Source organism: Natrix helvetica (assembly GCF_964273705.1).
Source record: "Natrix helvetica genome assembly, chromosome: Z".
Classification (NCBI taxonomy): Eukaryota; Metazoa; Chordata; class Lepidosauria; order Squamata; family Natricidae; genus Natrix; species Natrix helvetica.
This window is the reverse complement of record NC_138554.1, coordinates 22,088,189-22,138,773: the sequence shown is the minus strand read 5'-3', so window position 1 is coordinate 22,138,773 and position 50,585 is coordinate 22,088,189. Positions and strand designations below refer to the sequence as shown.

Genomic DNA, 50,585 nt, shown 5'->3' with positions numbered 1-50,585 from the left:
CTAGGCACATACAAAATAATGGTATAGCTGGAGTGATTATAAAGGAACTTGTAAGCATATATACATAGAAAATAATACAATGGAATTCTCTGCTTTAGATGTTTTGTTAAAAGCTCAGGACCCTATCTAAAAATACTAATTTTCTGAAAAATCCAAAGCAAATTAAAAAATATTAGTCATCTCCTCCCATTTCAGCCAAATACTGAAGGTACAATTCTAACAAGTGACAAAAACCCACAATAAATTGAACCCATTCAATGAAAAGGGATAAATAGATACTGATGTCCGGGAGATGAATGTCAACATCACACATCTAAGGTTTCTTAAAAGGGAAGGTGTGTTGTGAAAACCTGCCGAGATAAAGCTTCCTTTGGACAGAAATTCCAAACCATAGCTAGTTACTTTTCAGTAACTCATATGTTTGTGGAAGAGTGATTCTTATTTGTCCCTAGGATTTCTTAAAATCACTGAAAGCCAATATAAATTTTATTCTATCTAGGTTATAGCAACTGCAGCTTTAATCCTGGCTACCTATCTGTTAGGCATGGTGATTAACATTAGTCCAGAAGATTAGATTTTTCTCTTAATTCTATTTCACATTGCTGTGCCTGCAAGGATAATATTTGGGAAGTTTTTCCTATTCTGAATTTTAAAAGCAGAATTTTTATAAAAATGTAATAAAATATATTTAAGAAAAACATAAGACAAGAAAATGCATGTTAAAATTCCATTGCTTTAGAGATTTATAGCCTTAATGTGCTCTAGCAGTCATAGGCCTTAAAAGGTGAGCATTTCCCATTACTTTGTTACTCTGCAGCAAGAAATATATTTGCCCACCTATAATTCTCAGATGATCAATTTGTCTAGCTTTCCTATTTGAAACTGTTATATTCAAGAAAACTTGTGTTTTTTCCTTAAAATTGTAATAAGAGTATCTGTCCATATTAATCTACTCCGAGTTTACCTACAACCGTGATGGCAAACCTATGGCATGCATGCCACAGGTGTCATGCAGAGCCCTCTGGGCACACCAGCCCTCACCACAGCCCACTCTAGCACGCATGTGCATGCGCTTCCCACCAGCCAGTCTTTGGGTATATTGGGGGGGGGGGCTGAGCACATGTGCAGGGACAGGGCGCTTGCATTGCATTTTGGGGCCTCACATGGCACCCCCATGCCCCGTTGTGGCTTCCAGGTTGGTGCAGGTGGCTTTCCAAGCCCAAAATGGGGCATTGCATTATGGGTGTGGGTATGTGGGCGCACGCTTTTGGCACACAATGACAAAAAAGATAGCCATCACTGGCAATTTGTGGATGTACTTGTAATACGTTAGAAAATGAATTTATATGATTATATAAATGATTATATAAAGTCTATCCAGTAACAGATCTAAGTAGCTTGCCTTATAGTAATACCAGATGTTAGAGTATAAAATTAAGAAGCTATGGAAGCTATTTTCCCGTTTTCCCACTTCTATGTTCACAGAAGCAAAGCAAAACTCAGTAAAGGCACGTTTAAATAATCATAGCAACATGAAATTCCCTGTTAAGGTGAATTTAATATGTAATATCAATATGAGCACACATATCATCAGGCTGACTAAATTCAGCATTCATTAATTTAAAAAAATTGCAAATACTGAGAAAGGTCAACTAAGTTTTTAATTAGTTATTAATATTAGTTACTTCATATGTAAGCTTTGGTATTTTGGAGGCAGAGTAATTGCAAATGTTTGCATCAGTCCCTGTTGGGAATTTTCAAGGGTCATGCTGCAGTTGTACACATTCCAACACATTACTAAACTCCATTGAGCATTATAACCTTTAATTTCCAACCCTATTTAAGTTTTGTGAACAAGCTCTAAGCTCAATTTTTTTTTTAGCTGAGGCAAGTTTTTAAAAAGCCTTACATAAACTACAGTGGCATGTTGCTAAATAAATCAGAATTCAGTAATAACCACAAATTCTGCAGCAAATATAGCTTAAACCTTGTAGCTTGAACAGATTGTGTAAGAGATCATGCTAATTTCATTATTTCCATTGCTAGTCATTGATATGGGCCACCGTTATATTAGGCAGTGAAGTATTGCCATAGAAACATTGGAAAGCTTATTCAGCAATTTCTCAGGATAAAGTTGTCAGCATGAATTGATCAGTCTTAACTATGCACCTGTACCTCTTAAGGGGAAGAAATAGTTTTGTGGAAAGGAGTTGAAAGAAAATGATTTTTGGGAAGTTTATAGATCCAGAGTACCATGTACTGGCATTTCATTCAACTCAAGGTTATCAAAAGCTCAGCCTCCTGTACTTTAAACCAATGCAACTGATGCATGTGCAACATCTTCTACAAATACATTGCATTGACCTAAGGAATACAAGCTATTTGCATCCAAACATAGTCCCACAAAAACAGAATTTGAGAAATCTGTAGTCACAGATTTGTCAATTTCTACATTACAGAAGCAGTGTGCAGAATTCTTCTGGCAGAACTCAAAGATGGTAGATAGCCTAATTAAAAAGAATAACTTCCATCTTCTGTTCTTAAGATTCCACCAGCATTACACTTGTAGAGGTAGTTCTCCAAAGTTACACATGATACTTACAACTGGTTCTCATAATTGCAACCCTCAGAGCATCCCCACAATCAGGTGATCATGACCTAGGTGCTTGATGCCTAGCTTGTAATTATGACACTGCAACATCGTATGGTAACATGATTGCCATTTGCAATCTTCTCTGCCAGCTTCTGACAAACTCAATGGAGAACTCAGCGGGAAATTGAAAATGGTGATCACCTGATGTTGCATTTAATGAAACAAATAAAAGTGCCAGAACTAAGTGTTAGTTATGTGACATTGCATTTTATGGCGTTTAGTGACAAATTCTGATCCCTATAACCATCATTAAGTAAGGATTACCCGTACATTAGTGATAGGTTTTGATACTGTTAGCATCTTTGTTGATAAATTTCCCTTTGAAAAGCATATTAAGCCATCTTAGTTTATCCCAAGGGTGCTTTTTCAGGAGGCAACTGGACTTTGTTTTTGCTTTTGAAGTTGTTTGGCTTTTTATCCAAGAACCTTCTTCAGCTCTGACAGAATGGTGGGGAATGGAAGGATTTATATTCCTTGCAGACAGCTGTTCATTTGCATAAATTTAGAGGGTTTTTGAAGCTAAAGGATGCAAATGACCAGCTATCTGCAAGGAATATAAATCCTTCCATTCCCCATCATCCAGAGAGAACTGAAGAAGCTTCCTGTATGAGAAACGAAACGCCTTCATCAGAAAAAACAAGAAAGTCCAGTTGATTCCTGAAAAAGCACTTTCGGGATAACCATGACCTGGATGACTGAGAATCTCTACAGACATCTTAGTTTACAATCAGAGATTTAAAATTGAGGAAGTTGCCCCAATGACACCAGGGAATTGGAAAAAAATGTTTAATTATGAGAGACAACACTAGAGAAATAGTTGTCCATACACACAGCGTAGAAGAAAGGAAAATACAACAAAAAACAGGCCCACTGTTTTGACAGCAAAACTCCTTTTAGCAAAAAATCTGAAACATCACAGAGAAAGGAGGGGAAATATAGGATAAGAGACAACATTTCTACTACAGAGTAACCATCATTGGGAAACCAGTGGGGGGCCTGGGTGGGTGGGCTGATGGTATGTTTAGAAAAGGAAGGAACTGGGACAAATGGAAAGGGAGGGGGGGAATACAGATTTTGGCCATAAAATATAAACAGGCTATGCTGCTAAAGGAGCCTCTCCGGCCAGCGAGTTGCCCCTGCCTCCACAAAACCCCCTCAAGGCTGGTTCAAGGGCTGGGCTACCAGAAGTCTCGGCGATGATAGGAGTCAGGATCGCAGTACTTGGTCACAACGACCCGGTTTGCGAACTTGCGTCCAGTGAGGCCTTGCATGGCCTTCTGACAGTCAAAGACAGATGTGAACTCCACAAATATCTACAAGAAGAGTGAGGGGACAAAAGAGAAAACAATTAGTGGTACATTTTAAAAAATTGACAATTAAAGGATTCAAATCTGGCCCAGATCATACATATAAGGATTTGACTAGGAAAATAAATTGTAGCAACTGTACTTTTATTGTAATCTGATTCTCATGTTTCTTCCATGCATCCAGTCTAATTTTCTTACCATACTAAGTTTGTAGCTAGCTGCCTTTATGAACTGATCACAATCTTACTAATCTTAAAGCTACCCAGTTTTACGCTGGCTGATTTAAAACAAACGGCACTTAGCCAATCCTTAATAACTAAACAGGTTTCTGATTTGTTTAGTACTTGCATGTAAGATCACCAGGGAATACCCAGTGTGCAAATGTCTGTGACGATCCAATATAACTGATGAAGCTTTCAGGATAGGAAGTGAAATGTCTTATTTTTCCTCAAAAAATCATTCCAGTTGTCTTTTCCCAAATAAAAACCATTTTTGATACCCAGACTGCAACCAAATGGCTTACTTAACAAAACCCCTACTGCCTTTTCAATTTACTTTATAGAAATGGGATACCAGAAGGTTCTGCAAAGGCAAAAAACATAAAACTATTCTTGGACACACTTTTCATGAAATCCTGATTTGGATTCCCATGATTCAATCTCTTCATTCCGTAGTAGATAGGTTTGTGCTTTAGAGCAGAGCCATCTGATTGAACCCTTCTATGTCCCATGTATACCTTAGAGCTTATGGAGCCAAATAAGAACAGAAGCATTCTATGTTAAGAAAACAATAGCCATCCCGCCAACTCTACAACCATTAAGTACCTTTCCACAGCCAGGAACCTCAACTCCATCAACAGGCCGGGGGATTTCAATGGATTTGACAACACCATACTTGCTACACTCATCACGGACATCCTCAACAATCTCTTCATATTCCTCATCATCCAGGAGTTCCTCAGGTAATACCATATTCATGAGGCACAGCACCTCAGTTGGATGACCACCCATCTGTACTTGTGAACTCATTAGACCCGGTACCTGTAGGGTCACTGGGGTCTGGTTTATTGTACTCTGGGGAGGGGGGGGGGCAGTAAGAGAGGAGAGAGAAAGCCACAGACAGAAGAATTAAGTTGTGTAACTATTTAAACTGTCATTTCCAAACATGCACCAAAATCCTGTATTTGTTTCTTTACAAGCTTTGATTTTATTTTCTGGAAGAATTCAGAGTATCTGTTTCTTCAATCTCAAACATATCAAACAGCTACTATTAATCCAATTTATAACCAAATCCCAAAATCTGAAATTCTGGAAAGTGATACTTCTCTGTCAACGAAATAACCAGTTTATGGTTTCTTATGACTGGTAGAAATAAGCAAAGCAAGAATAATAATTTCTGATTCTCAAAAATGTAATAACTTTTGGATATATACTGTAATTCACCGGGTACTAATACTGGTTACTTTGGAAACTGTTTTTTTAGTTCACCAGCATGATGGCCTATTCTTCTAATATATGGCTTCAATGCATCAGCTGATCATGCCAGCGCCTATATCTTTATAAAGACACTATTTTTACAGGTATGGTTTCAAATTATCCTGGGTCAATGTGCATATCCGGCTAAATAGGTTTAATATACAAATAAGAATTGGATTCAGAAATAAATGTGATGCAAACATTTTATTATTACAGCTCCCATGTACAGACGTACAGAAAATAAAGTCTATGCACTAGAGACCTTTATGAAAACTAAAAAGGCCGTTCACCATCTGAACAAAAGTCTTTTAGAATATCATGAAGCTTCCTGGAATACTTAATTAGAAATTGGTGGCAGCAGCTGAAGGGAGGGAGTGAAAGTGCTGGAAAGACAATGGGGACAGTCAAGCCAGCAGACAGCTGCACTGGGAGCTTCTGGGAAGAGGAGAGAAAGAAGGCAACACACACCAACCTTGTCTATCTCATTTGGATTCTGTTTCATCTGAAACCCAGAGCCAGTAAAGATGTTTTGATATTGCCAAGCCAAAGGTGACATGAAACAATCACAGCTGTTCCAAATTTGAAAATTTTTTCCTACTTCATGCACTTATTTCCAGGATAACCTAAAAGGCTTGGGAACCTTGTTTGGCCTGAAATTGCTTCTCTCTCGTTAAGCAAGGCAAGACATGAGTAGTTCCCTTATGCCTTCAACCCTTAGCATTTGATAGTAGTAAGACCAATCTTCTAACTTTCAGAAACCAAACCTGAAAAATACACTCTGGAAAGGTTCTTCCTTGGTACCATTTCTCCCTCATCCCAATCCCTTTCCTTCCTCACCAGAGTAGCATTCTTGGCTCCCACGCTGGCTCTCTGCACCAAAAGCTTCTTGTCACCCAATTGCATGCCGTTCAACCCCGCGATGGCCTGCGAGGGCAAAACAAATGTGAATCCAGACACTTCAAAATGTGAGCCTCTGAGGCCACCAACCATACACCCCTCTGCCCCAGGCTCTAAAACATCCACACATTCATACACAAAAAGTAGCTTCTTTTACGCCCCCTCCCCACCAGAATCCTACCTGGACTGCCCTGCTCTTGGTTTTAATACCACATTTAGTTATTTACCTGCCGGGCCTCAAAATCAGCATGTTTTTAAAAAATAGATCTTGTTGGAAGGGATTAAGATGAATCAACAAGACTGTCTGCATGAAGGAGAAGAGCAAAGGTGAGTTCAGCCTCAGCCAAATGTTGCCAACAAAGACAGAAAATTCTAAAAGGATGCAGATGAGACCACATATTTTTCAGAATGAGAATTCCACTGATTTGAAGTTGTCATGCTTTGGGAGTTTACATCTTACCAGTCCAGCCCCAATAAAGAATTTAATATCGTGTTTTACAATATTGAGAATTCGGTTTCCACACAGATCAATTTCAGAAGCAAGATTATGAGGCCAAATAATTTCCCAGCTACAATATAGAAACAGAGTTAAGTTATCAATTAAATAAAAAGCTGGCAAGCAAATTTACTAATCCTTTTCCGCACAGAAGAATCCAGTGAATGAAGGGCTGATTCAGCCAGGGATGGAGCAAACTATATATGAAATTACAACTTGGCCAAAATAATTCAGGTTATGATCTAGAACTTGCATTCATAACTGTATAACTTTAAAATATACACATGGGCATAAATTTTCAGCATCTGATTTTCTCAGAGGCAATTTTTTTTAGAGAAAGTAAGAGTATAAGACACAGAATCAAATGGGGGGAGAGGACAGTTTAAAAAATGGTTATTATACCAATGTTACAATTATATACTTGTCTAGTTAGAAAGTAATTTTCATTTATTCAGATGACATAATCCTACTCTTCTTTCCTTTAATGGCGCTTGGCCAGAATTGTCCCTTTTCCCAAAAAACGCTAAGTATAGCATTGTCTCAACATTTTATCTGCATTTAGGTCTTCTTGGAGCACACAACATCTTTCAGCATCTAATTTGTAAAGCATATATAAATTAGAAGCTATATAAACAGCAGAAGGGAACGGGTTGATGCAACAGTTTCCAATTAGATGTAGAAAACCTCATTTAAAATCTCAGACAAGCAGACAACTCAATAAACACTTCTTAAAACTGTATGGGCAAAATGAATGTTGTAACTTGAGCTATACATTTAAAAATATGTGGAGTTTATAAAAAGTCTAATTCTCCTGAAGTATCAAGTATCTATCAGGTTCTCTATTAGGTTAGCTAAAAATAAACTTTATTTAATAGAGTTTCTCAGATACTTGCTCCTTCAGAGGATTTCTTGAAGAGTCAAATTGGGATTATTGGTAGCATTTGATTTAATGTAAATGTAACTGAAATTACATTAGAAAATGTTCTCCATGTAATCAATAATGTCTTTTTATTGCATTACAAATAGCAATCTGATGGCAACCTTAGAATGATCCATATGCTACATCTATGGCTTTCTTGGGCTCAATGTCTCTGTAGAATTATTTTTACAATTATGGCATTTATCTTAATATCTAACCAAAAGTAAATTACCTGAAGTTCAAGCAAGCTGTACTGCTTCCTAATATAATATAAAATATTATATATGTAAAATTTAAATTTTAAAAAAATCAGAAAATCCTGTTAGCCTTTTCAAAGCCTGCAATTTGTGGGATATCACTGGGCTGAACACTTTCACTCCTCCAGTATTAATACAGGAGTTCACAACCTGGGGTGTGAGATGATATTCCAGGGGGTGGGAAAACTTGGGTTAAGAAGTTTCAAAATTATAGTGTATATGAATAATTATATGCAAATTATATGCATATAATTATTTTTGTAATGGGTGTGAGAATATATCAGAAGTGTTCTAGGGGTGTGAGGTATAAAAAAGGTTGGGAACCCGTGTATTAATACATGGATGATATTCAGTTGTGCATCTCAACAAAGCAAGCTATGTTATCCTGGTGTCTGGAGGCTCTGGGGAGGAACATGTCAAATTCAATCCTATCAAGAGTAGCTGTAGCTATTTGGACTCTCCCAGTTCCAGGGATCTTTGATTCTGAATGGGATCAAACTATCCCTTTGTGGATTGGTGCACAATATGGGGGTCTTCCTGGACTTGCAATTCCTGTTCAAGGAGCAGGTAGCCACTGTAAGCAGGAAGTTTTGGTTGGGAGGCACCTGTTTCCAAATCATGAGGCTCTCCTCACAGTCATGCACGCCTTGACTATCTAGTGAACAGATTATTACAATCTGCACTATACGAGGCTGCGCTTAATGATTAATCAGAAGCTACAATTGGTCCACTTTGCAGTGACATAAGCCACAATGGGCGAACATTATGCCCCTGTAACAAATCCCTTTGCTTTATGAGCTGGACTGATTATCAGTAAACTCCCTGGTACAATTCAAGATGCTAGTTATTAACCATAAAGCCCCACATGGCATAGGTTGTATTCGAGGGGCCATCCATCTCTTACAGCGTCTACTTGTTCTCTATAATCAGATTTGGCTTGCTTTGGGTTCCACTGATCAAGCAATGTTATCTTGCAGGAAATGAACTTTCAGTTACTGAACCTACCCTTTAGAACAGGATCCACCAGAGATTCATACAGCTTTCACCTGACCCACCTTCAAGTGAACTCTAAAATCTTGGCTCTTTTCCCAGGTTAGGGTGTTTGACAGGCCCCTTTGGCCTGGGAATAACACAGGAAATGTCTTTTGTATGCTTTCTTGGGGCTACTGTTACTCTTTTTATAATATTGTTGTCTTCTTAATCTATGAAACCATTTTGGAGGTTGGTGGTCTAGGAGGTTAGAGAGGTAAATATCCATCGTTCTCAGATTTACAATCTGATTTTGGATCTCATCCAAGATTTTAGCTTTTGCTAAAAACTCATAGCTTTCTCCTTGATGCAGAGAGACCAAAAGAGGGGAAGGGAGAGCATGGGAAAACACACACTTCCCAAGTAGCATGTGGGAAGAAAGACTGCATGGGACAGGAAGCAGGTGTGGGGGAGGATATATTAAAAAAAACATGTATCCATATATACTAACAATGGCACTCAATTACAAAGAAACACATGCATAACCCTGACGGAGATCAACCCAAAAACAAGAGCTTATGCTCTGCATGCAAAGTTACCACCGACACGCTCTGAACCTTACTGGGAATTGTGGGGTGTTTCCTCTCCACTACAGGTCCCCCCTCTCCAACAAGCCAAGGGGAATCTGGGGTGCTTTTCCTTTGTTTTATTGTTAAACTATAAATGTCAATACTTGCATTTTACAACTCCCACTGGAGTTAGCAAGCATCTCTGCTGGTTACGGGCCTGTTCCTCCTCCCCCCGCTGTAACACAAAGCTCAGCGGGAGAAAGGAAACATAGTTATTAGGGGTCCAGAACAGAGAATTTACTGGGGGTAGGGAAATGGGTGAAATGCACTACGGACCCGGCTCTTCCCTGACTGGTGAGGGGAGGGCTTCTTACCGGCTCTCGGTCGGGCACGGCGGCCAGGGTCTTCGCAAAAAGGCCGAAGCCTTCTCCGACTAACATTCGGGGAGAGTTGTTGTTTTTTTGGGGGGAACAAAAAGCAGAAGTGATCAGAACACTAACTCGATGGTGTCTGCCGCTAAGTCAGCAGCTGTGCTGTAAAGGAGAGAAAAGCTGGCACCCCCTAGAGGGGAGGAGGAGAGAAAAAAACACCCCACCTGCTCAAAGGACAAAGAACCCCCCTCATCCCACGGGAAGATCGGCGGGCCGCTGCAGAGCAAAAATGAAAAGAGGATGAACAAGGGAGGCTGGCCTTACCTGGTCTGTGACATTGATGTCCACATATTCACAGAAGGCATAACCTTTTGACAGGCCAGTGGCACTGTCCTTCACCAGGTTGAAAGCCTTCAGTGGCCCAAAGGAAGTGAGCAACTCCTTGACCTGGTGGAGAAGGAAGAACCAATGTCAACGATTGTCATCATACCAATTAATCGCCAAATCTTCATAGTAGCATGGTATTGTGAAGAATTAAATTAGTCTTTAAAGACTGATTTGGCTTTTGTAAGGTTATAAAAATTAGTAAATACTTCAGAAGGATTTCCCATAAAATGCTGGATCAAACTGGCTATTAACTGGCTTTAACAAAGAATTACAGTGAGTACGAAACATGTCCCAGCTGGTTAAAAATTAAGAATGGAGAATGAAACGCTTGCCCACGTTATCCTGAATCGTGCCATATTCCAAGACTGACCTGATCATCATTAAGATAGTTTGGCAGACCCCCAATGAACAGTTTATGAGCAGAATCTGGGACCACTGTGGAAACGACACCTATAAGAAGGAAGCGGGTTGACATGGCAGGAAAATATATGAAATTATCCATATGCTGCATACAACATTGCTAAATTTTCCTCTCTTTGTATATTATATAATCATCACTTTTAATTCACCAAAAGTCTGATAAACCCACCTGGCACATAAACTGATGGGTTTTCAGACATGCCAGGAAGTGGTTGATAATCATGGGGGCGTCTGATTTTCAGTGACTGTCCCTGGAAAATGATCCCATCAAAAGCCATGGCCTGTGTAGTTTCATCCACAGAACGGAACTGGAGCAGAGAAAAGGGAGGGGTTAGAGAGAGAATGGGGAAAATCAGTGTCATTGTCTCTTATAGAATATATGGCTAGTAGTATAAATCTTATAGTATAAAGAATATATGGCTACTAAGGATCAAGAAGCAATAGGCATCTCTAATTAAATGAGGTCAGATGATCAGTGTCCAATTATGAAAACAGTAGACTCTTCACAGTTCAATGTATATGTCAGCGATGGCGAACCTTTTTTGGCTCGCGTGCCACAAGGGGGGGGAGCGCAGGGGGGTCGTGTGCGGGCGTGCAGCACCCATAATGCAACGTGTGACCCCCCCAGTGCGCATGCGCGCACACGCACGACCCCCCCCCCAATTTTTACATGCTTTTTTCGCCCTCCCCAGGCTCCAGAGGCTTTATAGGAGCCTGGGGAGGGCGAAAAGAGCCTCCCCCGCCCCCCCGGAGGCTTCAGGGACCGGGTTGCTCAGAGGGTGGTTTTAAGCACTCCGAAGGCATCAGGGAAGCCTCCGGACGGTCCCTGAAGCCTTCGGAACGCTTAAAACCACCCTCCGAGAAACCCAGAAGTCATTTCCGGTTTGCTCGGAGGGTGGTTTTAAGCGTTCCGAAGGCTTCAGGGAAGCCTCCGGATGGTCCCTGAAGCCTCCGGGGGGGGGGGGGGGCTCTTTTCGCCCTCCCCAGGCTCCTATAAAGCCTCTGGAGCCTGGGGAAGGCGAAAAATAGCTTTTAGAAAGGTGAACTCAGCTGGCCAGCGCGCGCATGCGCGCTAGCCAGCTGACGGCAGCGCCTCGCGTGCCCTGACAAATGGCTCCGCATGCCACTGGTTCGCAATCACTGGTATATGTCTTACAAAATTTATAAGAAATGAAATTCTCACCAATAATCTTCCAGATTCTAGAATACTTAGAACAAGGAAGCCATTATTTTGTACACCCAAGGAGACATGCCCTAAGCTGAAGTGGAGATTTATGCATTTATCCACAAAGCATTTAGAGTAGATAAAATACAAAAAAAAATGAAGTTAGATGTCAAAGAAGCTCAAGAAACTCAGTCAGATGGAATTTAAGCCTCACATAACCACTACTTGTTTGTTCAATGTTTTAAATGCATTCAGCAAAGAGTAGCATCAGCAAGATTAGAATAATTAAATGAAACAAGTTTGCAGCACAATTGGAGTGCTCAAATTAGTCCCAAATTCTAGAAAATAATGCTGTTAAAAGAATTTGACAACTGAACAAATAAGCAAGGCACTATTATTTCTAGAATGTCCTGCATCCAATAAAGTTCAATCCCTCTATCTCCTGGCTTTTCTATTTCATATATTGGAAAAGAATGAGTATATTTCCATCTGTTTTTTCAGTATTTGCATAAATTACTATTTTAAATGTTTCCTCTCCTGCTATCACATTACTCTATGGAAATCTTTTCTAAAAATTGAATTTAGCCTTTGAATTAAATTTATTAACCTGTAGCAGGGTGGATTAACCTTACACCATCAACCTCACAGTTCTTGCCTAAGATCATAATAAAACAAACAAAAAGTGAGTAATAGCAATAGCAGACTTATATACCGCTTCACAGTGCTTTTACAGCCCTCTCTAGCAGTTTACAGAGTCAGCATATTGCCCCCAACAATCTGGGTCCTCATTTTACCCACCTCGGAAGGATGGAAAGCTGAGTCAGCCTTAGCTTGGTGAGATTTGAACTGCCAAATTGCAGACAGCTTGCAGTCAGCAGAAGTAGCCTGCAGTACTGCACTCTAACCAATGCAACAGTATGGTTCATATAACTCTTATACAGCCTCATACACAGCCAAGCTTTAGAATTCACGAACATGAGTTACAACTATGTTATATTTTGAACATTTAATAAGTCTACATGGAAGAAATAATATTACGTATTTCCTTTGATTTCTCCAGAATCATAATCATGCGAGTAAATCAGTGGTGTTTTAAATCTGTCCTGAGTCACTATAAACTCACCTCCAGAAAAGCGAAGTTTTTATCCTGGTTAATTTGCACAGCCAAGACAGGATTACCGGGAGCCTGAGTAAGGCCACCAAGGCGCATCTGGGCATTGAAGAAATCCATCATTGCTTCCTATTGAAATCATAGAAAGAGATGCAAAGAATAGATGTATGATACAAGCTGGAATGGCAGCCTGGACCACAAATAGATTACAAAACAACATTTCCTACTTGCCTGCTATGATGGTAGCAAACTGTGAAGCTATGAGGATTGCAGTCCCATACAATATTCACTTAAAGAGAAATGGAAAACTCTTTGGTCTTTTTTTTCTTTTTGGTAGGGATAATTAAGTAACAAGCAACCATATTTATTTCTCTGATCATTTAGGTTTTAATACATCTCTCTCTATTAGATATAAGCACCACTGAACTACAGTCAGGACTGCAAATAAATATGCTGTCCAGGGTCTAGTGAAGTAGCAGTCACAACAAATTTAATGAAATGAAATAATAACATCCCATTCCCATATCTGAATGTCTAAATCAGAATTCACCGCTTCAGGCCAACAATGTTGATCAAATGTAAATATCAATTTTAGAAGACAAATTTAGAAGATGAGCAACTCACTGACTCAATGTAGTCACTTTGGCTCATAAAGAAAAGCAAGAAATGATTTTTGAAAACAGCATCCTCTTATCTGTATCACATAGAGAAAAAGTTGAGCTGCTTTTTCTGTATAGTCAGCACAGCTTCAAGAAATCATTTAACCAATTTTGGTCCTAGCTCTAAGGATGGATATGTCTCTATGGAAAGCAGTAACCCCAAATCAAACATTTTTCTTTTTAAAGACAAACACTAAAATGTGTGGGGAGAAGACATGATCTGATAGGAAGGAATATTTAGAATATCATTTCAGTCTAGGGTACAATTCCCATCAGTGTATCTAGAAGCTACCAGTTCAGGTAGGGAAAGCAAAATTTCATTTCATGCAATTCATTGATGAAAAACACCACAGACAGTACTCCAAAAGTTTGTAATTATGAAATACAAGTCATTAAGATGCCAAGTCATAATAGGTTTGAGCATGGCTGTATTTAAAGAGGTTCAGTTGGCTCTCCCCACTTAAACTTCCAGTATTCCCTTTGCAATCCCTCAAATTCAATGGCAAAATGTCAAATATGTACTTTTGATCCATAAATAGCAAAATAAGACGAAGTGGTGGAATTCCTCTGTAGTGAGGCATTCCCATTTCCATTCTTACCCCATCTCTTTAAAAATAAAAAAGAAGAAACAAATATTAAACCGGGATGCTTTTCGCTGGTGGTGTCACTGAAATTGAGCACTTTTGCAGCCAAGTTTAAAGGCTGAGCAGAGGTAACAGAATGAGCTAACAAGTACCTCAGTGATTCCAAAAGGGATATTGCCAACATAGAGACGTCGAGCTTGTCGCGTCATTTGACTGCCGACTACAGGCACAGGTGTAGGTGTTACTGCCAGCCCATCTGGAGTCATGGTTGGTAGTAGGGCTGTAGCTGGAATTTGTCCCGCAGCTAGAAATGGAAAAAAAAAAGTATACTGAAAGTTACCAGCTCTGATTCTCCTGACAAAAACATTATATATTGGGAAAGTCTTGATATAAATACACAGGATTCAGGATGTGCAAAATATTCCATTATGAAACATGCCAATCCCGAACAGCCCCATTTTTTGTGTTACAGAAGTGGCTTAAAAAAGACATTCAGAATAGCTTATTCTGCAGTAAGAACATTTTGAAGAGCCCTAAACAATCTGTGGCAACAATGAGAATTAAGGTGTTATTAAAACGGATATGGAATGGTGAAGAAGAGAACTAGCAATCCAAATACTTTTCAAAAAACATAAAAGTGTTAATTTTGTTATTCCGTTAGTAAAAAATAACTAGCTATTCATCAGCAAAGATCACAGCTATCTTTTTCCATTATGCACAGTAAACCATCAGCCCAAAATGAACTAGATATAGGAAAAACGTTCCCAAGTTGAAACAGAACTTTCTGACCACAACATGGATGTTATACAACTGTTATAAGGTCAAATTGGGGAACTCCTAGGCTGAGCCATTTTAGCAGCATTTCTGCCTTTAAAACCATGTGTTTATTTATTTACTTGATTTTTATCTTTATACCTTTATAAGAAACTGAAGGCAGCCAACATACCGTATTTTTCCGAGTATAAGACACACCTTTCCCCCCCTCCACCAAAAAGGGTGAAAATCTGGGTGCGTCTTATACACTGAATATAGCATTTTTGGCCTCCTGAAATCCAATCACACACATCTCATTTTTCGCAAAAATGGAGATGCAGAGGCTTTGTGAGGCCTGTACAATAATCCTAGAGGCTGGTGAGGGGAAAAACGAGCAAAAAATGGCTCTTTTTTCGCAACTAACAAGGCATGCAAAGAGTTTGGGGGGCCTGTAGAGTGCTCCTGGGGTCTAGGGAGGGCAAAACGAGTGAAAATGGTGCCATTTATCATAAAAATTGGGGTGTTTTTGCCCTCCCAAGCCCCCAGGTGCATTCTGCAGGCCTTTCAAACTCTCTGCACACCCCATTTTTTGCTCATTTCTGCACTCCCCAACCCTCAGGAGCACTCTACAGGCCTCCCAAACTCTCTGCATGCTCCATTTTTGTGAAAAACAGGCCCATTTTTTTAAAAAATGGGCCCTGTTTTCACCTTCCAAACCCCATATGCATCACGTTTTTGCCCTCCACAGCCCCCAGGATCACTTTTCAGGCCTCCCAAATTCTCTGCATGCAAAGGGTTTGGGAGGCCTGCAGAGTGCTCCTGGGGGCTGTGGAGGGCAAAAACTTTTTTTAAAATTCACCTCTTCAAAATCTTGGTGCGTCTTATAGTCCAAAAAATACGGCAGTCGATATTTCTTCCTCCTATTTTCCCAACAACTCTGTGAGGTGAGTTGGGTTGAGAGAGAATGATCCAAAATCACCCAGCCAGCTTTCATGCCTAAGTTAGGACTAAAAACTCAAAGAGTTTCCTATTTCCAGGCCAGCACCTTAACCATTATATCACACTTGTTCATTCATGCTCACTGCCTCTCCCTTCTAAGCAACATAGCTACAAAACTGCCAGTGTGTGGTTTAAGATTAACATTACACTGCTGCTGAAAAAACAGCAGCCAAAAATAAATATGGATTTGGTCTATGATTAGTAAAACCTAAATGTTTTGTCTCATAAACCACAGAACCACTTCTAGGCCATACTCTGTGATTAATAAAATTACAGAAGTAGCGGTTAAAAATGTGCTTATTCTTAAATCACGTTATCGCTATGACTTTCAGAAGTAGCAGATATGCCTTCAATTGACATTTAATTGACATACCATTTTAGCTCTTATGCACTCTTGTGGCATATAGGTACATTTCAGAAATGATCTATTACACATGATTGTTCACCCAGGCAAGAACAACTGATGTCCTTTCCCTTTTTCCCATCCAGGTTTGCTTACCATCTCTGTTCTTCTGTTTTATACTGTTTCAGTATTTCTAGTTTTTAAATCTTTTTAACAATTTACAAACCATACAGAGTTGCTGATAGCCAGCAGCTTGTCAATGTAATAAATTATTTACCCTCCCCCCCATTTTAAATTCTCATTATGGTATTTTTATGTATGGTTTGTAATATGATGGAAGGGCCATAACTATAATCATTGTGACTCAAGGCACAAAAATCCAAAGACTAGTAAAAAGAATGTGAGATGGAAAATCTTTACCCACCAATAAAAGTTACAATATATTGATAGTCAAATCCATGGATGTTAACTCAACAGCAAGCCTTACAGAGACTGGTGAGACATGTTTTGAGGAGACATAGATGAGACACAAGGGGAGGCCACTCAAGGTGCATGTGCAATGAACCAACTGGTGAGTAGGCCTATTTATACTCTCTATTACTGACCTGCTCATGGTTCAAATTGCCATGGAAGGGACAGAGAGAGAGAGAGATCACAACTGCTCACTTTAGAAGATTTTTTTAAATTATTCAAGTTGCCTATCCCTGTTGTAAAGCTGAGTGAATCAAGATGACTTAAACAAAGAAGAGCCTACCCTGCATGGCTTTATACTGCATGGGTGTAATGTGCTCAAAACCTGGAGGAGGGACATCCCAATACTTGCGGATTTTCTTCTTCTTCTCATGCCGAGGAGAACGACTGTAGTAGGGTGCAAGAATAAAAGGTTAGTTGGAAGAAAGAAAAAAACCATATTTAATTTACTGCAATCTTAAAATTAAAATGAATTCCTACTGAAGTTTATGTTTATTCCCGTTGGGATATTTCTTAATATCCAGGGTCAATGTTTATAATGCAATAATCTCTACAATGAATTCTGATTCCTGCATTGCTTCCCTTAATTTTAGGGTTGTTTTTTTTAGTGAAGCCTCCTATGGCTTTTAGTTGCCCCTGCCAGCACCAGGAAGAACTGGCAATACTCACGTTAGAGGACCTGACAGGCTCAGAGGAGATCTGAAAAACAAAAACAAAATGGGTTTTTGTCCTTTCCTATTTAAAGCAGAAAAACATTCATAGATTTTTTATAACAAATATTAATTCAATAACTGTCAATCTTGCATCCATGAGCAGAGGTGCAACCTAGGTAGGCAAATGAGCAGTCTAAACCACGGCAGCGCAGTGGCTAGAGTGCAGTACTGCAGGCTACTTCTGCTGACTGCCTGCTGTTTGCAATTTGGCAGTTCAAATCTCACTGGCTCAAGGTTGACTCAGCCTTCCATCCTTCCAAGATGGGTAAAATGAGGATCCAGATTGGGGGCAATATGCTGGCTATGTAAACCGCTTAGATAGGGCTGTAAAGTGGTACATAAGTCTAAGTACTATTGCTAAGAAAAAAAAATTCCAGAAAGAACCTTATTCATTTATTATTGTGGCATATTATATTTCTAACTGGGTTTAAAAAGTGCCCAGGCACAAATACCTAGGTCATGTGTATTCATCACTAAGGACATTGGATGCCAGATATTAATCAGTAAGGAAAAGAGTGTTATTAATAATCAAACCGCAGTGACACAGTGGTTAGAATGCAGTACTGCAGGCTAATTTTGCTGCCTGTCAGCTGTTTGCAATTTGGCAGATCAAATCTCTTCAGGTTCAAGATTTTTTTTAAATGGTTTATTGCAAAGTTTTTAACATATTTTATTAACAAAGTGTTGTCCGAATCCTTTCTTGTACATCATCTCATATACACAATACATTTTACATCATCTTTCCAATTTTAGCCATTATTCTCTTTCCATATTTTTTATCTTAAACTTTTCAATACATAAATATCACTAATTGCCCTTAATTTCTAATCTCTTACAATAACATCAACTCCATCACTAAATATGTTTTTCAAATTCCCCATTCCACTCTTTAACATTTCATCTTCGTCTCTTAATTTAAATTGTCTTAAAAGTTAAATCAAATTGCCATTTCACATTTCATGTGTTGGTCAGTTTTGCTGTAAGCAACATGCATCATCAAATTCAATTTTAACATTAAAAAAACCTTAATTAATTATCCACCATTAATAATGTTGGTATAATTCCCTTATATCTTAATTAACTATCCACCATTAATAATATTAATACAATTCCCTTTAATCTACTAATATGTACCTTATTTCCCTTTTTCCTCCTTAACCATTTTCTCTTGGTCTCCCAAAGATTCCACTTCTTATTAATTTTCTCCTTTTATCCCATTCTCCTAACCTTTTTTTTTCTTTTTATAATTATTGTATCTTTTCTTCTGAATCCTTTTTTTCACTTTTAATTTTATTGTTTGAATAGTTTTCCCCAGGAAATTTAGTTTTCAGATAAATCACTATTCTGCATAATTCTAAATGGCAAAAGATTCTATGTGTCTGAGGTTTTGCCTAAGATTCTCTACTCAGTATAAAAAGATCTTGTTGAGGATCCATACCTGCGCCTCCTGCGATCTCGTGAAACACTGCGCTGATCCCTGTTGCGCCTGTCACGGCTACGACTGCGACGTTTCCTGTCACGACTCCGTGAACGACTGTGGCTGCGTTTACGATGACGATTCTCTTTATCCCGTTCTAAAGGCAACAGGATAGAACACAGTGAGCTATCCAGCTGTTGCTTCAGAACAGAGAACCTATCTCTTTTTGCCACAGACCATTTCATTTCCCTAAAACAGTGAGCTGGTGTTTTTTTGGCTTTCAAAGGAGAACATTGAAGAAAATAAACATTGCCAAGAAGAAACTGATATACCATGATTGGATCATGTCTGTTGGATAACCATCTGGAATTATCTTATTTGCCCCTGGAAAATGGCAACAATAAATAGATCAAAAGGGAGAAATAGAGACAAGATATTTGTTTTAGAATTTCTCAACAGTAAAAAGGCAATTATCTTAAAGTTTTATCTCCAAATCTAGCAAGCAGAATGTTTCTATAGTCCAATTTGGAAACCCTTGATAAAAACCTTGAGACACACAACATTATTTTCTATGAGATTTTTATAGCAAATTCCCAAGAAGCAAAAAATGAGATAACCTAAATAAAATATGATGTCAACAATTTGATTAATTTCTTTAAAAGTCAAAACCAAGTAGTTTTTTGTTTTCTATTTTAAAAACACTGAGGAAAATCTAGGAGACCTAATAATTCTGCCAGATTTTTGAAACTTCTAGATATGTACATTTTGTTAAAAAACAAAGTAAAACATGAGGGAAAATGTATCAAATGATATGATGTATGCTTCTAAAATACAGCAACAGCTATAATTGCAAGAATGCAGGATCTTATTTTGACAAAACTAACACTGCATTCCAATAGTCTGGAACTACTACGAGACCTATAATAGGAGTAATATGGAATAGAATCAGATACAAAACAATAGATCTTTAAACAAAGAACTCCAATTTTGGAGACTGATGCAGCTGTGCTGGACATACATAATGTTTTAGAACAAGAACAAAATGTTATTTGTGTGGTCAATGAGACTGTTTTAAGATTCATTGGTAACAGGCATACAGTACAGAAATTTCTATGTTGAAAACATTCATGCAAACCAGAAAGAATGGAAGTGAAAATAGGGAAGCTTCAATTTTAACTAAGGATCTATAACATCGTTTTTAAAGAACAATATGCCTTCTCTTCTATTTCTATATATTAGTCATATTATCCAAACTACCAGTAGGTCCAGTGTTATCATTAGACCTGCAGTACTAAACATTCTTATGCCTACCAAGAAAGCTTAAACAAAAACCCAGATTTCTTCCATTTGATATATTCAAGATATCCAATATAGACCCGTTTAAAAAGAAATGGAGTGAATTCTAAAAAAAACCATGGATGTTTGTATTTTCAGAAAGGGTGGCACTGATTTATTTCAAAGGAAATCCATTCTGGAGAGAAGGGAGGCAGCTCTGAATTATACTGTGGAACAGTAGAACATGAATAATTTGCACTTAGAGCTACAGCCTATCTTTTGCTTCAATGCTAGCAAACAGGCAGTGCATGATAATAACAAATTTGGCTTAGGAGTCTGAATTATTGTGATTCCCACCAAGTGGAAATAGGTATTGTCAGTAGGGAGTAATGTAGCCTAATCCAAATATTTTGATTGATACTGCTAAGATATTATGAAATGTTGTCTGAAAGAAGCATACACATATTGTATACAAGTAGTTTCAACTTACAACCATTCATTTAATGACCATTCCAAGTTTCATATGATCAATTTTCAATGGCATTGATGATTACAATGGCCATAAGTCGAAGTCTACTTGAATATGATGTGTATATCCTTCTTTCAGAAAACACTATATAATAATATCTTACAGTAGGCTTTCCTTGTATCAATCAAAATACTTGGATTAGGCTACAGTCAATGACCTTTGCATTGTCCTGGGGTAATGTGATCACCGTTTGTAACCTTCCCAGCTATCTTCCGACAAGCAAAATCAACAGGGAAAGTCAGAATCACTTCATGAGTGCAACTGCAGTGATACACTTAACTGTGGCAAAAAAGGCCATTAAATGAGGCAAAACTCATTTAATAACTGCTTTAAATGGAAATTTTGGGCTCAATTGTGGTCGTTACTTGAGAACTATCTGTATTGTACAATTTTTCTTAAGTTTAAACCTCTGGCATCTCCAACTCGGAGAAGGCACCCTCCCCCATCTGAAATCCCCTCAGAACTGCATTTATGGCATGTTGTGTAAATCAAGTCAGGTTGGAATTTATAAGCTGCGGCTAAGGAAACCACAGTTATTCAAATTGTAGTTAGGACAGCCCCAAGGTGATGATGGACATGAACTATCCAGTTTATCCCTGGTGCAAAAGCAGTTGTGCCAGGATAGATGCAGTCCCACACACTCAACCCTCAAATGTAGGCCTAGTAATGCTGCTAGTTCTCAACTTACAATCCAAAGATAGGGTCCATTTTTGTTTTAATGTTAATATTCTTCGTATAAAAGTGGAGAATTGGAAGAAGAGATTGGGCAACCCTTTTGTCTGAAATGGTACAGCTTCTACTTCAGCAGGGGGTTGGACTAGAAGACCTTCAAGGCCCCTTCCAATTCTGGGATCCCTCTGGGATCCTGCATTGAGTTTTGGTCACCACGATGTAAAAAAGATGTGGAGACTCTAGAAAAAGTGCATAGAAGAGCACAAAGATGATTGAGGGAATGGAGGCTAAAACATATGAAGAGCGGTTGCAGGAACTGAGTATGTCTGAAAAGAAGGACTAGAGGAGACATGATAGCAGTGTTCCAGTATCTGAGGGGTTTCCACAAAGAGGGAGTCAAGCTATTAGGACAAGAAGCAATGGGTGGAAACTAATCAAGGAGAGAAGCAACTAAGAACTAAGGAGAAATTTCCTGACAATTAGAACAATAAATCAGTGGAACAACTTGCCTCCAAAAGTTGTGAATGCCTCAATACTGGAAGTTTTTAAGAAGAGTTTGATCAACCATTTGTCTGTAATGGTGTAGGGTTTCCTGCCTAAGCAGGGGTTTGAACTAGAAGACCTCCAAGGTCCCTTCCAACTCTGTTATTCTATTCTATTCTAATTTGTATTCTATTGTACAGTTGAGCCGCCAGGCCACATGGCCTTAGTAACGCAGAGAAGCAGCTGCCCGCGGGCCTAGGAAGCCAGGCCACCACTTGCTTCCCTCTTACACCATGGCGCCCGAGGAAAGAGGCCGAGCAGATGTCGACCAATTTGCTGCTAACCCCGCACGCTCCGCGGATCGCCTTTCTTCCGCCCTTCCCAAGCGCCGGCCTTGACTACCCGCTCGGCTCCAGGAAGGGGAGGGGGCGCTCCACGTGCGTTCTCCAACTCTGGACACCCTCCCCCCCCCACACACTCCCGAAAAACTGAGGGCTTTCCCCACCACCACCTTTCCTTCCCCTCCTCCTCCTCCTCTCCGTTCCCCTTTTTAAACGTACGCCACCAACGGTCCCGGGGAGCGCGCGGCCTCGCCCCCCCCCCGCGAATCACCTCGCGCCAAATTAGGCGGAGGGAGGGGGGATAGTTAAAGAAGAGGCGGCGGCCGGGCGCACGAGGATACCCAACCCTTCTCTTAAATGGGGCCAGCCGATGGGCCGCGCCGAAAACCAGCGGTATGTGAAGAACGGATCGGCCGGCGGTGAAAAGGGGAGAGCCGCCGCCGCCGCTATACCTCGTACTTCTTTTTTTTTCTCCCTCTGCCGTTGAACCCGAGCGACTTGCTTGCCCCCGAACCACGCTTGCTTACCCTGTTTGTTTTCATTTAGCTGCCGCTCAAACTCGTCGAAGTCCGACATGGCTAAGGAGGAGGACGTCCCTCGATTCGGCCTAGCTACGGTTTCACGGTGTGGCGCCTGCCAGCCCAGGTCCTCCTCACACAGTAGGCCGCAACAGCGCCTTATCTGGGAGTTCGGCAACTTCCGGTGGCTGCTTCGGATGTGAACGGAAACTCTCGGCTATCTCCGGAATGCCTTTCGAGAAGCGACTGGCTTTCCCCGCTGTCTAGTCCCCTCCCACGAATCATCAGAAAAGCCCTCGGGGAAAGGCTGCCTCTCTAGGAAAGTTTCGGATTCCTACGGAAAGACTCGAATCCTCTTTGTAACGTCATTTCCTTCGTTTTAAACCTTTGCGTGCGCCCGACGCATGCTTTTGTATTCCCGCTTAAAACCAAAAAAATTAAAAAGCCATGGCTCGTTAAAAATAAAGTATTTCCGCCGGATGTTGCTCGAGTGCTTCCAGGGGATTTTTTTTTTTACAGTGCGCTTGTGCGGTGGCTGAGCTTACGTATCAGCGTACAAAATAGCGGAAGAGTGAGAGTCGAGTTTTTTTCCTCTCATTGTTTTCATTTGTGGAATATACTATAAACTCTGAATAATTTCACATGCTGGGCTTACATAGCACAGTGTCGTTAAAAAAAAGACGAAGATACCTAACGCTGCATGGATGCAGCTATATTTGCAGGCATATTAAATAACCTACGTTATATGATTTCCTCCCCTCCAAATTCGATGTGTGTCGAGGGTCAAGCGAATTCAGAAAATATGGTTCATATTATCTTGTTTAATAGCCTTGTTTAAACATACGAGCACATACAAGGATGGGAAGTTAAAATGTAGACAACGCACATCTGGTAGATTTTTGTATTCAGGTTATCAGGTGGCCCTGAACTTTTACTAAAATGCTTGCAGTGTAGAAATGCAATTTATAAACTATTCTTTCTAGGCCAACTGTTCTAATATAAAAATCACTGCTATTTCCCCTCTTCACAAGGATCGTGCTAATTAATACTATAGGCAGATAATGGTTTTTATATGAGGAGGTCCTTGGTACTCTATGAGCTTGCTTGTTTTCTTTCAGATGTTTCATTATCCTAACTAGGAAACATCATCAGTCCAAGTGGTTTTTATATTTTTGAAGGGGAGCAGACATGTTCCTGAAGCTTGTGAAACCTGGGGTCTTTCCCTGAAAATCTAGCTTAATTTTGTCTATACTATAAACAAAGTGCACCATAAAGTAGCACAGGGTGGTGCTATAGAGTCTATAGCACCACCCTGTGCTACTTTATGGTGCACTTTCCTGCATATTTTCTTAAGAAGATTATTATACTTTCATCCTGCATGTTGAATTTTATCAGCAGGAAAGTTTCCTCATTTCTTTATGAAATTTTAACAAATTCAAAAATATTACCTATTTCTTTTTTTTCTAATGCACCACTTATTTGCAAATTCTCTCTTGAATTTACTATGCTCTCATTTTAAACATATTTTCTATCTTTTAGGAAACTTTGAAGTGATATATACTATTATACACTTTTAAATCCCATCTTTGTACAAATGTAACTGGGAAAATAACCAGTGTTCCCATCTTCCCAAGGGAAAACCAACTGAACAAGTCCAAATGTAATCCAGGAACTCTCGGAGAATGAAGGAAATTGGATCTCTCCACTCTAATCGCTCATACATTTGTTTTCCCACACTATACATTTGTCCCATTTTGTAATGTTATACAAGGTTATGTAAAAAAATACAAAGTGCAGAATGTTATATCAAAATGTTCTCTTTAATTTAAATTGTGCTTCAGTAAAATGTTTAATATTTTCTTTTTAATTTCTTCTTTTAACACAGAAAAAGCATTGGAGAGAAAGAAATTACAGGCACAGTGGGAAGTTTTCTAATTACACTGAATAAAAAGGAAGCGTCCTCAAGGAATGCAACATATAATTCAAGTCCTTGCATTCAAATACACTTCCTCACTAACATACTGAGAGAAGCAAAAAAATAGTATAAAGTTGCCAGCAGAAAAATCCAGTTGTGAGCTTGGAGTAGGATAATAGCTAGGGAAAAGGTTTAGGCAATACCTTCCAAAACTAAATGTGGTAAAAAATGTGGTAGAGGTTCAGGATATGAGAATATTTTTGGGAGACAATAGGAAAGCAGAGGCAGCTCAATTCTGCAATTCTTCCAATCATAGCAACACTGTAGAGAAAATGGAATATATGTAACAACAGCAGCAGCAAAAAAGGAAATTGATACAGTACCAGTAGCACCTGCTAACAGCTCAGAAAACACAGAAAAGGTTTTCAAGCAAGGAGAGATAAAACTACAGAAGTGCATTATGAAACTTTATCTTCCCTCTTCCAGCTTAGAAATGAATAACTTCTATTGGTCATAGTGATTTGGCTCTCACTGAGACACTTCCTCGGGTTACTGTCATTTAACCTACTATTAATTATTAGGTGGTTTCCCTTAAGGAAAGACCAAATCAGCCTAACTAGCAAAGTTGGGGACGTACTGCTTCTGATAGAGATATTTTTTGCAAACTTTTACCATCTTGTTATATCATTTATTTGACATACCGCAAATGACATTTTGCAGTTTATTTTTTTTTAATTTAAAAAATGTGTGGCTTTATATTTTATGTGCAAGGCTATAATTACTATCAGTTAATAAACTAACAGAGCCACAGTGGTGCAGTGGTTAGAATGCAGTACTATAGGCTACTTCTATTGCCTGCCTGCAGTTTGGCAGTTCAAATCTCACCAAGCTCAAGGATGACTCAGCTTTCCATCGTCCCGAGGTGGGTAAAATGAGGACCCAGATTATTGGGGGCAATAGGCTGACTCTGTAAACCACTTAAGAGAGGGCGGTAAAGCACCGCGAAGTGGTATATAAGTCTAAATGCTAATGCTAACATGTTAGCTGTTTCAAGTTACCTGTGCAACAATTACAAACAATCAATCTATCTGTGATGTTATTGATTGTGGGATGGGACACATGATTGTTAGCTCCTTTGTCATTGTTTTTCTTCTAGCCAAACTATCAGGAGGAAGAATGAAAACAATCCTGCAGCTATGGGGAAGCCTTTAAAGATGGAAGCATAGATGGGCAAATCTATAGTCAAGTAATAATCCTAGGAAACCACTCCCAGATCCTTTTTGTAAAGATACAATGGCCCTACCTGTGAAACAGTGGATTCATTCAGTATTTAAACCTAGGAAAAGGTGGGAGGTTGTTGGGCATCATGGTAGAAAACTCAAGGGAATCCTGTGAGAGTTTGATGAGTAACGGATGGGGTTGGAGGATGTACAGAGAAAGAGAGCTCAAAAGACTGGCAACATAGGCTCTAGCAGTACCTATGTTGCTCCAGGAGAGGATTCATCGCTTGTAGCATTCAGCGATTGGCAGAAGTTGCTTGGGTGGCACAGCAGGAGAAGGGACAGAGTTGCCAGCAGCTGAGCCAGGAGAGTCCGTTTTCGTCTTGAAGCGGTAAGTGATGGGCAGTAGAAGCTTGCTTTTCTTGAGGGCCTGGACTTTTTTGAGTGTCTCATCATCTAGCGCCATGAAACATCGTCGGGAATATTCAAGCAGACGCTCCTTAGATGGGTCAAACTCACCCACTTCAGCCAATTTTTCAGGAGCAACAATAAGGAGCTCTGCTATGGGGGTAGTCAAAGCCACAGTGTTACGATCCACCCGATGATGTTCAAAGGCCCGACTCATGCTTTGCATCTTCTGGAAAGTGCACAGGATCTTCTTATACCGGCAGAGGACTCCATCCACATCCTTGACTGTATGGTGAGTTTGGGTTCAGGTGGACAACACCATGGAGGATGGAGACAAACAACAGTGTAATTGAGCAGCAAAATGCAGAAAGAGAACAGCAGCTCCTCATGAACACCAGACATCATGAAAGCCAAAATGAAATAAATGAAAAATTAAGGCAAGAAAGCAACAAGTTTGGATGGAGAAGCAGATAAGGACATTATGTGGAAGGGTTTTAATAGGCCATATACGTCAGCAGCACAGGCAAAGCAAAGGGCAGAAAATAAATCAGGTGAAAAATATATATACATTTGTAGTTGAAAACGTCAACAGATATGTAAAGACAAAGATAGGAACAGGGAAGATAGGTTGCAAAAAGAAGGAAAGAAAAGTCAAGCAGGAAGCATATATCACAATTGTCAAGATCAGAAATAGTAGGAAATAAGATGGTGAATAGTTTAGGGGTGGATCAAAGAAAGGGAAGGGAAGGGCAAGATGAGGGAGGGAGGGAGAGAAGAGAACAGATTATATCTGTTTATCAAGACTTAAGGCTTTGATAGGAGAAGATTTGAATAAATTAAATAAAAATTACCTGTTTCTATATATCTTAACAAGATATCTCTTACAAACATTTTAATGAAAGCTTCCACAATACCTGGCACGGCCCATACTGGTTGAGGCTGTGAAGGATGTAAAATGTCTGAGATGCTTGGCTGTCTATCCTTGCAATACTGTAGAGCAGGGCTATCAAACTAGCAGCCTACGGGGCCGATGCGTCGTGCACTGGCCACACCCACACCCAGTTAGCAAAGGGGGGGAAGTCCTGATAAGTCATGTGACGATGCTGTGACGATGCAAGTTTGACACCCCTGCTCTAGAGATCCTTATTTTTCACTCTAGAATCTCCTTTCTACTTCTTCCTTTCTTTCCTCAAAATAAAAAAGATTATATATATATATATATATATATATATATATATATATATATATATATATATATATATATATATATATATATATATATATATATATATATATATATATATATATATATATATATATATATATATATATATATATATATATATATATATATATATATATAATCTTTTTTATTTTGAGGAAAGAAAGGAAGAAGTAGAAAGGAGATTCTAGAGTGTATATATATATAGTGTGTGTGTGTGTTCCAACATAACTCTGAAACGCCTCCAGCAATTTCAACCAAACTTGGTACACAGAGGATTTAATCTCTGGAGACAAATACGGTGGGGGTAAGACACCCCTAAAACCCCTGAGGGGGTGTTCTGTTAAGATACAGCCTGTTGTGCCTTATCTAATTTCAATTTTTTTTCTTCTTCCTGTCCCTTTTGTGCTAGATTTTTTTAGATTGTTATGGTGATAACTATTTTATCTTCTACTTGCCTTGTATAAACTTCTCTTTTGACCATTTACTTCTTACTTAAAAAAAATGAGCATAATGAGTGAAAACTGTTAAGGAATTAATTTTCTATTAGGAAAAAGACCCACTTTTGATGGAATTGAAAATGAAAGTAATTTTATTTAGTGAGACTGTTTAAACACCCACTTGTACAGAGAGAATGCTAAGAGGTTAGCAGTAGAGAAAATAATTTATTTTGATTGTAGGATATACTAAAACAAACACATTTTTAAAAATTAAAAAATCCAGCCCAAATGGTTAAATAAAAGAGTTTACTTGCCCTTCCAAGTAGGGTTTTTTTTTTGTATCAAATTGGAAATTTGATACATAGCTACATAGCTTAACAATTATTATTTTATTATACAGCTAATCCTCATGTTACAACCACAATTGGGACTAGAGTTTCTGTTGCTAAGAAAAGTGATTGTTAAGTGCTTCACACCTGATTTTATGACCTTTTTCGCCATGGTTGCTAAGTGAAGGACTATCCGTATAGTAGAATAACACTAACAGCAATAATATAACTCAGTGTTGCTCAGTCTTTGTATGCTGGCTGGGGGATTCTGTGAGTTCATATACATGCATCTTAAAATTGATAAGGTTGAGAGACAATGCTAAAACCTTTGATGCCAAACCTTTAAAGCCTCAACACTTACCTCTCTGCCTCTCCCGGATTTTAGGCTTGGCAAAGCGTCGGTGGTTCAACCCTGCTTTGAGTTTCTTGTGTTCCACAGAACCTCCTTCTTCAGGGCTGGTGGCCATCCAGGAGCCCATGCTGTCATCGTCCATCATGTCCCCATTTCGGCTCTCCAATATTTCGGATCTTCGGGGCAATTGTTTGTTGCAGCAATGATCATCTAGGTTGGAAGAGAGAAAGGCTAAGTGAATCACACCTGGCCAGGGAGATGGGATACTCAAGAGCACTCACCTGGGTTACCCGGCTCAATTTCTTCCAAACCACAAAAGTGTGATACCACACATCACACTTTTATTTTAATAGGGATAATAATCAGCCTATGGTTCTACCTGGGCAGCTAGATTCAGCGTCTATCAACCCCAATCAGAATGGCTCCTGATTGGATTACAATGCACATGATCCCCATTATCTAGAGAAGTCTTTCTCAACCTTGGTTGCTTGAAGATGTGTGGACCAGAGGTGGGTTGCTCCCGATTCGGGCAAACTGGTAGTGGCGGCGGTGGGTTGCACGCACGCAAGCAAACCCGTAGTACCGGGATTTGCAACCCACCTCTGGTGTGAACCTCTAGAATTCCCCAGCCAGTCTCATGTCTACTTCAATGGTCAATCCCTATCCTAAATTGTCCCCCCCCCCTTTCTCTTAAGAGCCAAAGTGTCTTGGCACTCATCTTCCACCCCTCACTTTATTTCTAGTTTATTATTCTTTCCAATAAAGACTTTTCCACTAATCCAGCAAAACCACTCCACTAGTCTCCAGAACATTTACCAGCATCCAGGCGGGCTGAAGAGATGAATTTGTCTAGCTGGCAGCGCAAAAAATCTCGTTCTTCTTCCAGATCTTCAATTCTTTTCTGCAGCCAAGAGTTCCTTTCCAATGCCATATGTAACTGGGTCTTCATATGGGTCACCAGACTCAATGAAGGAGCTGACCTCTCTGAAACATCCAAGACACAACAAGAGGCATAACGTGCGGCTCCATTCATACAACATGCAGAACTGGGTTTGTGCAAAGCTCTAGGTTAGGTTGAAACAGTTTGGCAGTCCCTAGTCCAGTGTCTTGTTGGGATATCCAATCATTCTCTTAGAATGCAATGTGAATCAGGCCACCAGGTTTAGCCATGATGTGGCTGATTTGTTTGGGTATAATACGGGGGTGGTTAAACTTTGTGAACCCTGTTGAATGTTCAATATTTCTGCATATATCTGATAAAAAATGTGGTGTGTTCTCCACACATGTCCTAAAACTACAGAGACTTCACTTAAACAAAGAGTCAAAAGCATGCTACTTGTTCATTTATTAATGAGATAATGATTCAAAGTTACTTTTCCACGATATAATGAAATACAAAATTAACATAGGCAGTCTGCAGATTCTCTGACAATTCCTGGTAAAAAAAAAACCTTTGTAAAATATAGATAAGAACAGTGTTTGCCTAATACACTGAACCACAAAATAGCCAACCACACTGCAGCTTAGACTGTTGTGCAAATTTGTACCTAGAAACCACGTGCTCTGCTAGGAAACTACAGTCTCTTGCAACTGCAAGGATTATGTAAGACAACACTCCCTCCCTATTCCCTAGGTTCATAGAAATCCATTAGGGCTATGCATAACTAGTCCTTGGTTAACAGCAACGTAACAACTAGCCTTTTGTTAACAACCATCACTAAGCAATGCAGTCATTAAGCAAGGCATTACATGATCATGACAGATTTACAATCTCATTTTTGCTAAGGCCTCTAAGCAAACTATCGCAGATCGTTAAGCAAGATCACAATTTGTGATTTTACTACCAGCTTCTCCATTGACTCTGCTTGTTGGAAGCTGACTATGAAATGCACAAATGGCAATCACATGACCACAGGATGCCGCCATGGTCATAAAAGCCCGCCAATTGGAATTCAGCATATGAATCTCAATTACACAACCATGAGGACACTACAACAGTCATAAGTGCGAGGACCAATCCCAAAGTTATTTTTTTCAGCCTTGTCATAACTTTGGATGGTCACTAAACAGAGCATTGTTACTATCTGTGCTTGGATTCGGTCTCAGAAAAAAAAACCACCACTTCTAATTGCATTCTAAATAAGTGCTACCTTTGTGCCTTCACTCGCCCCCACAGCACTTTCTGGAGAAAGAATCCTCCTGGCTACACAGCCTTGGTGCCAAGATACCCCAATTACCCTTTTCTACTGCAGTTTCCTGATGGTGACAGTGTAATTTTTCTTAGCAATTTTCCAGACTTGCCATAGGGAGGAAACCGAAGGGCACTTTTCAGTTCCCAGTGGGTGAAATGGATTGCCTGACGGGGGTGAATTGAAAAATGTTAGCAGCTGGTTCTCTTCCAGTTGTTGGATAGGCGTGGCCATGGTGGGCATAGCCTACTCCGCCTCCTGCACCGTGGGGAGGGCGTTTTCACCCTTCCCAGTCTCTGGAGGCTTTCCCCAAGCCTTCAGGAGGGCGAAAAAGGCCTTCCTGGGTTCAGGAAACCGGAAATGGGCTCATTTCCGGATTTCCAGGAGGCCCGTTTTTCTCCCTCCCAGAGCCTCCACTTGGGCCCTGCACTTATCTCTCATGCTGAACGGGTCACGTGGAGACTCCTGGAGGGCCGGGTTCAGACGATTCTTGCAACAACTGGTTCCGCAAACCGAATACAAAATGAACATCCGGCTCGCCCGAACTGGTGCGAACCAGCTGAATCCCACCCCTGCTTGAAGTCCTCTGCCTACGTGGCCCAGGACAAAGATAAAGGATGTTTATTTGCTTATAAGGGGAAGGTGACACTGTTTCTTACCATCAACATTTTCTAGGGTGCTCAGACCATAGTATAACTGTTGCTGAGTTTGTGCCTGGGACTCCATTTGGCATGGTTCGTCCAAACGTAAGGCTAATTCACAAGCTTCTTTATTCTCTTTCACTGTAAACATAAATAATGGGGAGGGGAAGACATGTAAGAAATGTGGAATGCACAAGGTTCAACATGCTAAACCATGGCTTATTCAACTACAGTCTACACACAACATATCACATGGGACTTCATTTACATAATATTTCAGGCAACAGTGTACACATCTTAATAACAGGTTCACATAACCATCAAGCCAAGCAACTAATATTATGGCTTAGCAAGGGGGTTAAATTTCAGCACAAATTTTGTTTGAACCCATGAAGTCCTAAGCAGAGGCGAACAAAAATATTTTTGGTTAAAGGCTTTCACAAGCAGCTGAATAAAAGACAGCTCCACTGGCAAGAAAATAAATGCAACTATGTAATAACAATTCGTGTTTATGGGACATGTTGAGTAAATTATGAGGAAACTGTATAGAAGTGGTGGTACTTTTATCACTCCTACGTTTTTAGCTCTACAGCATGATGATGATATGAGATTATACCACAAAAGAATTTTCACTATACAGATGCTATTTCTAAAATCTTTAAATTTAGAAATATACTCCTGATCAGAAATCTTTTTTTTAATTAAAAATTTTAAATAAATTTTACAATTATCACCCCCCTTACCCTTCCCTCTTCCCACCCTCCCTCCCCCCGACCTCCCAGAGCAAAATACAGGGTATAAACATTTAACAACCATACACTAACATAAGCTAACTAATTTTAACATGTTACTATTCTTATGCTTTAACTCCCCCTTTATTAAACTAACTTTGAATAAATTGTAATGTTCTTTATGCCTTCATTCATAAGCTAACTGAAATTTTTTAGTCCGGTATTTGTTTTGAATATAGTCAATCTATCTTGTCCAGTCCAGCTTGTACTTCTCATCCGAATTATCCTTCAAATACGCTGAAATTTTGGCCATCTCTGCTAAGTTTACTACTTTTAACGTCCAATCTTGGATAGTAGGCAACTCTAGAAATCTTTTGATATTCCTTGCAAGACATATGAAATGGGTTCCTTAACAGATGCCCATGTCTTTAAAAAAACCAAAAAACTTAGGGCTGGTTTCTTTTGTTATGTTAAGTCATAAAGCCTCTTTTCCAAGCCAGAAGAGCCGATTTTACATGTAACTTGTAAATGATAGCTTGTGGGTTAGGCAGGGGATGAGAATCCAGCCATCTGCAGTTTACCGTAATGATTATTAAACAAATCATGGCTCATTGTGATGAAGAAACCCAATCAATATTCTTACTAGGTGCTCCATAGGTATCTAATCAGCATATGCAGAAGCCAGAATTGAGCCTATCTGGATTTGATTTAGTGCAGCATATGAGCAGTGGGTTGGAATCAGATTTTCATCTTGATTTTAGTAAAATGCAAAGCTAGCTAACATGCATCTGTCTCCATTACTACTCAATGATTATTGAGGAATAATCAAGGAAACGGTATAGGGTTTCCTGCCTAGGCAGGGGGTTGGACTAGAAGACCTCCAAGGTCCCTTCCAACTCTACTATTGTATTGTATTGTATTGTATTGTATTGTATTGTATTGTATTGTATTGTATTGTATTGTATTGTATTGTATTGTATTATTATGAGGACTTTGCCTCAATCCCGGGACAATCCACCCAGCCAATATACACACCTTGTTTTGCTCCAACTCCGCAGTGACCCCTACCTACACCTGCTTGCTGGCGGTGATTACTTCCATTCATCGTCCTCCTCTCTCCCGAAGTGAGATGAGTATTTCCAACCTAAAGGACAGGATGGAAGCTATAACTAGGGCTATGGATCACACATCCTTCCTTTCTCTATTCTTAGCAACCTCTGGTCTAGATTTTCACTCCAAGTCAAATCCAAGTCAAGAAGTCTGAAGGTCTCCCTTCAACAAAATTCCCCAGCCATCAAGGAGCCCCTTTCAGGAAATCCCAAATCCATGGTGACACACTGTCCTAAATGGTTATTTTTTGCAACTGTTGGTCTGACATTTTTAAAGATCAGAACGGCATAGATGGGAAGGGAAAATGTATAGACCTAAAAATAGCAGTGGTAGAACTTTCGTAGAAATAGCATAGAAATAGCAGCAATGGTAGAACTGAAACAAAGAGGCCTATGCTTCCTTCTGAACAGAGAAACTGTTGTAATTCCCTAACAGGATCTGCATTCCCTAATTTCTGCAACTAGTGGAGTTACTAAAATCCAGACTGGAAAATGTGTGGCTGTCCATTTGTTGTTAGATTATAGTTCCCATCAATCCTAACCAATGCACATGCTGCTGAGTCCACTAAATGGAGGCCAACATCATCTGCAGAGATTGAGTTTTCTGGGTGTCTTTGGGCAACACCAGGAGACAGTGAGTTCTAGTCCTGCCTTTGCCAAAAAAAAGCCAGCCGAGTGACTTTTGGAAAGGTCACTCTCTCTCAGCAAAACCACCTCACGTAGTGGTTGTTGTTGTGGGAAAAATAAGAGGTGGAAGGTACCGTATTTTAGATATGTTTACCACTATGAGTTATTTATAAATATAATAAAGGCAGGGTACAAATAAATAAAAATATAAATTTGATAAATAACAAACAGACAAAGCAGGCCTCTCCCCCCCTCCCCAAAAAACCTTTTGCAATATTTCTGCTTTTGTTTTTTACACCATTCCTTCATTGATCTCAAAGCAGTGAGCACTGTTCACACATACACAATTTCCATTTTAATGCACCACTGTGTAGGAGAGTTTAGACAATGGTCACCTTTGCACATCATGTTCTCGTGGTATGCTTCGTTCTGCTTTCAAGATGATAGAGAAATCTAACTACTAAACAGGGTTGGGCTTCAAAAATTTTAGCAAGGGGTTCTCTGCCTGGTTGCTGGGTGTGTGTGGCCATGGTGGGCGTGGCCTAATTGGCCTTCTGCATCATGGCGGTAGGTGGGCGTTTTTGCCTTCTTTGGCCTCCAGAGGCTTTCCTGGTACCTCCAGGATGGTGAAAATGGCCTCCCCAGGCTCCAGAGCGCTTCTGGAGGCGGGAAACTTCAAAAACTTTGGTAAGCCCATTTTTCGCTCTCCTCAAGCCTCCGCACGTGCCCTGCACTTACCTGCATCCAAAACGGTCCACGTGGAGAAACCGGGGGGGGGGGGGGTTGAGCAGGGCCAGCCAGGTGTGGGATTTGGGGGTTCTCCGAATGGCACAGAATCTTAGTTAGAGGTTCTCCCGAACTCCTGCAAACCCCCAGCAGCCCAGCCCTGGTAGCTCAAACTCATCTTGGGAGTTTTATGCTCAGTGGAGATCTCTTTTGGGGCCTCCTCGTTGTCCATTGGCTCACTGTGCGAATAGAGTATAACAAAATCTCTACATCAGTCGGTGTAATACTTGGGGATCTAATATTCTTCATACAGCTCCTTGCTTAGGGCTGGGAAACCAATTTTCTTGCAGAAAAGATAATTCAATGGGACCAGCAATTTGATCATTAAGTGAGGTGACTGCAAAATGAAACATCATGATTTTATGATTTTACTTCAACTTTCCCTATGCATTTCAGACCAGAAAATTATAAATATAAGGACTGGTTGCAAAGTTACGTTTTAATCACTATGAACTGTATTTAAACAAGATGGTCATTAAATGAGGATTTCTTATAAAGGGTTTGATTTGTAGGGACCACATGAAAACATCTAATAGTACTGTAGAAAAATTTGCTTGTTTCCCACCTTTATTATTTCTATATTATTATTATTATAATATATAATTATTCTATAAGTATTATTACACTTTTCTCCTCCTATTTTCTTCACAACCACCCTGTGAGGTGGGTTGGGCTAAGGGAGAATGACTGGCCCAAAGTCATCCAGCTTGCTTTCATGGCTAAGGTGGGACTTGAAGTCATGGTCTCTCCTGGCCCAGGAACTGAAAAGAGCCTGCAGAAAAGCAACCAAACATCAAAAATATAAAAGACACAGCCACCATATTCTGAAGTCACTTCATTGGTAGAATTGTTTCTTTGGCAATATTGTAAAAATAGATTGCCAACCAGGCATTTAAAAAACCCGAATGCCTGGAGGTTGGCTTAAAGGTTTACTTGCTTGGCCTAAGGATAAAATAATGTAATGCCATACAATTACCTACCCATTTTGCTACGTTTATATAATCCTCATAGTCTCAATCATAGAGGCTAATTTTGCATCACTCATAGTAATGCATGTTGCTTACCATTACTGAAGTGCCTGGGGATTAAATTTCACAAAGAGAAACCATTTCCTTTGCTTTAATAATAATAATAATAATAATAATAATAATAATAATAATAATAATAATAAAAAATATTTATTTCTTAGCCGCACCCTCTCCCGAAGGACTCGGGGCGGCGTACAACAAAACATATAAAATACATATCTAGACAAGACATACATATAACAAAGACGTATACTAAGACGTGTACAAGGAGGAGGTGGGCTGGTGAATAAAAACAATTAAAATCACAATGTTTAAAAACCCCTAAATAAATAAATACAATTAAAATTACACAAATAAAAAAACCCGTCAGGAGCGATATAGTTAGATCATAGTTGAGCCAGGCCAGCTGCTTGGAATAGGTGGGTCTTGAGCTTTACACGGAAGGAGCGGAGGTCAGAGGTATTCCTAATATCCGGAGGGAGGTCATTCCACAGGGCTGGGCCCGCCACAGAGAAGGCTCTACTCCTAGGCGCCGCCCCTCGGCACTGTCTAGTGGACGGCACCTGGAGGAGACCCTCTCTGTGCGAGCGGATTGGTCGCAGGGATATATGGGGCAGAATACGATCCCGCAAGTAACTAGGTCCTGAGCCATGGAGCGCTTTAAAGATCGTTATCAAAACCTTGAAACGCACCCGATAGACCACAGGAAGCCAGTGCAGCTCACGCAGGAACGGTGTCACATGGGAGTACCTAGTACTCCCCATAATTACCCGCGCGGCTGCGTTCTGGACCAACTGTAGCCTCCAGGTACATTTCAAGGGAAGCCCCATGTAGAGAGCGTTACAGTAGTCCAAGCGGGACGTCACCAGCGCATGAGTGACTGTGCGTAAGGCGTTTAAAAACAAAACAAAAACAAAACCCTGTGCCTTATACTATCAGGTTGAGCATCAATTTTTATTTAGCCCTTTAATCCAAACCAATTAATAATTAGCTGATCAACTATCTTTCTTCTCATCAAATAACTTGTCACTCATCAGTATCTTATACCCACACCCTTCCTCTTCTTTGCCCATGGTCACAGGATCAAAATTTAGGCACTGGGCAATCAGTATGTATTTATGATGGTTGCAGTGTCCAGTGGTTATTGATCACCACTTGCAGTCTTTCCAGCTGGCTTCTGACAAGCAAAGTCAATGGGGAAAATTGGATTTGCTTACTGACTGCATGATTCACTTAGCAATAGGAGTGATTTGCTTAACAATTATGGCAAAAAAAATAAGGTTGTAGAATTTGGTGTGAGTCACTTAACAACTGCCTTGCTTAGCAATAGAAATTGTGGTCCCAATTGTGCTCGTAATTCAAGTTAGCTGTAGTAACTTTCAAATTAATGAACACAATCAAAATACATCACTAGTTGTTTTTCTATAAGCATAATATTGCTTTGTATTGCTTTATAAGCATAAAAAGTAATAGCATAAAAAACTCTGAATAAACCAAATTAGTGGATTTTATGTTAACTGACTCCCCTTTTCCAAGCTACCCCTTCCCCACTGCACATTCATTTTTGTTGTTAATTGTGAAGTTGTGTCCGACCCATCGCGATCCCATGGACAATGTTCCTCTGGGCCGTCCTGTCCTCCACCATCCTCTGGAGTCCATTTAAGTTCATGCTGGATTGCTTTGGTGACTCCATTCAGCCACCTCATTCTCTGTCCTCCCCTTCTTCTTTTGCCCTCATTCTTTCCCGCCTTAGGCTCTTCTCCAGTGAGTCCTTTTTCTCATTAGGTGGCCAAAGTATTTGAGTTTCATCTTCAGAATCTGGCCATGTCAATTTAAAAGTCAAAAGCAAGCAATGTCAGGAGGTGAGGCAGTTTTACAGGTGCTAGCGAATCAGACTGGAGTCAGAAAGTTATTTTTCAGCAGCATCTGGGACCTACCAAGGGGACTTGGGGCACACCTGTGCGAAATCTGTAAGGTACACCCAATTAGTCCAGCCTCTTCTTCAACGGAGGGGACTTCGTTAATTCATGCCCCACTAGCATCAAACCCACCCTTCCCTACAGCACCCTCCTCCGACTCTGCATCCCCCGATACCAGCAAACTCCTGGTACAGCATGACGATACCAATCAAGTGCCCTGGACGGGCGAATCCATAGCAACCCTCCCATTCCCCCCCCCCATTAAAATCAGGCCTTTGGCAAAGAAAATCTAGAGTCCATTACCACTACTCCAAAATGGCCCCGGCTGTTGCCCTGCGATTAAGAAGCCCTCCTTTCTTTTCTCAACCCCGACTCCTCCAAATCTGGGGGCTGACGCGCCAGGACTTTGGAGACGCCAAAGGACCGCCGCGCGCCCCCGCCGGTGCGCGCAGGCGCTCGGAGCGCGACAGGTTGCGGGTGTTCGCCGAACTGGTCTCGAGGGAAGCCAGCACCGCTTCTTCGAAGCGGAGATGATGCGAAAAAGCATCGAAGGAAACCGACCCGACGATTTGGCAACGGGCCGACCTGCAGCCTCGCTCCCGCCAACCCCCAGCCGCCTGAACTTTTTACCTTTTCTTGCCAGGGTACCCGCATCCACAGCTGAGCATCCCAAGCCGGAGCTTCGGGTAGGCGAGCGGCGCTGGGTCGCTCCTGTATAGTGCGGCGTGAAAAGGCGGAGCCGAGGAGGAGCAAAACGGCCTTAAACTGGGAAAGTTGGGGGTGGTATTTGTTGTGTGTAAAACCTAAGCGAGAAACCCAGGCATCTCTATGACAGTGGCAAAGATCCAGCGCCCGGTTCGGATACCTCCACAAGTGACTCCCGGCATGTGGGAATAAGCCATTAAGAATGTAGATCTTCTCACCTTCAGAACTGTATTTTCCACTTAAACATCCAGCTTGTCAGAAATCAAGAAAGGCAGAGGAGACCAGAAGGCTGGCTAAGTATGGAACCCAGAGTGAAGATGCCTATTTCCTCACAGAATCAAGGAAAGGCAAAACCTCTATTTCTGTAGAGAAGCAGAAGAGGATGTCTTTGGGTTACACACCCAAGCAGTGCACCAGAAATCAGGCCGAGTTATTTTACAATTTACAATTATATACAAATATAAATTTAAATACAATTTACTACAGAAAACAAGAGAGAGTTGCTGATTGGTTACAAAGTCACATATTCCCACAAAGCAAATCCATCACATGAAACCCATAATTCAGTGTTTCTCAAACTTGGCGACTTTAAGTCCTGTGGACTTCAACTCCCAGAATCCCCCAGCCAGCTGGCTGGGGAATTCTGGGAGTTGAAGTCCACAGGACTTAAAGTCGCCAAGTTTGAGAAACACTGCCATAATTGATGACAGTAAATCTTACTTCGTTATCACATAAATCGACTATTCTGGGTCTGATTTTTGTTATGCTAATGATAAACTTTGCTCACCTCTGGAGCCTTGTCCAGATGCCTCTAACCACTCCTTTAGATAAACACGTTGCCTTCCTTGATTTCAGTATCAAGATGTCTTAGCTAAGCATCAATGGTCTAGTAGTCTATTCTTCTATTTAGTTAGTCTTTGACTAACAACCATTCATTCAGTGACGTTCAAAGTTATACCTAAAACTAAAAAAAAAAGTGCTCTTACGATAATTTTTCATACTTATGACTTTTGCAGCTCCTCATGGTCATGTGCACAAAATTGGGATGCTTGGCAACTGACTCATATTTATGAAGATTGCAGTGTCCAGGGGTCATGTGCAAAGCCCCATGCGCAGGATGCAGGCAGCATGGAGAACCACACCCCTTCCGGTCCATGGAGAAACCTCTCCACGGAACCGGTCCCTGGTGCCCAAAAAGTTGGGGGCCATTGTCATAGAAGACTGAAGGCTGAATGGGGAGGGAGGCAAAACTGTTTCTATCCATTTAGAAATTCGTATTTCTCTTCTCTGTAGGAAGCTAACTAATCAAGCTGCCTTAAAGGCTTTTGCCTTTATGGTGACTACACAGGTAGTTTAATTACTGAAGAAGAAACAGATTCATGAAAATCACCTATAATTGCCTGATAACCACTATTCAAGGTGAAAAAAGCTAGAAAACAGTATGTTTTCCAGGATGTGACATTGCTGCGATCTGATCATTCTCAGCAATTAAAGGAAATCTGTGAACAAAACTATGGTGCCTTCTCTGGAAATTTGCGATCCTAGGTTGTTTTAGTTAGGACTTTCTATTAAGTCTAATAAATAATAAGCACTGGATATGATGTTCTCTAGTTAGATATTTAAACATCTGCAAGCAAGCAACCAAGCTCAGAGAGCACCAAGGACTCCATATTCATCCCTGAGCTATAAATATTCCTTTCTGTTATTAAGTTTAGCAAGTGCAGTGTGGTTGTTATGGTCTAGTACAGGGGTGTGAAACTCATGTCATGGCGGCATCATGTGACGTATTGGGACATCCCCCCCCCCATTCTCTAAACCAGGCGTGGGCATGGCCAGAGCGTGACGTATCTGGTAGATGGGCTGGGAGTTTGACAGCCCTGGTCTAATACTATAGGTAATCCTCAATTTACGACCAAATTTCTGTTGCTAATTAAGACAGTTAAATAATTTTTGCCCTATTTTACAACCTTTCTTGCCAGAGTTGTTAAGTGAATTACTGCAGTTGTTAAGTTAGCAACACTGTTAAGTGAATCTGGCTTTCCCATTGACTTTGGTTGTCAAAAAGTTGCAAAAGGTGATCACATGACCCAGGGAATTGTCATAAATCTGAACCAGTTGCCAAGCATCTGAATTTTGATCATGTAACTATGGGAATGCTGCAATGGTTGTAAGTGTGAAAAACAGTCATGTCACTTTTTTCAGTGCCATTTTAACTTTGAACGGTCACTAAACGAATAGTTGTAAGACAAGAACTACCTGTATAAGATGACTCAGGTTCAAATTTACCCTCAGCTATGGAAGCCCTTTGTGTGAATATTTCTTTCTCAGCTCAACCTACCTCCCAAAACTGCTGTTTGAGGGAAAACCCAGAGGAGAGTTGTAAACAAACTATCTATTTACTGGTGATACCATCTGGTTGATGTTTAACTAGATGGTAAATATGCAGTTATTATTGTGCCCTAATGCCTGTTCAGTTCAGCTGTATTAGTCCTGGTCCTAGTTTTAGACTCTAGTTCTAGGTTTTAGTTCTAATTCTAATTCTAGGCTGCATTAAGGGAGGAATAGTTTCAAAATCCCATGAAGTGATAGCACCACTTTATACTGCACAGGTGGGATCACATTTGGAATTTTTGGTCACCACAATACAAAAAATATTTTGGGACTCTAGAAAGAATGCAGAAAAGAGCAACAAAGATGATTAGGGGACTGGAGGGTAAATCATAAGATGAACGGTTGTGAGAACTGGAAATTTCTGATCTAAGGAAGAGAAGACCAGGGTTGATGTGATAGCAGTCTTCCAATATTTGAAAGGCTATCACAGAAAGGAGGGGGTCAACGTACTCTCCAAAGCACCAGAGGGAAAGATAAAAAGATGGAAGCTTAACAAAGAGAGATCCAACCTAGAATTGAAGAGGAATATCCTAATAGTAAGAACAATTCATCAGTGGAACAGCTTGCCTCCAGAAATACTGCATCACTAGAGGTTTTTAAGAGGTTGGACAGCTATTTGTCTGGAATGGTATAGGACAGTGATGGCGAACCTAGGTGGCACACAGAAAACCTCTGTGGGCAAGCGTGCCATTGGCAGCAGCTCTTCCAGGTTCCATTGCACACATGCACACCGGGCAGCTGGTCCGCCGTGCATGCATGTTGGCCAGGTGCTCTCTTCCAGGTTTCGGCACACACCTGCGTGCCAGCCAGCTGGCTGGCTGGCTGACAGGCATGCTCCGGAACCCAGAAGAGAGCAGCTGGCCAGTGCGCATGTGTGCCAGACCAGCTGTTGGGCATGCATGTGCGTGATGGAACCCAGAAGAGCAGCTGGCCGCCGTGCACATGTGCACTAGTCAGCTGCTCTCTTATGGGTTCCAGCGTGCAAGCACGTGCACTCCAGTTTTAGCACTCGGTGCCAAAAAGGTTAACCATCAGTGGTATAGAGTCTCCTAACTGAGCAGGGTATTGGACCTCCAAGATCCCCTACAACTGTAATTCTGTTCCCTAATTTTAGTTTGATAAGATAGGTCTGGAGATCTTTCCCTATGTTTTAGGCAAAAAATATCTGGTAGTGAGGAGAGCTTCAAACCAGACTCACTTGATATGAAACTTCCATCACAACTGTCTTTTTCAGACAATACAAATATTAGGAGGGATTGGACGGATTTGAGAAGCAAAGTCTTGAAGGAGAGAATAAATTACTAAGGAGACAATTGGCAGAGTTAAAAACCAACATGCCTGGGTTAACTTTGCATTTGTCTGTAGAGATTCTTGGACATCCAGTTCATGGATGTCCCAAAAGGTGCTTTTTCAGGAGGCAACTAGACTTTCTTGTTTTTCTTTTGAAGATGTTTCACTTCTCATCCAAGAAGCTTCTTCAGCTCTGACTGGAGGTGGGGAATGGAAAGATTTATATTCCTTGCAGACAGCTGATCATTTGCATCCTTTTAGAGGGTCTTTGAAGCACTTGGAGGTTTATCTGTGTCCTCAGAGTCACCTAAGTAATGCTCCTAGTTCCTGTAGTGTGCAATTTTTTAAAAAATAAATCCTTCTCTGAAAATCTGGAATTTTTTGCATTTGTGCTTAGAAGAGAAACGCGGGATTTCATCCCAAACAGAGAATTCCTGGCTGGATACAAAAAAAAAATCATTCAAGAGGAGGGGGAAAAATACCCCAAAACCTCTGCCAGAATGGGTAACTTTCCCTGCGCTGGAAGGAGCCACAACCGGGATACCTTTATTCTTACTACCTCGCTTCCTCTATTAGGATTCGCGGACGCTTAAGAAAAGATTGCGCATAAAAGAAAAAGTCCGTTTCTTCTTCTCCCCATTCCCCAAAAGGTGGAGTAAACGGAGAGAGGATCTGCGCGGGAGGTGAAGCGGGGAAATTGGAAATGTCTGGGATTCGGGAGCGCTTGCTTCACTGGGAGAAATTGGGAAACATCCACACCATCACCACTCCATTCCGCCTGGCTTTTTCCCAATCTTACAGGAGGAATGTTTACCGGGGAACCGCTTTAGCCTGAGCCGATGGGAGAAACTGCTGCGTTTCCGTCAGGACATTTTACGCGGTGACACTCACTCCTCCTCCTACTCCTCTTTCTCCTCCTCCGCTACCCTCCAGCCTTGCCCACCCACCTCTGGTCTAGGTAGATCCTCCACCCTCCTTTCCTTCTCCTCGGAGGTCTTCTCCTCTTTCTTTCTTCCGACTTGCTCTTGAGTTCTCCTTCATTTTTCTTTAGGACTGGTGGTCCCTCTCTTCTATGAGACACTAAGGAGAGCTGATACCTTGTTCTGTATATTACATGCCCATTATTGATTTTGGGAAGTAGGGGAAAGGTAGGTGACAGCTGCCATAGACAGAAGGGTTCGAGATCTCTCTCTTTCTCATCACAAAAACCCACACCGGTAGCGCTGAACGGGTCTCCTGGCCGCTTGGAGATGGAGGTGGTTGATTTTAAACTGATATTGGGAGCCCTGTGCTAAACTCTACCAAGTCTTTGGGCGAATAATCAGCTTGGATTCATCTGCCAGGATGTTTTGGCATTGCTTGCCACCGGCTGTGCCTGTTGGGTAGGTGCTCCCAATATTGGATCCTTTCTTAAGAATCATCTTCATCACTATAACTGTGTTTTGGATAACTTTGCTGCTTCTCTGGATTGTTGCTTCAGGATTGCTGCCTGCCCCTGCCGAAAATGTCATTGCTGTCTTTTTCTTTGTGAGCCTTTCAGGCAGGGGTATGTTCTGTCAGACACATCCTAAGAAGAATTTGGAGTTATATTGCTCATGGTTTTGCTTGGATCACTGCCTGCCGCTGCCAGTTGGCTTTGTCATCTTGATAGGTGGCCCAAAGACCTCACTTACCTCCTCCTGGACATTACAGCGGCATCCTTCTACAGGATAATAGCACAAGATGCATGGTGGCACCAACTGAACCTTGCTGTGAAACTTAGGTGCAGGGATGAGAGTTGAGAACAGAGATATTGGAATATCACCCAAGCAGGGTAAGTTTAGAGCCTGTTTAATTCCATCTAAGTATGCATCTACGTATGGTTGCTACTATTATATGGGAGAGAAAGGAGGAAGTTCATGGACTTTTGCCAAAACCATTCTGTGGAATTTAATAAGCTAGTCCTCAGGCTACATATGATACCAAGGCTAGAAAAGAAAAGCTGTTGCAAATGCTAATTGGAGAGGTAGCAATTGGTATGTAATATTCAAGGAGGAAAATCATGGGGGGGTGCAAATTGGCTTGTCCCAAAATGGGGGATCTGAGATCCAATTAACCTGCAAGTTCTGTTATGTAGCTCTTAACTTCTTCCAATCTATTCAATCCCTAGAGAGACGAATTCCTGAATTTTTCTTGATAAGATTTCAAAATGTCTTGCCATTGCCTGCTTCCTAGGTCTGAGAGAATGTGACTGGCACAAGTTCATCCAGCTAGCTTTGCACTTAAAGCAGGACTGAAACTCATAATCTTTCTAGCCTTATGCCTTAACCAGTAGACCAAACAGCCTCATAGTAATAGGAGTAGGAGAAGTGGTGGTTTGATTAGTTATTAAATTACAACTTTACAAGTTGTAGTGTATACAATGTCTCTTGCCTCATTCTGAAGACCACATTTCCCCTATCTGAACCTTGCAAATCATCCCTGAGCCAAGATAGTCAGTTGGGTTGGCCACTCTGAGATCAGAATATTGCACTTATTGGGGCTTTGTCCTGACCCAGCATTGTTGTTCTTATGTGTTAACACATCTGGAAAGTGCCATATTGAAGAAGGCTATTGGAAGTGATTAATTCTCATCATGTTAGCCCACCCTAACCTAGTCAATCTTTATTAAACATCTTGTTTTGCATTTCTTCTGTTATTGTTGACATGAATTTTATACATCTGTTATATGGTCCAGATTTTAAAGGGCAAAATCTGGCTATCATGGATGATAGGATTAAGATAATGTTTATTAAATACAGTAAATATATAGGTATTATTTAGGGTTTGATCAGGAGTCTTGATGTTTGTAGTGTTTGTAAATGTTTTGTTCAGGTGTTAGGTGCACTGATTTCTCAGAATTCTGCTGAATCACATTCCTAAGTGAAGTGAAACAAGGCAAGGTCAGTTATTTTGCTAACAGGTAAGATAGTTTGCTGCTATATAGAATGCATGTTTCCAGATCTAGTATGTCCAGTAGGCCTTTACTAATTAAGTATGCTTAGGATTGCAGTCTTGCTAGCCCTATCAGTTGGGACTACAAACTTTACACATCATCCAAGAAATAATAAATTGCAGTTTTGCAGCCTAATCCTGTGCTTTTTCATTCAAAGATAACATTTAAGTTGGGAAAATCAGGTTTTGAAATGTAATATCCAAAATACAAAAGGAGATAGTAGATTTGGATTTATTGCCAAATCAAGTGTTCCTTAGATATCCCAGGACAGTTGTAATCATAAAGATACTTAGCTGGAATAATCTCCCTGAAAAGAATAATATCCACTTCTAAGTAGTCATGCACAATTTTGGGATGTCACTGGATTAATGGCTGAAAAGTTTAATTGACAGGGCCTAAAGCACCATCCAAATTGCCCTGCTAAACCTCATTAGTTCTTTTAAACAGTCTGGATTTAAATACAAAAATGCTAAATACAATTGAAAAATGGTTCTGGAAGCCTCTGTGAGGCAAAATGTATTCATTCCATATTTAATTCCACTCTGCCCCCAAAGAGGAAAACAAATGAGCAGAATATTTTAAGCTATATCTCCTCTAGTGATGACATCACTTGTCATGCCACCATTGACAGCAAGGGAAAAAAATGCTCACTTCTGTTCTGAGCCATAACTTGACGTAGCTTTGGTTTGATGAATAAAGTACAGTTGGCCAAGGTCACCCCTCTAAGCCAAGTGCAAACAAATAACATTGTGGCTTATTTTTTGTGAGTTGTGAATTCAGTCTGAGAATCTATCCAATCATAATGTAGCATTTTCTTCACCCATTCCAAAAAACACCTGTATTAAGATGCTAATTTCATTCGCTTAAACTGCTTAATTTTGTATATTTGAATGTCAGCCATAACTGTTCAACTTGTTGACATGGATATTTAATTGAAATTTCACGGTTCTACCCCTAAAACGTTTGTGGCTGTTTCTATATGGCTGTTTTTAAAAAAAAAAACTATTAACATATCATTACATTGCATAGGTTAATTGTTGCAGTTGCTTTTTTCTTTTTACAGACTTGGTACTGCGGACCAAGGAAATCACTCACATTCTCATACAAAACTTATGGAGCTGCAGAGACATTCCAAATCTATAAAGGATCCTCATAAATTCTCAGAAACGTTGGATTGCCTGCAAGAACCCAAAAGCAATGTGAGACAGCATATCAAGCTCGAGATGGGGGTTGAGGGAGAGGATGCCCATTCTTCACCTCCTAAACTCTCTCGGCCACCAGCACCTTCTCCTAGCGGCACCCTTGTCCAAAGTTTGAATAGCTTACCGGGAGCAGACAGGCGGGTACACACTCCGGGTGTGACTACAACAGGCCTCGACCAAGGAGAAACCTCTCGACTAGGGCATTACCTGTTGATTGACAGCCAGGGGATGCCCTACACTGTACTGGTGGAAGAGGGAGTGGGGACACCAGGGGGCCCTGAAGGGGGTGGGAATGGGGGGACTTTGCGCAAGGTATACAGCTGCCCTGTGTGCTTGCGAACATTCGAGTACTTGTCTTACCTGCAACGCCACAGCATTACTCATTCAGAAAGCAAGCCCCACATCTGCCGGGCATGTGGCAAAGCTTTCAAGCGCACTTCCCACTTGGAGCGTCACAAGTATACCCACTCGGGCCGGAAGCCTCATCAGTGCCCCATCTGTCAGCGCCGTTTCCGTGACTCTGGAGAGCTCTCCCATCACCAACGGGTGCACACTGGCGAGCGGCCCTACCAGTGTGAAGCATGCCATATGCGCTTCGGGGAACGCAACACCCTCCAGAGGCACATCCGCCGGAAGCATCGACTGCAGCTCCTCCCCACGCCATAAAGACTGGCCTTTTGGGCGGGGGGACTTAATTTGGCCTGAAGACCTATCTAGGAAAATGTCAGCCTGACTCTGTTAGCTTCCATGCATGCAATGATAATCCTAGCCTGCTTAAATCTGCCAGGGCTTTATCGATCCGATATTTCCACATCTGTCAACACAATGACAACTTGTTCCATAGGAAAAACTGGAATGGAGAATTTCTCCCCAGTGTGCTAAAAATTAGCAGGCATGCTGAAAGCAGCTTGCCAAGGTTTGGCATGGACCTCTTCTACTTTCTCTTGCCAACGAGGACCTGGTATGATATTTTATAGATACTAGAGTGTATCATGCCTGTATGTACCTCTCCCCACCCCTGCCAGGAAGATCCTTTCCCTTCTGCTTTGTTCCCAAGCATCACTGTTACCATCGCCTGTATAGGCAGTGCTCACCTAGCATGGATACAATGGCTGAACATCACTTCTCCACCACATGCAGTGTAGTGTGGTTGCATTTAGCTTCAGTGTTATGGTAGGAGTCGTTTTCCTGTGCCAGGCCTAAATGGCAGGGAGACTCCAACAGGCCCTGGGTAGACTTACCCATGCTGCATAAACACTGCCTTTATTATCTATGCCCCAAAGGCCTGTTTATCAGATAGACCAACATTGCATGCCTACTTAACAATGCCTCTGTAGAACTGGCATTGAAATCTACCACCCGCTAAGCATGGAGGTAGGCCTCCCTTTCCATATATTGCTCAATACCCAAACGGCCTGGTGGAAAACTAGGTCCTTCCTATCCATTCTAGAGTTTGCATCAAGAGTCCAACTGGTGTGGGAAGAGATGCCAAACTGGACAGCTATGAGGATACTTTTTTCTTCTACATAGGATTTGAAAGAGAATGGTGGTTTTGTCCAAGTGAGCAATAGAAGAGGCTGGAGGAAATGTCAGCTAAATTTCTGGAAAACAAGGATTTGATTCTCCCTTTATGATAATGTGAAAGTACAAAAAAGTGAACAGAGGGGTGCTTCCCTTACAGTCCCTTGGATACTGAAATTAGGTGAAATTAGGAAGAATTTGAATGATGTTTGCTTATTGAGCCTCCCCCCAGTGCTCCTCTCAAAAGTCACTGCTTTAAGACATCTCCACTTTTTTTTACAAGCGTAAAAACCCAGTGTGGGAGCTGGGGCAGCAAAGGATAAAATATGGGCTATTTCTTTACTGTCAGACCTGAGCACTCTCTTATTTTGAAACCCTCAATTGTTTTCCAGTGAAAACTGGTATTACAGAATCCCTTCCCAAAGGTTTTTAGTTCAGGCTTCAGATAGTTTAGTAAGGTAGTCCTCAATTTATGACCACAATTGAGCCCAAAGTTTCTGTTGTTAAGTGAGACATTTTTAAGTGACCTTTGCCCCATTTTATGACTTTACTTGCCACAGTTGTTAAGTGAATCACTGCAGTTGCTAAGTTAGTAACCCGATTGTTAAGTGAATTTAGCTTTCCCATTGATTTTGCTTGTCAGACAGTCGCAAAAGGTGATCACATGACCCTGGGATTCAGCAACGGTCATAAATATGAACCCGTTGCCAAGCATCCAAGTTTTTATCACATGATCATGGGGATGTGAAAGGTCATAACAGTGAAAAATGGTCATGTCACATTTTTCAGTGCTGTTGTAACTTTGAATGATCACTAAAGGAATTGTCAAGTTGAGGATTACCTGTACTTTGTTCCTTTGTCTAGTCCAGGGGTGTCCAAACTTGGCAACTTTAAGACTTGTGGACTTCAACTCCCAGAATTCCCCAGCCAGCCATGCTGGCTGGGGAATTCTGGGAGATGAAGTCCACAAGTCTTAAAGTTGCCAAGTTTGGACACCCCTGGTCTAGTCCATTTAAAAAAAATGAAATTAGGTGGCGCCATTTCCAGATAATTTTGGGCCAAAATCTTGAGTTTACCTCTGAATTAAGTGTTTCCAATCAGTATCCTGGCTGGGAAATCCCTTATATTTTCATTTTGCTGACGTTGAGAAACACTGCCGTAATTCCAGGATAATAGCAAAAAAAACCTTCCCACTTGAGCTCAACCACCACGTGTGGATTGTAACAGCAAAGAATATTTATACTTCCATCTAATGGTTGACTGCAGTACTGCAGACTTGATAGGGTAGTTTGGTTTTGGAGAAATATGTGATACTGTGGTTTCCTACAATATTTTCACAGTTTTTAGGGTCTGTTTCCTTGGTATTTTGATGGGTGTGATGTGAGGCTAGGGGGAATAAGCAGGATAGACTGCTATGCAGACATGTGTTGCAAAATGTCAGATGGACTGGTATGTTGCCAGGGAGATGCTGTGTCCACATTTCCTCTACTTAATGTTGTATATTTGACTTACATCTGTTTTTGCTCTCTTTTTAATTAAAAACAATTCTTTGGGGTTCTGGTTCATTTTCTTGTGCTATTCAAATAAAGTCATATTGTGTCATCTCTGTCTTGTTAATCTGTTGCCTAGAAGTGAGCCTTTTGGGTGTGGATGGGCACAAAATAAAAAATAAAAATCATAGAATCATGGGTTTGGAAGGGATTTCAGAAGGGATGCCATTTCAGTTGTCCAATCCCTTCTTGAAAATCCCTCCAGCAATGTAGTACCCACAACTCCAGGAGACAATTAATTGTTCTCACTGTCAGGAATTTTTTCCTTAGTTCCAGGTTGAACCTCTCTTTAATGAGCTTCACCTGTTACTTTTCTGTTCTTCCTTCAGGTGCTTTGGGGAGTAAGTTGACCTCCTGTTCTCTGTGACAGCCCCCCAAGGACTACAAAACAGCTATCATATCACCCTTAGTCTTTCTCTTTGTTAGACTAGACCTCCGTAGTTTCCGCAACTGTTCGTCATACTGTTTATCCTCAGCATCCTTACAGTTGCTCCAGAGAAAGCCATAAAGCATATTTGTTGCTCTTCTCTGTACTCTTTCTAGATTCTCAGCATTCTTTTTGTATTGTGGTGACTAGAAATGGACATAGAATTCCAAGTGTGGCCTCATTAGTGTAGTATAAAATGGAACTTCACATGACCTTGATAATACCCCTCTGTTGATTGAGCCCAGGACTGCATTCGCCCTTTTTGGCAAGTAAAGTATACTGCTGGCTCATACATATATATGGTCCAGCAGGACTCCTAGATCTCTCTCACAGGCACTACTGTTGAGCCAGGTGCTCAAGTATTCTTGTTGTTAGTTGCAAAGTCGTGTCTGACCCATTGCGACCCCATTGACAACGTTCCTCCAGACCTTCAGGTCATCTGCCATTCTCTGGAGTCCATTTAAGCTTACCCCGACTGCTTCAGTGACTTCATCCAGCCACCTCATTCTCTGTTGTCCCCTTCTTTTGCCCTCAATCTTTCCCAGCATGAGGCTCTTCTCCAGTGAGTCCTTGCTTCTCATTAGGTGGCCAAAGTATTTGAGTTTCATCTTCAGGATCTGCCCTTCTAAAGAGCAGTCAGGGTTGATCTCCTCTAGGACTGATCAGTTTGATCACCTTGTAGTTCAAGGGACTCGCAGGAATCTTCTCCAGCATATAGTTCAAAGGCATCAATTCTTTGTTGCTCAGCCTTTCTTATAGTCCAATTTTCACAGCCATACATTGCAACTGGAAAACTTTTTATGCACGCCAAACCGGCAGTGATGGTGGTAGTAACCTACCCCTGGGCCTAAGAGAG

General features: G+C 40.8%; 3 protein-coding genes across 7 annotated transcripts; 1 reads left to right on the top strand and 2 right to left on the bottom strand.

The window, feature by feature from the left end:
• Positions 1–3,425: 3,425 nt before the first annotated feature.
• On the bottom strand, positions 3,426–23,100 carry U2AF2 (U2 small nuclear RNA auxiliary factor 2). Its single transcript, XM_081970941.1, has 12 exons — positions 22,763–23,100; positions 18,957–19,092; positions 17,475–17,504; positions 17,089–17,192; positions 14,392–14,543; positions 13,009–13,125; positions 10,890–11,028; positions 10,671–10,750; positions 10,238–10,360; positions 6,273–6,359; positions 4,785–5,033; positions 3,426–3,966 (listed from the first exon to the last, which is right to left on the bottom strand). The coding sequence occupies exons 1-12, from the start codon at positions 22,809–22,811 to the stop codon at positions 3,832–3,834; spliced, it is 1,401 nt and encodes a 466-aa protein (XP_081827067.1). The 5' UTR covers positions 22,812–23,100; the 3' UTR covers positions 3,426–3,831.
• Positions 23,101–24,572: 1,472 nt separating this feature from the next.
• On the bottom strand, positions 24,573–38,690 carry CCDC106 (coiled-coil domain containing 106). Of its 2 annotated transcripts, none has more exons than XM_081933880.1 (6): positions 38,593–38,690; positions 33,236–33,344; positions 31,488–31,610; positions 29,456–29,623; positions 28,649–28,849; positions 24,573–26,581 (listed from the first exon to the last, which is right to left on the bottom strand). In XM_081933880.1, exons 2-6 carry the CDS (start codon positions 33,303–33,305, stop codon positions 26,169–26,171), a joined length of 975 nt encoding a protein of 324 aa, XP_081790006.1. In that variant the 5' UTR covers positions 33,306–33,344; positions 38,593–38,690; the 3' UTR covers positions 24,573–26,168. The 2 variants fall into 2 exon arrangements, with proteins under 2 accessions (XP_081790006.1, XP_081790005.1); XM_081933879.1 differs by lacking the exon at positions 38,593–38,690 and adding an exon at positions 37,973–38,215.
• Positions 38,691–42,854: 4,164 nt separating this feature from the next.
• On the top strand, positions 42,855–48,620 carry LOC309401090 (uncharacterized protein). Of its 4 annotated transcripts, none has more exons than XM_081970041.1 (3): positions 42,855–43,868; positions 44,909–44,976; positions 46,093–48,620. In XM_081970041.1, exon 3 carries the CDS (start codon positions 46,142–46,144, stop codon positions 46,895–46,897), a length of 756 nt encoding a protein of 251 aa, XP_081826167.1. In that variant the 5' UTR covers positions 42,855–43,868; positions 44,909–44,976; positions 46,093–46,141; the 3' UTR covers positions 46,898–48,620. The 4 variants fall into 4 exon arrangements, with proteins under 4 accessions (XP_081826167.1, XP_081826170.1, XP_081826169.1 ...); XM_081970044.1 differs by lacking the exon at positions 44,909–44,976 and having other exon boundaries at positions 42,861–43,203; positions 43,707–43,868; XM_081970043.1 differs by lacking the exon at positions 44,909–44,976 and having other exon boundaries at positions 42,861–43,203; positions 43,596–43,868.
• The last annotated feature ends 1,965 nt before the right edge of the window (positions 48,621–50,585 follow it).

What these genes read in the sequence shown, in the direction of transcription:
- U2AF2 (XM_081970941.1), bottom strand. Translation starts at nt 22,811, where the DNA reads ATGTCGGACTTCGACGAGTTTGAGCGGCAGCTAAATGAAAACAAACAG. An exon ending in GCAGTATAAAGCCATGCAGG is followed by an intron (nt 14,544 to 17,088) that starts GTAGGCTCTTCT and finishes TTCCATTTCTAG; the next exon opens with CTGCGGGACAAATTCCAGCT. An exon ending in GAGCCAAGAATGCTACTCTG is followed by an intron (nt 5,034 to 6,272) that starts GTGAGGAAGGAA and finishes CCCCCTCCCCAG; the next exon opens with AGTACAATAAACCAGACCCC.
- CCDC106 (XM_081933880.1), bottom strand. Translation starts at nt 33,305, where the DNA reads ATGAATGGAAGTAATCACCGCCAGCAAGCAGGTGTAGGTAGGGGTCAC. An exon ending in TTCAGCCCGCCTGGATGCTG is followed by an intron (nt 28,850 to 29,455) that starts GTAAATGTTCTG and finishes CTTCCAACCTAG; the next exon opens with ATGATCATTGCTGCAACAAA. An exon ending in AATCCGGGAGAGGCAGAGAG is followed by an intron (nt 26,582 to 28,648) that starts GTAAGTGTTGAG and finishes CTCACCATACAG; the next exon opens with TCAAGGATGTGGATGGAGTC.
- LOC309401090 (XM_081970041.1), top strand. Translation starts at nt 46,142, where the DNA reads ATGGAGCTGCAGAGACATTCCAAATCTATAAAGGATCCTCATAAATTC.